A 72,089-nucleotide genomic window follows, 5' to 3' on the forward strand; every position below is an offset into this window, starting at 1 on the left:
ATTGTGGAGGCGTTCTTGTATCAGACAATTGCATTGTCACTGCTGCTCATTGCCTTTATCAGGGAGGTGCGTTTACTAAAAACGTCAGCGTATGTGTTGGCCGTCACTGTGGAAACTGCTCTAAAGGCGATGTTGAAGGAAATCCACAATGTTTTAGCCCAAGTCGACCGTTATTCATCCCAATTATAACAAGAGTACGCTAGACAATGATATTGCCATTATCAGACTACCAAACGCGGTTTCGTGTCACTGCAACAGTGTCTTTCCTGTTTGTTTGCCTAATAGGAAGAGAGACGGACCCTACCTTCGAGCTGGAATGGAAGGCATTGTCACTGGGTGGGGAAGAGTAAATTCTTCCCTTAGTAGACCAACACGCTTACGTAAAGGCGACGTGCGTTTTCCTTCTCGTAGTACTTGTTCCAAACGACATCCAAATTATCCAATAACGAACAGTATGATGTGTGGAACTGATTACAACGGCACATGCAAAAGAGACAGTGGTGGTCCGCTGATTATTAAGAACAAAGACTACGGACGTCGTTTTGTGTTGGCAGGAATAGTGAGCTGGGGAGACGGATGTGGCCAGGTAACAGGTATGGGAGTTTACACCACAGTCTTGACTCACGTTAATTGGATAAAGAAGATGTGTGGCATGAACGTTTAGCGCTGTGTTGCAGTAACAGTGACAGCCTGCACTAGACTACACGCAGGAAAAGGCATTTTGGCATAATTGTTTGTTTACTGCTCTGATTTCATTTGTTTGCAAAGTCAAAATTTGTGTTTAGTGTTGTCAATTAAAACATATGTTGCAAATTGTTTTGTTCCATTTTTCTATGATGAGGGTGATAGTTGACTCTCAATACTAGTATGATGCTGAGGTGTACCAAGATAAAGTCCATTCCCGAATAGGAGAATACGTGAGAAATGCGGTTAATAGATAAGGAATTAAACAGCAGAGATAGACGTAGTCAATTAATGCGAATGGTGTAAACAGTTACAGTACAGAAACGTTTTACTGTTAACCTACTGAGTAGGTTCAAAGTTTCACCCAGTGGCTCAAGTACATAAGCTTGCAAGCTACAACTGTTTTACTCAGTTCAAAGTGTTACACGTCAATGTCAGGTTTTCTGAACTTATCTTCAGAAGCAATATGTCAGATTTCTGTCAGTGACTGCAGAAACTGCAGATATACAAGATGAGCGATTAGAAGACTTTCCAGTGGATAGGTCAAAGAGAAGACACTAAGCTCTCAGGATATCTGAAAAATCCATGATTCTTAATGTCTACTCCCTCTTTGAAAAAGAGAAGACTGCTGGAGGACCTCTCATGTCAGAAAATATTACAAAGAGAACAGCAGCAGCAATGCAAATACACGTACAAGCCGTCTATCGAGTTGAAAAGGAGTTCATACATTGTATGCAGTAAAAGTGGTTTGTAACTTAAAAGGAATTATGAAACAGTCCAGAATAAAAATAAACGTTAGTCAATTCGACAGAATATGTCAAGTTATACATAAACACATCAAGCTTGGAGACGACGTGATTGTCTTTATGAATCAAACCAATCGAGTTGGAGGAATTTGGAATCTAAACAGTCCCGGAATGTTCAGTCTAGAGGTAACGTATAACTATAGCTAGTGTATATCAGTGTCAGCTGAGATATTCTTTTGTATTCCTTATCTAGGAGTGGAAAAGAGACTATCTTAGCCATCTTCCTAACAATCCTTGCTTTAAAAAAGTAAACAAACTGACTCTCAGCCCTTTTACAACAAATGCCATAACTAACAAAGCAACATCCAAGTCAATTTCCTGTAGACCTGTTGCTTCTGCTCAAAGCAAGACACATGATTCTGTCAACTGCACAGAGATACCATGGTATGCCTTCACCTGAGATCGTCAAGTTTGCCAGACTATGTGCGATGCTGTTGTAATTGATGACTCCTGGCTTCTGACGTCGGCTCGCTGTGTTAGTCAGTACACACGCACACCAAGACGTCTGGTAATCAGCTTGGGAGTCAGCAATGCTCGACACATGAAGAAGTTCTCTAGAGCAAAATCCGTTGTTTTACATCCACAGTGGCAGGCTATGTCTAACCGGCAAGGTGTGGCATACGACATGGCACTAGTGAAGATGAAGAAATCTAATCACAATAATGAAAACTGTTCTACTGAACCAATACCATGGCGTCTTCTAGTGACACCGTTACAGACCATCAGTGCTTGGGATTCAAAACTGATGTTCATACCTGATATGTAAAGAAACTAATGTTCAATGCGCCAAATGCAAAAGTAGTAGATAAAGATCATACAGAGGCCAATTGGGCAGCAACTGCATGTAGAGTCCAAAATGGTCGATGGCGATTGTTCCAAGTCCTTAGTGGTGGATTCACGGACCCTACAAACCTCTACAACAACAAGAACGTCACCGACTGGATGACTAACCATATCAATGAGACTCATAGCATTGCCTGAACGTAAACAAGTTTACAACGAGTAAATTTTATCTGCATGCGAAAAACAGAAATGTAAAAAATGTAATAATTTTAAACAAACTGTAATTTAATTATAGTTTAACGCAATAGCTGTCAAGTAGTATTTTCGAGATATCTTTGTAGTAATAATGTATGCGGTTGAAATCGATAACGAAAAAGACTACAATTCTCACACTGTTGTGCCAGCCAATACCTTAGTGGATAACGCAATAATATTTGTAAAACTCACACGCGTCCTGCACTACTTATAAGAAGTGTTGCTTGCGTCAAATGTGGTATGTCACGGTATATAGTAAAATTTAATGAAGCTGTAATATTTAGGAAAAAAATATCTCAAATATAAATATGATATATCAGAATCCCAACTGTATTTTGACATCTCAGACCATACATACAGTACGCTTTTGTCTCATCTTAGCTTCTCCTCTTAAATGCTTACTCGAAATCGTAATTGAAGCAAAGGTAAGGTCGTGTGTTCAAGACTGCAGAATGCCTCTATAGCTCTATAGACATGTGGTCCGTATGTATCCTCTTACGTAGGTAGTATATATTAGCTCGCAGTCACTGGAGCTGTAACATATTAGCTAAAGGAACGCGTTCTCCAAACGGGCACATTAGATTGTTTCCGTTCAAAAATTTGATTATGGGCAGCAGACACTTGAAAGAAACGCAAAGTTTCTTGTCAAGAATGGGCAGTTTTATAGGTGGAGATCCTATGCACAGTTCCAGAGAAATCGAAATTAGCGTGTGAGTGGAGGTTGGTCATCCTAGGATATTCTAAAATATAATCAGCAAATTTCCAACGTACGCACTGAACAATCGGAACTCTATCCCTTTGCTCTGGACGTAGTTAGATGTTCAAGTTAAGTAAAACCATCTACAGCTAACCCGGTGGGATGGGACTGATAGATAGCAATGTGACGTAACAATGGCATGTGAACCAACAATAAATTTATTGAAATTTTAGAGTGAGCATTTTATTCTTAGTTATGAGAAAACAAAGCTACGCCATGAGATTGAGTTTATGTAATTCATTCTGTCAAGGGCAGTCAGTATCCTTCTTGAAAGGCGAACAGCATAGTGTCGTCCTACGTTGCACCTCCGAAAGGAGACCCACCTAAAGGTGGAAGTCGATGCAACCCTGCCTATAATCTTACCTATGTCGAGTTACGCCTGTACACTAAATTTTAGCCTTGTGGGCGATCCGATTTAGCCGTCTATCAAACTTATACATTAACACTACCAATTTTAGTAGTAGTAGTAGTAGTAGTTTACTGCACTGGAGGATGCAGTAAACTGACGTCTATTTTCTTGAAAAGACTAGCCTCACTTTTATCGGAAAAGCACCACACCGAGTACAGCACAACTATCAACTGGCTGAGATGTCGACTGTCATTTGCACTCCTTCGGGCCTGCGTGATGTGTTTGCGAGGATGCAGGTCCAAGCTTCACAGAACCTCAAGGGACTTCAACATTCTGCTGGAAGCAGCAGAAAGTAGATTATAGAAGACTGTTTATCTCAAAGTTGTTACAACCTAGAAACTTGTTGCTATAGAGGAAGCTTTTACATACAGTAGTAGTATTTTGAAAAAAGTAGTAGAGATTTTATTATTATTAGTAGTAGTAGTAGTAGTAGTTTATTCAAGTAGTAGTAGTAGTAGTGTGTTAGCAGATGCCGTTTGATTGTTCAAATACACCAGTTCTCTCAGTAGTAGTAGTAGTAGTAGTAGTAGTAGTAGTAGTATACAACACTATAAGTGACAGATATACGCACGCAGCAAAACAAACAATTAAAAGTCAGTTACTACTTTACGTCATTACACTGTATGCTTAACTATTATCACAAGCTATAGTCACCACCTACTCATAAGTAGTAGTAGTAGTAGTTAATTAATTAATAACGTGGAGCTTTCATCGTTCACGCCAATCATTTTAGCATGCACTGGAGGATGCAGTAAACTGACGTCTATTTTTTTGAAAAGACTAGCCTCACTTTTATCGGAAAAGCACCACACCGAGTACAGCACAACTATCAACTGGCTGAGATGTCGACTGTCATTTGCACTCCTTCGGGCCTGCGTGATGTGTTTGCGAGGATGCAGGTCCAAGCTTCACAGAACCTCAAGGGACTTCAACATTCTGCTGGAAGCAGCAGAAAGTAGATTATAGAAGACTGTTTATCTCAAAGTTGTTACAACCTAGAAACTTGTTGCTATAGAGGAAGCTTTTACATACAGTAGTAGTATTTTGAAAAAAGTAGTAGAGATTTTATTATTATTAGTAGTAGTAGTAGTAGTAGTTTATTCAAGTAGTAGTAGTAGTAGTGTGTTAGCAGATGCCGTTTGATTGTTCAAATACACCAGTTCTCTCAGTAGTAGTAGTTGTTTGCGAGGATGCAGGTCCAAGCTTCACAGAACCTCAAGGGACTTCAACATTCTGCTGGAAGCAGCAGAAAGTAGATTATAGAAGACTGTTTATCTCAAAGTTGTTACAACCTAGAAACTTGTTGCTATAGAGGAAGCTTTTACATACAGTAGTAGTATGTAGTAGTGTGTTAGCAGATGCCGTTTGATTGTTCAAATACACCAGTTCTCTCAGTAGTAGTAGTAGTAGTAGTAGTAGTAGTAGTAGTAGTAGTATATTTCAAAAAGCCAAAACACCAAATATTAGCAGCTGACAGATAACACCCACGCAGCAAAACAAACAACTAAAGATGGTTACCACTAAGAGACAGTTACTACTTTACGTTATTATGCCTAAACTATCAAGCTCTCAGTAGTAGTAGTAGTAGTAGTAGTAGTAGTAATAGTAATAGTAGTAGTAGTATATATATATATATATATATATATATATATATATATATTTGAATCACACCCATATATTTGTATATAATACAGATAACACAAATAACACATATCTGCCATATATATATGTGTGTGTGTGTGTGTGTGTGTGTGTGTGTGTGTGTGTGTGTGTGTGTGTGTGTGTGTGTGTGTGTGTGTGTGTATGGACAACGGTCTCTAAAGCTATCCAGCATTTATTGCAACAACGTCCTTTTAGTCTTTGGCGATATCTAAACTGATCTTGGACATACTAGCCATTTGTAATGTTGAAATGTTATGTGGGAGTATGTGTGATTTGTTTGCCCACTGTTAGTGGGAACAATATATATATATATATATATATATATATATATATATATATATATATATATATATATATATATACATATATATATATATACATATATATATATATATATATATATATATATATATATATATATATATATATATGTATATATGTATATATATATATATATATATATATATATATATATATATATATATATATATATATATATATATATATATACGTCGATATTGTACGTACGACGTCGTTACCTAGAGTGCACCTAACGAGAATCCTTTCCGCTTCACTGTCCGTCTATTCTGTTCTCACAATATTGTGTGGAAGCAAATGCAATCTCATGCAACCACAGTCATTGCGCAATACACGTCTAAACAGTAATGACATTGTTTCATCCAGCTTCCGCTAGTCTACCGTGTCTCTGGTTGCTTCACCTCTCCTTTGATCTCCATAGTCCGGAACTAACGGTCTGTAGGTGTCTAGCAACCACCTACGGTTTACTATCACCAGACACTCAGGTCGATCAGTCTTCCAACTGTATAATATAGCGTCGTACCAACTAAAGTAAAGGAACTTTCTACTTCAGAAACACCAGAAACAAGTGGCCGCATGTTGCGTACAGCAACGATCGACCAGTTACGTGATGTTAACTTGTTGGGAGTGTAAATTTGTAGGCGTGGTTTTCTTCACTACGGCGGATTCGTACAGCAGATAAACATCGCCGCTCCACTTTCAGCTTTGGCATTGACTAAGCGCCACAGCTAGGAAGCACACTGGACGATCAAAAGGTACGTATGTATGAACAGAAGTGAAGGTGTTCTAAGTTCTTTCGAAATCCGTACTCATGCAGTTTACATGGTTATTTATATTCATATCTAGACACAAGAGTTTACAGAACTTTGCGACCTGCCTTTGTAGCTGAGAATTCATACATTCCAACTTTTACGCATTTCACCATTTAGGCCATACTACGATATATTAGTAATGATAAATGACTTGATTGATATCACAAAATGAACCGGCTTACAGAAGATAGCTTGGAGAACTGAAGTTACCAACTATATGAACCCAGGAAACTCCAGTGACTGCTTGGAACAACTAGATTAATTGCGTGTTTGGAGCTGGAGGAAGATAGACTATACATGTATACGATGTGAGGTGTTGTGTTTCTTTGTGCGTGCACTTGTCAATGAGTGTGTGCGTGCGCGTAGGTTTTTTGGGCGAATGTGTTTTTGTGTTTGCTTTTTCTGTGTGTGTGTGTGTGTGTGTGTGTGTGTGTGCGTGGGTGTGTGTTTTGTGTACGTTTCACCCGGTACATGTTTCATAACAAGATCTAAACTTAAAATTTTTTGTTTAGATTAACTTTTAAGTTGTTTTGTTTAAATAGAAGGAATACGAAAGGATCATGGTTTTCTTCACAAGATTGATTACGGTGTTAGTTCTTTTTCAACGCTGCTCAGGTAATTTCTGACAAGACAATTTGTATAATACATTGAAAAGCTTTGTTGAGTTCAAATAAAAAAATTAATTTTTATGTTTATTTTTAGGAAATGAAATATTTCTAAAAACGGCAACTGCCACACTCTTTCCAGATACTCTCACTGATGTTAATGTCGTAGAACAAGCCCGTGCGTCTAACGCTATTGATGGAGACAACAGGAAGGGAATGAGCTTTCGAGCTAAAGAAGAATTATTCAAGTGTGCTATGACATCTCGTAGCACAAAGACACAACCAATGAAGTATTTGAAAATAGAAATGAGACGTGATGAGTACATTGCATGTGTAAGGGTACATTTGAGGGACGGTTTGAAAAGACAAATTTATCAGAATGGATTAACAGTCAAGGTCAGTAACACGTCAGACGTCCATTCTGCTACACCATGTAGCAATAAGGTGTACAATGCTCGTTCTGACGGACAGTCTCCAGTCTTTGTTTGTTTGAAACAAGCACGTTTCATTTGGGTTGTCATGGAAAACAGTTTGCAACCTCTTCAAGTATGCGAAGTTCAGGCATACGGTGGTATGTGAACTACGCTAACCAATTTAACTATTTATGTCAGAAAAGAAACAGGCAGTTTGTTTGTATCTATTAGGTCCGATGAATTTGAATGTTACAGGCATTACGTCATTGTCAGACGGACCGTATGCCACAGGCGCTTTAACTGGAAATTCCAGCAACGCTGTAAATGGCGATTCTGCTATCGGTAAATCATATTATATGTGGTGGAGATTCTGTGCCGTCAACAATTACAACAAAAACGACAAACTTCAATTTCTTCGCATTTCTCTTCATCACAAACAACTAGTTCTCTTCATTCGTTTACACTTGAGAGATTCGATAACATCATTTTTGGAATGGTTTCCTAAAAATAAATTATACAGAAAACTCAACGGCTTACGTGTTGAAGTTGGCAGCTTTAGCAATGTGAATGAATATCGAGCGAACTGCGGGTCACCATACAACAGTAATCAAGGACAGTCACCAACTTTTGTATGTAACAAACTTGGAAGCTACGTCTGGTTAACGTTAACAGCCAACTCCCGCCTTGAAGTCTGCGAAGTGGAAGTGTATGCAGGTTAGAATACATTTTCAACAGGAAAAAGTGTCAATTCATGCAATACAGCAATTGATTAGTATAGATATCTAGTCATCTTCCGGGTGTATCAACATAAAGTTAAATTTGTTTGACAGATGTTCACTGCGGTGCTCCTGGTGTTCTCGCCAACGGCAAATACAGCATTACAAATGACTCTGTGGGTGGATCTCTGACAGTCGAATGTGATCAAGGGTTAAAGGCGACATCGTCTCAACCGATTACATGTGAAAGTAGCGGAAATTGGAGCAGATTATTGCCAACGTGCGAAAGAGATAACGGTACAGCATTGCATTTAGGACCATTTTGTGAATAGGCAAAATTTTGTATTTAGTGTTGCCTAGGAGATAGGGCGAGTTCAGACCGACATCTTGCCCGACTATGATAAGACTAACTATGACTAGGCTAACATTAGGGCAAGGGCGTTCACACTGCTAAGTCACATGAGCACGGGAGGGTAATTAGCCTTAACTGTTTTCATCCGCCATATTCGGCAAGAATTCGCGTGAGTTGCCTTGACCAATCCGTTGCTTTACGTTTTGAAGAGAGAAACATTCACTTTTCTTTCTCTGGCAGCTTCTTTAGGGACGGCAGACAATTGCCACATGTACAGGCACGTCTGTAGTATACATCAGATCTACATTCCCTTTCATACGTCGCCATGTTTTGCGGCGTTTATACGTTTAAAACATACAACATCAAATCAGAAACATCAGCGGCATGCTCTTCTTGTCTAGTACCTCACGAGCCAAAGTCACGTGCAACCACTAATGCCACTAATGTGGTTGTGATACTACTCTTTACAGCGTTAGAACGGCGTTAGAATGACGTTACACTAATCATGATTATTCCCGGTGCGAACATGCTCTTACTTACAGAAAGCCTCTACTACAGGCTTGGACTGAAGACTGCACGTGAATGAACGTTTCTACGTTTATCTAACATTGTTTGCATTTGCTTGTTGATACACTCAAATGTTACAATTTTTCTCAATAATTTGCAAAAGGATGTTTTATTAAGACTGTGCTCCTTTCTAGTGGGAACAAAATAGAGCAATTTTGTAATCAGGATCGAGTCCAGAGGGAGGTTCAGGGGGTTGGAACGCCTCTTTTCCAATAGGCGTGGTTCAATAATTTATATAATTATATTAGAAAAAAGAAAATTAGTAATGCTATAAATAACTGCTAAAGGGTCAACCCTCTCTTTCAAAAATTCCTGGATCCAGCCCTGATAACTGACATCTTTTACTTAGCCAACGCTTTTAAATGCAATAACATAGTCTTTTCTTTGGTGATGCAACAAATGAAAGATCTCCCAATACTAAAAGTTTAGAGAGACGTTGCAAAAAAATTTAATCTAAACTTGTAAGTTACGTTTCGTTGCGCATGCCTAGCAACGGCATAGATACTCTGTATGTTTGCCTCTCTGTAAATCTGTTTATCTGTCTGTCTGTCTGTCTGTCTGTCTGTCTCTCTGTCTGTCTGTCTGTCTCTCGGTCTGTTTGTCTGTCTCTCGGTCTGTTTGTCTGTCTTTCTGTTTTTCTATCTGTCTGTCTGTCTGTCTGTCTGTCAGTCTGTCTGTCTGTATATCTGTCTGTCTGTTTGTTTGCCTGTATGCAGGAATATATAGATTTATGTATGTATATACTTATGTATGTATGTATGTATGTATGTATGCATGTAGATTGCAGAATAGTGATTGCAGTATCTAACCTTGGCCCTAAGAGTCCTTGTAAACAAAAAAATGTATGTATGTATGAATGTATGTATATATGCATAATCCGTCTGTCTGGAATTGAACACTTATGGAGCCTACCATTTTAGAACATACAACAATTAAGCAGTCAATAACGAAGCTAACATCTCAGGATCTTTGTCCTCTTGACGATTCTGATTGTTTTGAAAATAGCGGAGATGACGGAAGTGCCAACTATAACGTTATGACAACTAACTATATAGCAACTTTCGTAAAGGGTAGCCTAATCAGGTATACTCCTGCAATAACGTTTGAGTTTTCTCAACCGCTCAAACTGAGTTTTATCATGGATACATTGCAGTCAGAGGCAGTTATTGTATACCTGTCAGGAAGTGCACACAGAGGGCTGTTGGTGCATCTCACTAGTGGTCGCGTTGCTCTATCGTCGGTTGAGTACAACGTTCATCGCCTTTTAGAAAACACAACGTTTCTGTCCGGAAAGGTAAATGATGGATCGCCACATTCTGTCTATTTGGAGATTGGACTTTCCACAGTGACAACAACTGTTGATGTTTCGGAGCCTAAAGAAGTTAAATTACGAGTCGAACTTCCTTTACGCATATTTTCGGTGCACGTAGGAAAATCCGAGATAACGGGAGTGCCAGGCTTTGAAGGAGTGATGAGGGCTGTACAGTTCCACAACACTAACATTTTGGAAGAAGCGTCAAAGGAACACAAGCTGAACATCATAGTTGATGTTGAACTCATGGTTATTGATCCTCCTAGTACAATACCACCAAAAGGTATTTATTTAATCGAATAGACTGAATCGCTATTGTAGGAAGTGAAAGAAATACTTTGTCTTTTATGCATTCTTTATATTCTAGATATACTATTACAAATGAGATGTTAGGTTTTAGTAAGAATAGTTTTGAATACGAGTGATTACTAAACATCTAATATTCTGTTGGATTTGTATTATTGTTTCAGTTTGCTTTATTGATTTGTAGCTTGATTATCTATTACGTTATCAAACAATGTTTATGTTATGACACTACTTTTGCTTTACAGTATTGTACTAACTTAGTAATGACTTTTGTTCTGTGTAACTTACTACTTGACCTTAACAATTTTACTTAGACCTTAACAACTGATCTTAACTTGATACGTGACCTTAACAATTTAAATGTATCATCTCAAAATATGCTATCCTAATTAGCAAAACACACTTAAACTTTTATTGTCACAAAATTAATACCAAGTCTACTTATATAAAGTACTTTGATCTAAAATATTTCATATGACGCAATTCGTATGTTGCAAGCAATTGGCTTTAATTAATTAAGAAATAGCATGCAGTAGACCAATGAGAAGTTAAGCTTGACAATCTGATAGAGTAGCTGTCTTAATAAATTAGTTAATAACTGTAATAAAAATGTTTGCAAAAGCGTACTAACGCTTTCTTTGCAGAATTGCAATGCCCAGATACATCTGATATCACTTTTAGAAATGGTCTCATCACTATCGGCAACAGACGTGTCGGATCTTTAGCTGTCTACGAATGTAATGATGGATACCGCATTATTGGAAACCAAACAAGAATATGTCAGCAAAGTGGGACATGGTCCGGAAATCCTCCAATATGTCAAGGTATACGAAAGACAATCCTTGAATTGTGCAGCATACTAAAAATATCGGTAAAAGCGTATTAACGCTTTTTTTGCAGAATTGCAATGCCCAGATACATCCAATACTACTTTTAAAAATGGTCGCATCACTATGGACAACCGATGTGTCGGATGTCCAGCTGTCTACGAATGTAATGACGGATACCGCATTATTGGAAACCGAACAAGAATATGTCAGCAAAATGGGACATGGTCGGGAAATCCTCCAATATGTCAAGGTATACGAAAGGCAATCCTTGAATTGTGCAGTATACTAAAATCAAATTGTGTAGACAAAAAATGCGATATACTCGTAGCTCCAGGAAACGGCAGTGTTACAACTCACATCGCCAACTTGTCTGCTATCTCGATATATTCATGCAGAAGTGGATACGATTTAATAGGCGGTGATCGTACTAGACTTTGCTTGCCAAGCGGTCTCTGGAGCGGAACTCAACCGTCCTGCAAACGTAATTATGAAAATTATATAGCAAATCGATTTAAAGAGAATTTACCTTTAAAAATATTAAGCGAAACACTGATTTTATAAAAACATAAAATTTATAATATATTTTAAATAAGGTAAATATTTATAATAATTACCGAAGTGCACAGTCATTTTCAAATTATTACAACTACTGTTAGCAAAACGTCTTCCCATACAATCAAGTGACAAGAGGAGAAGTACAGAATGTTTTCGACCAAAGAAACTGGAAACCCTTCGAACGATTATCTGCATGTTATAAGGTTTACAACTAATTTGTGTAACATAATTAAAGTGCATTAATTTTTAAATAATATTGCAAATATTGCAATTATGTACCGTTTTACTAATAACTGGACCGAAGACATGCGCGCGCGCACACACACACACACACACACACACACACACACACACACAAACACACACACACACACACACACACATACACACACACACACACACACACACACACACACACACACACACACACACACAAGCACACACACACATGCATAGCTATACACAATAATTTTTTATGCCATTTTGCTTTATCTAATTTCTCACTGTTTAGCTGTTCAATGTCAACTTCCAATAACACAACCTGGTGTTACATTTACTGTTGTCAATGGAAACGTTACGGATCGTCCTCGAATAAGGTTCAGTTGCAACAAAGGATTTCATCTGAACGGTACTAAGTATGCAAATTGTCAAGCAAATGGCACTTGGACAACATCTTCATCTTCATGCATACGTAAGTATTCTATTTTGAGGTTTGCTAGTTATGACATAAAAGGCTGTAATTTCGTGTACCGGCGGTATTTGGAATGTTAGATGTGATTGTTTATATTTGATGAAGTATTGGTCCACAGGAATTAAAAAAATTCCACGACATGGTTTGGATATGCCACCAGAAACGCATCCTCATGGTACCCAAACAAAATAGCACTACCACATGTATATATCTGCACTAGACTGGTTTGAAGCTACCTGCACCTGCTATTTACCTACATACCATGTACAGACGTAATACTTACATGCATAAATTTATGCATATACATAATTGCATAAACACTCATGAAAGTATGTATCATGATGATACATACGTAGATGCATGCATGCAGACAGGCAGGCACTCAGAACTATGATTGACTTTAGCAATTTCGTGATATCATGTGATCACGGAATCACTGCTATTGAGTCACGGACACAAGGTCATCATTTGCCTGAGTGGGTTCCAGCCTTGTGCCAAATCTTTGCTTGCTTGGTGCACAAGACCAGTCTCAGGAGCTATCTGTGACACGATAGAGACATTTTGCCTCCGTAACAGTAACAAAAGTCGTTATTAGAAGTCGTTTATTATTAGTTCAATATTCAAACCCTTTTTCTTTATTCATGATTAGAACCTGCTCTGCAGGCAGAGTAACAACTTGAATAACCGACATAAAAATTAACTATTTTTACATCAGGGTTAAAATTTAAGACTTAGTAATAAGATAAGTTACATGATACTCGTATAGTTTGAGAGCAAAATTAATATTCATTTTGTTTTATATCTAATAGCTTGCATCTGCAATTCTACTCAAACCCGCCGAGAGGCAAACAGAAAACGTCACGCAGGTAAACATCTCGCTTACAATTGACTTTTATATAAATAATTAGTGTTACTCCTAATGTAGTAATTTTGGTGCAAATATCTACTTCCTCTCAAGAAAGGGAAGAACAAGTATTATACAAAGCTAAAGTTAAGAAGGTATGCCGCGCCAACAGTGCCGTAGCACGCAAGATAAAGCCTGGAAGTATTGCTTCTCTTTCTGTCACACAAAGATCTCAGCAAGAAGCTTGCAGCTGCCCAGATCTTCTCAAAAAAGGCTGGTACACAATCGCGATCAAAGTGATTGAAAAATCAGGAAAGACTTGGAAACTTCACATTCCCCGAATTTCTTATGTTGCAAAATCAAAAAAATGCTAACAAGAATGGCTAAGGTTGCAGAAAGACCGAATCTGATCGTATTGAACAGTGCAATATTTTAGAACACTACGTTTGAAAAGTTAAGATCTTGGCAAATTCACTCTCAACAAGCAAACAATTAAGCGTTAAAGTGTGTAGAAGTTTTTTGGTTATTATACACGTCCGACCAGCTTTTACATTGTCACGCAAACCGAAGTTACGGTCAAATTGAAATATAGTGGTCCTTACTATATTTGTACGGTACTATAGACCTTAGACCAGTTGTGGCGGTAAATAGAGGATAATACAGTGCAGCGATTTAAAAGCGGTATGTCATATAGCGACGATGATGACAACGTGTTTTTTACAAGTATGTGTACTTGACGATAAAGCAGAATACTGCCCAGGTTATGTGGAAAGACTACAATTTACTGCACAGCCAACGAGATAAACGACGTCAACCAATATTTTAGTGTCATAACCAGTCGATTGCTCTATAAATCTTTGAAATAAGACATGTAGCAAAAGAAATGCACAGTAGAAACGCGTTTATACCAGTAAGTAAGGCCACAAAACTTAACATTGTCTATTATATCGACTGAGAGCGGATCCTCAGCTGCAATTGCAAGCGGTTTTGTGTGATCTCTGATATTATCAGAGTGAGGGAGTTGTTTAATTTAGATTGAGTAATACACAAGAGGTAAGGAAGTAATAATGCCGCACACGTCACACATTGGTCGACTTACACTACAAGAAACAGACATCCAGATAGACAGACAGACACACGTAGGCAGACAAACAAACCGAGACAATTGTGCTTGGCAGTAGAGATGTTTCTGCAATGCTGTGACTTGGTAGTCAAAATTGTGTACTTGCTATTAGATCAGATATGTCGAGTGTGTCTGCTTTACAAAGGTTCTTTCATTTAGACTATTAGTTCTTGCTTTTGGCAATCACTGAAGAGAAGACTCGAAGTGAAAGACAATAAACTTATCACCACTCATCAGTCTGTCTAACCAATGCAGATATCTAGAGATTAGACATCTAGGTAGACAAGAAAACAGAGAGAGATTGACATAAACGAATTGATAGACAGACAGAAAGAGAGGCAGAGAGACTGACACACAGAGAAACAGACAGACTAGGCAAACAGATAGACAGACAGACAGACATAGGGTCAGACAGACTCACACATAGTCTCACAAACATACCGAAATAATTAGCAATTATAGCTATTGTGTAATAGTTCACGATTGAAAATATCATATACGTATGAGATAAACATACATAGGACAAAAAACAAGAGCTTTACAGGCGCGTATCCAGTCTGATATCAGCCTCAATCACAAACCTAGAGTCTGACATGTGTGAGGCCATCTCAAAAATTTTCACAAATGTGATTAAACATTATGTAAACAACATTAAATTTCAAAATACAAAACAACAGCAATGAGAGAACTATTCCAACTACTTCATCCTTTCAAAGTCATTAAAAAGAAACATTTTTACTCCCTTAAATGTTGATAACAAATGCATGCTATTATGTTACTATTGTAGAAGGTGCCTACCACACTCAGCACCTCATTAGCCCTACCTACATGTATAATCAGTCGACAGGAATCTACAAGTTAGCAGTTCAATTAAGTGAGTGACATTGCAGGGAGTGCTGCAGCCATTGAAATAGTCTTCCCTGACGTTGGTCTAATGGGGTCAGCTCTAGCCTCGCCCAAGACGCAGTGTGGATTGCAACCCTGATGCGCTGCCGTCACCACTACGTCTGTTTCGGTACCGCCCCTTGAAGTCAGAGTTAGTTAATCATGTCCCTACGTCAAGGTACTTCCGGACCTAGTAGCAGTCGAATGGATTGAAGTAGAGGCTTAAGACACATTGGAGCTTCTACTGAGAATCTGTGTACGCTGTCAAAGGAGTATGAAGGACCTAGAATGCCATTTCTGATCTGCCACTTCATTGCTAGGCGCTACCTAGCGTAGATGCAATCTCTTATCAATGCTTGACAGCGGCATACTATCGCAATTTCGACAAGTACAGAAGCAAGAACAACGTCATATTTCAATTGAAAGATCAGTTTTTAGCTAATATCATTAGTAGGATGCGCGTTAAAAAATTTGATTACTTAGGTACTCCCATGCACACAGAAAGGCAGTAGCCATCAAGACGTAGTAGTGATGGCAGTGCTCCCCGAGCTGCCATCTACACTGCATCTGGGGCGAGACTAGGTCAGCTCGGGTTGCTTGGGATCAAATGACACGGAAGTGATAAGAAAGAGAATGAATGACCTAACACCCACACCATGCAAACACATAAAATACCTTCCAACATGATACACCAAGTTACACTACAAATAGGGTATTTGGTGTGACCCCAAACATGCTGTTTTCTGTCTAAAGAAACAGCTGCCAGATGAGGTAATTTAATTAGCAAAAATATTGCCTATTTGTCACATACATGTGAGTTAATTCTGTCATGTCATGGCAACTCACACGTCAAAGGATGGAGTTTCAAGGTTTTAATTGCTCTAAAAATTACACAGGTTTATTATGGAATTACCAAAGAGAATGACAAAATTTATAAAGTCTAGTTATCTTACACAAAGATAAGTTTTAAATAATCATCTCCTGTTGGCAAATCTCTTCTTCAAAGCCATCTGTGATGGAATACAGAAGATGTTATGTGGCACGATATGACAGACAAACCTTAGGAGGTTGAAGACGGTTGAACACCTTCCAAGCATGACACTATTAAGCGCAATATATAACTACATCAGTCACAGCTATCCACCTGTTTTGAAGTACCATTGCCATACAATATAACATTGAAATGGCCAGCGCTGCACAAGAGAAAGGCGTTTGTCTTTTCTTTCCCCAGCTCAATTGCTTCCAAAAATACGGTAGTACTTTGTTGTTGGTCTGTGTAAATGCACTTGACTCATTCAACCAAATAGCAAAATTTTCAACAGAGTTAATTCGGCCAAAATGATTGTCAGCAAAAATTCATCAAGGTATCTTTATCGAATTTCTAAGTCACCGCCATCTTACTCTCTTTATTTTTACGACAACTGATTTCTGGGTCATGTGCATTGCAGCGTCTACACTGTCACCATATGAAAGCAATGTCTTGACAATGGGGGAATGAGTGCTCCCTAACTCACAGATTGAAAGTCTGAAAGTACTCGGATTCCTGAATCAGTAAGCCTTTGGCTCCGACCTGTAAGACACCACAAACCACAAACATTTCACTGGCGTTTTCAATGTTCGTATGCCAAAAACTATTAGAGTAAGACGCATGCAAACACACTAAACAGACCTGCCAACCTAGCCAAATGATAATGCGTGCGTTTGCAGAAAAATGAGGAGGATAACTTTTTCCACCCCACAATAGCATTAATATTAATAAAAGTCATCGTAATATGCGTTAGATAATATGTCTAATCATCAAAATTTAAATATTAGCATGACCCGCTGGAGTACAAACCTTAATTAATTAAAAATACACTTACTTAATTAAGTGCAACAAATTCATGTCAAATGTACAACCATTTACTGCACAAACAAAGTGAGTTAGGAATACTAAAGCCAATTAATTAATTAACTATATTTAATACAAAACTTGTACCACTGTCTAATATTACAAGAGAGCTTAGATAAACTAAACAAGTATGGACATTCTCGCAACTAGTTGCGATGTTGTAGATTGTACTGTTTTGTGGCCTTATTCGATTTTTCCAGCAACTCCTTGGGTGGGTCAAATTTAGTAGACGAGTCGGAAGGATGATTTTTCACTGTCACAATGCTTGATAGAGTACCATCCAAAGACACAGCGGATTTGTAGCTAGTCTTATTCAAACGAACGAGACTAAATAGCCTTTCTTCCCCAGCATTAGAATGGGGAAGAACAAGAGCAAGTTTTGCCATCTTTGCCAGGTTAGAAAACCTTGGTCGACAGCCATCTGCAGACTTTATGCTGGCCAATAAATTCCATATAGCATCAGACGTACAGCTTTCATCTGTTATCTTTCGACTTCGATATTGGCGATATTTCATGTGTCGTCTAAAATATCTATTGATTCTAAGAGTTGGTAATCTACAATCTCATCAAACATTACATTGCACTGTTCGGAAGTAAGCTGCAGAACTGTGCTGTAACGATGGGCAAAGTATTCTACGTCGGTAAAATGAGCATTCATCCTGTTGTGAAACTCTACAAATTGAGCATTTTTAAGGGTGTCATCGCTCAATGGAAATTTGTCAAAAATATACATGTGGCCGCTTCGTAGTACTGACGTACACCATCAAAAACTTCTTTTCGACTGAAGATGGCATTTCTCCTTCTCTTTTTAAATTTTCTAATTTCTTTTTGGTGGTAAAGCCAATAAAGAGTATGTCATCAGTCAATTGATTTTTTCGTTTGATAGTCAATTTCTGCTAAATGGGTAGCCTCCTTGATTACTGCGACCTTCACAAATTTGCGAAAGAAGCTTGCGAAGTAACTCAACGCACTGGCTGTGCAGGATATGAATACACCGGTATTCCTGTTGCAGCAACAAGTTGAAGCGCTTAAACATTGGAAGTACTTTATGTTAGAATAGGAGGTACACCTCCGTAACTGGTCGACTAAAGAGCATCGAAAGTCGTTTGAAGCGTGCTTGGGATTCATCTTCTGAAAGAAAATATGAGCGAAGACCCTCATACAGTTTTAGGGTACGTTCTACCGCCGTTGCAAGACTGAGCCACCTTGTAGAAACATGTTTAACTACGGCAGCGTAGGTGACATCGCAGAATGCACAGTATTCTTGAAGTGTGATCTTGCGTTTAGTGCTCTTGTCAAACCAATAGAACAAATCTACGGACAAATCTTGTATATCAAACCCAGTAGTAACACTACTTAGCTAAAGCGGTGAGATGCAGCAGATGCTGTGTTGTGAGCAAGATGACAAGGGCAGCCTACGAAGTATATGTTCGGATTAGCACGCAAGGCTCTTGATTTGATAGAGTTGTTTTTGCCAATGTTCACACTACCACTATCTACGCCAAAACCAACACATTTTATCTAAGAGACGTCGCAAGCAGACAGTACTTGATTCATCTTAGCAAGTATGGCTTCTGCGGTTGTTGTGCACATGTCAAGGAATTTGCTTTGAACTGTTCCTCGACGTATATCAAATATTCTTACCGTAATTGCATTCACCTTTTTCAATCCGGTGTCATTGGAACCATCAATCAAAATAGAGAATGGGCTATTCTTCATTGCTGATACAAGGTCTTCTTTTAATTCAGGGGCAACAGCATAGTTTAAGATTGCCGTTGATTTCGTTCTAGCACAAGAATAACCCTTTGCAACTTGCCCATCAAACACTTTACGAGTCATTGGACTAAGATAATTTGCAAACGCAAGTGGAATGTTCCTTTGTGCTAGCATCGTGCCAATTTTTGCTTCTGCTCTTATCGTCTGTATACGGAACACTTTAATTAGATAACAACTTTATGCCTTGTAGAATTATAACATTAATTGCTAACTTTAGTTGCTACAGCTTCATGGCAAAAATTTCAGTTGTGTTTGTATCTCCAATTGTTTTGCAAATTTTTTTGAGAAGTGCTGGCCACATGTCGTTTCACATCTAGCTCTCCTTGTTATTTGCAAGATATCCTTTTCTTGCACACAGTGCAAAAGAAGAAAAACCGATTGCTATTGATAGCTTCAATGCATTCATACATCCGAATACAACTTCGGCTAAACTTTGATAAATATCGAGCCGATCCTGTGTACGCTGAGGTCTTCCTTTTCTGTTTCGGTGTTGTGTCACAATCCCCGGCTTGTTCAGTATTCTCACTGACTTACGTTTCCTTTTAAAGTGTGTCTTCAACTGGCTCTACTACCTGGTGTTCTCTTGACGTTCCCTCAAGAGCAGTGGAATCGAGTGTACTGCTAGAGTGAAATATTCTTACGTCTGTATCTTATGCATTCTACTGTTGTGTGATTACGCTTAAAAAATTAAGGTGATATTGTATCTAAATAGTGTAGGTTTTTAGTTGATAGGCTTTATTTAGTTATACTTTCTGGTAGTACGTACAAGCTACTCTAGAATTGGAATTCATCAAACAACTAGAATACTGCATGCACGAATCAATATCTACAGTATATGTAGAACTAAGTTAATAATTATAATTAAAAGTGATAATTCTGATTTATAATAACAACTGTATCAAGGCACGGTTTTTTAGCAATCGACACATTTTCAGACTGTTACTTGCCTTGCATGGGAGCACTAACTAGCTGATACCATCGATCTAAAGAGTTATTATTTGTCTTTTCGCAATCCAATTACCTCATAGCGTAAGACCCAATATGTCAGAGTCATCTGCTTTACGGTTCAACCGTTTCCTGATCGATTCATCTTTCAGGAATGATAAGCACGTTTCAGAAAGTCTCAGAGAACTGCCTGACTATACAGATTGCAAAAGTGTACGGCTCTATTGCATTCTTACACCTAAGATTTTTGTAGAATGCATAGACTTAATTAATTAATTAAATTAAATGCGCAATAAAGAACTACATCTAGATGACAACGGTTAGAACTTCACAGATACTTACGTTTCTGAGGACGCAGATAGAGGGACCGGTGTGCGATTGGCGTATTCCTCTGCCCTGCTTTGCTTCGCTTTAAAGAAGTACGCTTCTACGATAGTCAATGTTTAAAGTACCACGTGCAAACGTTGCAGTGACAGTAGCATGTCCTTGGCATGCTAGTTATTAGAGTTTGCTTGACAGACTTCGCCTACATCCGGATAAATAATATTTTGACCAACCATAGAAGAGTCGCATGAAAAGAAGAGTTGACACATTTAAACATATACAATATGCATTGATATGATAACAGCACACCCATCAGCCACACTCATTAGTCACAATAGCCAATTATCAGTATGCGGGAGATTTGACGCCAAATGCGGACAGGCGGGAGAAGGGTCCCAAATGCGGGAGTCTCCCGCTCAATGCGGGAGAGTTGGCAGCTCTGCACTAACACACACACACACACACACACACACACACACACACACACACACACACACACACACACACACACACACACACACACACACACACACACACACACATATGGGCAAAATGGACAAATGTTAAGCCCTCCACGTCTTTCGACGTCGATCTTGAGGTCAGCTGCGGAGATATTTCTCCTTGTCTCTAGAGACAGGGCCTCCATGCGCCATGTGGAGTCTTGGGGACAGCGCTAAAATTCACCTGAAGTTTGGCCAGAGTCATCAAGGTTCATCGACAATGGCGCAGCCCTGGGACTGGACACCAAGGCCCACTCGTACTCGTCCGTCTGCTGCGAACTCATTTATACTCTTGAGTCAAGAGAAGCAAGTGTGGGTAACTTCCTTGCTCAACGAAACTGCGACAGTGTCGCCTTTACCAGGATCGAGCCTTCAACATTCACCACGGAATACAAGATCCCGGATGTTATCACCAACCCTCTACCATCTGCTCCACCGCCTCGCTCCCCCCCCACACACACACACACACACATAAACAAATGGACAAATGTCAAGTCTCCCACGTCATTCGTGAATGGCGTCAACCTTAAGATCAGGTGCGAAGAAAGCTCCTCTTCTTCTAGGCAGGGCCTCCATGCGCTACTTTGAGGCTTAGGGCCAGAGCTACAATCCACCTGAAGCTTAGCTGGAGGCATCCAAGGGCACCAACAATGCTGCAGCTCTGGTTTTGGATACCAAGGCCCACAGGTATCTGTCTGCTGCATGATGTCAAGCCAGCGGTCATGTCCACTTCAGTCAATGACCAGGTTCTCATTTATGCTCCTGATACGAGAGAAGCAGTTGTGTGCAAGTTTCTTGCTTAAGCTGCTTCAGGATTTACATAAAAAAAAATTTATACAAGTTATTCAAAAACGAAATTGTTGTTCAACTGATCCTGAGGCTGTCAGCAATTCTTGCAACCCACCCGTTATCAGATGCGTTGCTGAAGTCAGCTAATTTTTATATGCTTTTTTCTTATATGATAATATGTTTCATGTATTTGAAGTTTTTAATTGATTTTGGTCTAATTTTGGCTGAAGCTGATGTGAAGGAGACAATATTTGTTGATTAGAAGACTAGATAATAGCCAAACTCTAAAAAATGTTCTTTTGAGGTCTAAAAGGATGTTCGCTTAAGCACATTGCAACTTTTGCGGATAACACTGCTCTGAAATTTGCCTAAGATGTTGTAGTATAGCTGACAGGATAATGCAAAAGGAAGTCTAATACACCGTGCCTATACCAGTTGGCAGACATGTTTTGTAGATAGTTTCGACTTCAGTAATGTTAGTATAGGATTATTTTGTAGTTGTATTTATTACTTCTGATAGTAATTTAAGGTAAATTATTACACTTGTGCAGTCCGTGTGCTGGTTTGGCGAGGCAGGAGAAGCAACTATCATGACCGTAATAGGACGCTACATGACACCCATTTAGGTTTTCTTTGAGCACCGTCACCAATAACCCTAGGAGGTTATGCAGGAGCACCAGAATAGGACTGCTGCTAGATTACCTTACAGGGTGTGTGTTCGTGGGTGGCAAGGACTGAGTACCAGGTTTTTGCTCTGACAGCACGTTCTTAGCAGTTTTGGTAAACACGTGAGCGTAGAACCATTGCCACAAACTCCCCAAGTTTACTTTCGAGAAAGTAATTGCCTGTTTCACACATATATCTGGTGATTGTCACGAAACTCGCTGGAAGAGAGTCATGTACTAGAAACACGTGCACCCGAGTGTGACTGTGAGCTGACTTCCTCCAGAGCGACGTGTGAGTTTGATTGCTCTTGCAAGACAGGTAAATGTTTATCTCCTCCTTTTTTCTTTTCGAAGAAAACTTCTAAAGAAACAGTTTCTTCTTTCGAGCGGTCAATCAAAATTACGAGTTCACGGGAAAAGCCATTGCAAATTACCAGTCCGTATGCCACCTCGAAAACCATACAAAGCTGTGCGCGGCTACATGTATACCCTATCGAATTTAGAATGACAACAGTTTCATTAGGGGGGGATGAATTAAACCCATTAAACTCCCTTGGATCCGCCTGTGAAACGTTTTTATCAATGCCCAAGAACACAACATTGTATTGAACGTGTTTGTTGCCAACACTACATTAGTAGATAAGATAATATTTGTCCAATTATTGGCCATGGATCGGACAGATATTAGCCATTTTTCAGTTACTAAAATCAACAATTTCATAGCTCAGACACCAGGAAAATAGCAAATAATTAATGAATAATTGCGACGTACGTCAATGTTTCTTAGTAAATAGATGACGTCATCCCAACACGATCAGAAGGCACGGTGCCGTCTTGCATCGTCGTCGTTGATTGGTCGATTTGCGAAGACTCTCTATATATAACAAGCTGTGACGCCCATTTATCTTGATAATCGTTTACAGTTCATTGCGGACAAGAACTCGAAAGTGAAGAGAAGTACACGACGCGATGCGGGCGCAAATTTTCTTATTGTTGCTCTCTATTTTCATTCTTCTGGTAGACAGAGGACATGCACGTCTATATGTAATGATCACTACTTTTGATCGATTGTTAATTTTGTAGACATCAGCGAAGGTGAAAAGCTCTGCTTTACTCCAGTCGATCGGGCCGAGAGTAGCGTTTTGGTGCGGCAAAGTCAACCAACATGTCGACATGGTGTCTGGAGAGTGGGTGACCGACAAAGATGGCGTGTCAGGATGCAAAGACTCGTCAGACAAAATTGGCATCTTGAGCTACTGTCAAAAGATATATCGTCATATCACTGTGGTCAGTGTCTTTTCCGACGGAGAAATGACGATTTCTGGGTGGTGCAATAGAGGAAACTATAACTGCATCTATACTTCGACGAAACCGACATATGTCTGTGTTGGTAGGTTCATGCGGTTATAAGTTGGATTTTTCTAGTTACAGACGTTGATTAATTTGCGAATCTAGACTAGACAGAAATGCGAGACTAGTGGTTGATGTGGCTGTGGATGTGGGTGTGCAGAGTTGTGGACGGGACGTTGACGTGGTTGTGGTCGCGGATGTAGAATTTGGTTAGAAATAACTTGTAGTACAGTAAAAAAGGATTGCATGCGATGGAGTAGACAGGCAGTGCGTATAAAAAACTATATATTTGGAATAACAAGCGTGACGGTATTACAGGCGATGTCAGCGACCGTTTCGAAGTGCCGATCGTCCCAAGAGTGGCGTTTTGGTGCGGCAAGGTCAATCAGCATGTCGACATGGTGTCTGGAGAGTGGGTGACCGACACAGATGGCGTGTCAGGATGTATTGCCCCGTCATACACGATTGGCATCTTGCGCTACTGTCAAAAGACATATCCACAAATCACTGTGGTCCGTGTTTTTAACGACGGAGAGAAGACGATTTCTAGGTGGTGCAATAGAGGAAATGATAACTGCATCTACAATTCGACGAAACCGACATTTGTTTGCGTTGGTACGTAAAAATTCATGCGGTTGCGAGTTGGATTTATTTGTGGACGTTGATTTGCATGATTGTGAATGTGGACGTGGTTGTGGAAGTTGACCTTGATTTTCATGGACGCTTATGTTGTGATTTGGTTCCAATTTACTCGTAGTAGAGAAGAAAATAGACTTCATGTGATGCTGTAAACAGGCAGAGTGTGCGATAAACTACATGATTGGAATAATATGCGTGACGGTATTTTAGGCGACGTCAGCAAAAGGTTCAAAGTGCCGATCGTCCCAAGAGTAGCGTTTTGGTGCGGCAAGGTCAATCAGCATGCCGACATGATGTCTGGAGAGTGGGTGACCGACAAAGATGGCGTGTCAGGATGTATTGCCGCGTCAGACAAGATTGGCATCTTGCGCTACTGTCAAAAGATATATCCACAAATCACTGTGGTCCGTGTTTTTTATGACGGAGAGAGGACGATTTCCAGCTGGTGCAATAGAGGAAACCGTAATTGCATCTACAATTCGAAAAAAACAACATTTGCTTGTGTTGGTACGTTCATGCCGTTGTGAGTTAAATTTGTGGATGTTGACGTTGTTTAGCATGGACGCGCATGTAGTCATTTGGTTATAATTTACTTGTGGTAGAGTAAAACTAAGATTTCATGCGATGCTGTAGACAGGCAGAGTGTGCAAAAAACTAAATATTTGGAATAACATGCGTGACGGTATTACAGGCGACGTCAGCGACCGGTTCAAAGAGCAGATCGTCCCGAGAGTAGCGTTTTGGTGCGGCAAGGTCAATCAGCATGTCGACATGGTGTCTGGAGAGTGGGTGACCGACAAAGATGGCGTGTCAGGATGTATTGCCACGTCAGACAAGATTGGCATCTTGCGCTATTGTCGAAAGACATACCCACATATCACTGTGGTCCGTGTTTTTTACAACGGAGAGAGGACGATTTCTAGATGGTGCAATAGAGGAAACCATAACTGCATCTACAATTCTACAAAAACAACATTTGCTTGTGTTGGTACGTTCATGCGGTTTGCGAGTTATATTTTTTGTGTGGACATTGATGTGCATGGTTGTGGATGTAGATCAGTTTGTGGATGTTGCATGGACACAGACGTAGTCATTTGATTAGAATTTAGTTGTGGTAGAATAGAAAATTGATTTCATGCGATTTTTAAGCGGGCACAGTGTGCGAAAAATTGCTTATTTGGAATAACCTGCTTGACGGTATTACAGGCGACGTCAGCGACCGGTGCGAAGTGCCGATCGTCCCGAGAGTAGCGTTTTGGTGCGGCAAGGTCAACCAGCATGTCGACATGGTGTCTGGAGATTGGGTGACCGACAAAGATGGCGTGTCAGGATGTATTGCCACGTCAAACAAGATTGCCATCTTGCGCTACTGTCAAAAGACATATCCACATATCACTGTGGTCCGTGCTTTTTATGACGGAGAGAAGACGATTTCTAGGTGGTGCACTAGAGGAAACCTTAACTGTATCTACAATTCGACAAAAACAACATTTGTTTGCGTTGGTACGTTCATGCCGTTGTGAGTTATATTTGTTTGTGGACGTAGATGTGCATGGTTGTGGATGTGGATGTGTTTGTGGATGTAGACGTTGTTTTGCATGGACGTGGATGTGGTCATTTGATTAGAATTTGCTTGTGGTAGAGTAGAAAAGGGATTTTATGCGATGTTGTAGGCAGGCAGAGTGTGCGAAAAGCTACATATTTGGAATAACCTGCTTGACGGTATTACAGGCGACGTCAGCGACCGGTTCGAAGTGCCGATCGTCCTGAGAGTAGCGTTTTGGTGCGGCAAGGTCAATCAGCATGTTGACATGGTGTCTGGAGAATGGGTGACCGACAAAGATGGCGTGTCAGGATGTATTGCCACGTCAGACAAGATGGGCATCTTGCGATACTGTCAAAAGACATATCCACAAATCACTGTGGTCCGTGTTTTTTATGACGGAGAGAGGACGATTTCCAGGTGGTGCAATAGAGGAAACCGTAAATGCATCTACAATTCGAGAAAAACAACATTTGCTTGTGTTGGTACGTTCATGCCGTTGTGAGTTATATTTGTGGATGTTGACGTTGTTTTGCATGGACGCTCATGTCGTCATTTGGTTAGAATTTACTTGTGGTAGAGTAGAAAAGAGATTTCATGCGATGCTGTAGACAGGCAGAGTGTGCGAAAAGCTACATATCTGGATTAACACGCGTGACGGTATTACAGGCGACGTCAGCGACCGGTTCAAAGTCGCGATCGTACCAAGAGTAGCGTTTTGGTGCGGCAAGGTCAATCAGCATGTCGACATGGTGTCTGGAGAGTGGGTGACCGACAAAGATGGCGTGTCAGGATGTATTGCCACGTCAAACAAGATTGGCATCTTGCGCTACTGTCAAAAGACATATCCACATGTCACTGTGGTACGTGTTCTTTACGACGGAGAGAAGACGATTTCTAGGTGGTGCGATAGAGGAAACTATAACTGCATCTATCATTCAAAGAAACCGACATTTGTTTGCGTTGAACGTTGATGTTCCTGTACGATGTGCACGTGCATGTACTTGGTTGACATATTAAGACGTTGTATTGCTGTTGTGGTTGATGTGGTTGTCTACATTAATGTTGTTTCTGTCTCGGATATGGTCAGTTGATTACAATTTACTTGTAGTAGAGTACAAAAGAGATTGGTATCAGTGGCGCATGTTATAGATGGAGGCATTGTGACGCGTGCCCCTTCAAGAGAGCCAATTTCTGTAAGCGCGTTCTTGCAATCTCTACCGACGTCGTACGTCTTCAGACAATGATTACACTCACGTTGTCTTCTAGGAGTTATTGTAGACTTTTCAAAATTACTTTGTATTGCAATGAAATACAGCTCGACACCGCGAATATTGTCATAGCGTGTGGTTATTGAACCTGATCCTGCAGCTGTGCGCTAGATATTGTTTGTTTTGACGGTGTCACATGTCACACAAATCAGTGACGGCATAGCTGGGAAAGGGGGGCAATTCCTCCCCAATAAATATAAATGGTATAAAGTCAAAGAAGACCGCATCAAAAAAGCAGAAGCGTAAATATATCTATCAAATTTTATGTATTCTAAGTGTAATGTTGACAAACGATCGACCTGAGTATGGAATCTCCACTACCTATCAATTTGCATGCACTCGATCCGTAATTTCTCTGCATGTACTCAAGATATTATAGAGCTAACTAGATCTATTGGTGAGTTGGTCTGTTTATGCTCCTTTTTAAACCTTTTTCTTACATCAAGCAACCAACAATGCAGGTCAAAGTCAGACCAGCCCCAGCTCTGCCTGCACCCAAACCTGACAAACCTTTTATCAATCCCGAAAATCACCCTCTTTAGGCATCGTTGATGCATTTACAGATATGTATCTGGATTTCTCAGCTCCACATACAAGACATACAACTTACAAGGCTATATCCTGATGTTCTTTGTCCTCTCCTTTGGGTTATTCACCTCTGGAGTTTCCTTTTACTCCTTACTCAGTAGGACGACATGGTATTATATATACTTAGATTGTTTCTTTTGTCCGTTTCACAAAAATATATAATATGCATACTAATATCTGTACTTTAAAGGTACACTCCGTCATTTAGAGCTACGCCTCCACAAACTCGATAGCATACTATACGCAATCATGTTGGAAGATTGCGCTGAACTACAGGTAAAGATGGATATCAGAAGGTAGTGACTGGTACAAAACGTACGGGAGCAATTTTTCTATATTGTTGTTGAAGCAGAGTTCGGGTAGGGCCCAAACCAACTCGTCATCTTTCATCAGGTCGAAGGCACAAAATAGGATATATTTTACACAAAACTAGGTTTGAAAATGCGATCAGTACATTTCAGTATGAAAACAAAGCACATACCGTGATCACGTGGTAAGGTCACGTGATAAGTGCAACGGCAGAAATCCGCGCTTGTTTTATAGCCCACGAGCACATTTTCTCAACGACTCCTGAGTGTCTTTTGCAGTTTTATGGCAACGAGGTTCTTATGGATAGCGTGTGTTGACGGAACGTTTGTCACGTAATTATAGCACGCGCTCTGTTTTCACGCTGTTTGCTGCTAATATCTAGCGCTGTCATATCAAACTTAGCCTGTAGTTCAGACCAACCTTTTATCTTGCTATACAATCAAGTTTGCGTTAGCGAAGCGCTAAGCGACAGAATATACCTTTAAGGCTTTACAATTCGCTTGATAATGTGTAAAAAATTTTGCTGAAGTCAATTAAGAAAAATTTAACCTGAACATAGTAGTCTTAATTTAATTAACTTAATATTATCTTACTGTATGCAGTTTTAAAGTAAGACTTGATTATTGGCTAATGTCATAATATTATATATTTAGCGTTTTGTGAACCTTCTCAAGTCACGAATAGACATCTTGAATTTAGCGACAATAACGGGAAGCATGATGCTGACAGCACAGTGACGTATAACTATGATCGAGGTTATCGATTATCTGATGACAAATTGAGAACAAGAAGATGACACTCGTCACTGTGGAAACTGCTCTGAAGTCGATGTTGAAGGAAATCCACAATGTTTTAAGCCCAAGTCGACAGTTATTCATCCCAATTATAACAAGAGTACGCTACACAATGACATTAAAATTATCAGGCTACCAAACCCGGTTTCGTGTCACTGCAAAAGTGTCTTTCCTGTTTTTTCGCCTAATAAGAGGAGAGATGGATCCTACCTTCGAGCTGGAATGGAAGGCATCGTCACTGGGTGAGGAAGAGTAAATTCTTCACTTAGTAGATCAACATGCTTGCGTAAAGGCGACGTGCGTCTTGCGTCTCATAATATTTGTTTCAAAAGACATCTAAATTATCCAATAACGAACAGTTTGATGTGCGGAACTGATTACAAGGAGACAGTGGTGGTCCGCTAGGTATTAAAATAGAGATTACGGACGACGTTGTGTGTTGGCAGGAATGGTGAGCTGGGGAGAAGGATGTGGCAAGGCAAAAAGTATGGGAGTTTACACTAGAGTCCTGACTCACGCTAATTGGATAAAGAAGATTTGTGGCCTGAACCTTTAGCGCTGTGTTGCAGTAACAGTTTGTAGTAATAATGTCAGCCTGTAGTAGACTACCCGCAGGAAATGGCATTCGACGTAACTATTTGTTTAGTGCTCTGACTTTATTTGTTTGCGACGTTAAAATTTGTGTTTAGTGTTGCCAGTTAAAACAATTGTTGAGAATTTTTTGTTCCCTTTTTCTATGACGTGGATAATAGTTGACTCCCAACATCCGTATCATGCCGAGGTGCATTAAACTAAAGTCCATTCCCAAAATAGTAGAATACGTGAGAACTGCGGTTAAGAGATAAATAATTAAAGAGACATAATTAATTACTGCGAATCGTGGAAACAGTTTCAGTACAGAAACGTTCCGCTATAAACCGCTATAAACTCACTGAGTAGGTTCAAGGTTTAATCAGTTGCTCAAGTACATAACCTTGCAAGAAACAACTGTTTACTCAATTCAAAGTGTAACACGCCCGCGTCAGCTTTCCAGAATGCAGTTTTAGAAACCATATGTACAATTTTTGTCAGTGATTGCAGAGACGGCAAATATCCAAGATGAGCGAGATGAATTCTTTGCAGTGGATAGGACAAAGAGAAAACACCAAGCTTTCGGAAGTTCTGAAAAATCCATTATTCGCAATGTCTACTCCATCTTTGAAAGAGAGAAGACTGCTTGCTGGAGAACCTCTTATGTTAGAAATATCACAACGAGAACAACAGCCTCAATGCAGAGACATGTATCAACCAGTTGAAAGGAGGTCAGACACAAAAGAGTTGTAGACAGTCTAGCTAACAAAGATAGAAAACCTTGTACATGCTCGGTTCAGCAATATATGGATACTTTCTTGTATTAAAGGAGTCATCCGTCCTCGCATCCATCGCTTCTACATCAGCAGAGAACTTCCAACAATCGATAAAATGCTTCTAGCTTTGAGAGAAGAAGCCGAGTATCTGTTTGGGAAACACGCCCTCTACACCACCGTAATAGAACATCGGTTTTAGCTATGAAATATGAACCAAAATAGCAGGTTTGTATGAACAGCACAGGATTACTGCAGCTTGCCATAAATATCTGAGAAACACCAAATCGTTTTCGTAGGCAAGGACGTCCTATCGTCAACCTAGATGAAACTTGCCTAAATGCCTACCATACAATAGAAAGAGTATAGACTGCTGATGATAGAGGTGGAGGTGAATTCCGTCTAGACTGGGACGCAGACTAATTATTCTTCACGCTGGCTGGAAAGACGGGTGGATCAACAATGCTGAACTGGTATTCAGAGGCAAAAAGGACACAGGAGACTACCACAGCTAGACGACTACTAAGCATTTCATGGAGTCGTTCAAAGAGAGGTTAATTCCCAATCTGTCATCCAACTCAGTTGCGGTATTGGACATTACCAAGTACCACAACAGTGTTGTTGAGAAAATCTTCGCCAAAAGCAGCACGAAGATGGCTATGCTAGAGGATGGACGCCCACGGCATCCTTCACGACAACAAAATGCTGAAGGCAAACCTCTTCATGACGATGAAAGTCAGAAATCCCACACTACGTTACACATATTATTGCAGATAACCATGGCCATGTTGTCCTCAGGCTGCCTGTTGGACACTGCAAAATCTGTCCAATTATGTTGGTGTAAGCACAGCTGAAAGCTATGCAGACTCACACAACAAAGAATTTGCGATGGCTACAATTGAAAATTAAGGATTGCAGCGGAAGGAATAGCCAGTGTGACAGCTGCGGAATGGAAGAGCTGCATCGAGCACTTAGTTAAGACAATCGAAGAACATTGCTGGGCAGCTGATGGTAACACTGAAGAGGCATTGGAACTGGTAGTGATCCAATTCAGAGGTGACGACGATTCTTCGGACAGTGAAGAGGCGTTTCTCTCAGGTACATGTAGTAGTGACAGTAATTGGAATGATTAGTAATGGGCATTATGGCGGTGTCATTGGAGTCTTCTGAGACCTGGTGTTAATAGCAGAGTAAGGCAGGGCCAAGCGCGTGTCTTACAGGAAGTTACTAATTATGTTGTAATAAAGCACCATTCACCGTATTCATTAACTGATCTGGAATATCCTCCTTGTGAGCTTTCCAATTATGTTGTAATCAACTTTCAGTGATGTCTGCTTTAGGAGATACGGGTTATTCCACGTATTCTCCTATTTGGGAATGGACATTAGATACACGTTAGTTTGCCGTTCGAAGATCATACCCATGCAAAGAGAACACGACTATAATCTGTAAGTATCATTCTCATTAATTGAAGTTTGTTGCGCTAAGCTTGTTTGTTACTCGTACTGGTGTAGGAAATTTTCACGACAGGTAACGCTGTACCGTGGATGTCAACATTAGTAAGCAAAATCTGTCTCGCTTGCCAGCTAGAAAGTAAAAAGATTTGTAAAAGTCTGTAGGACCAAAAATTTCTATAACTACAGTGAGCGAGAAGACTGTTCCTACAACAGCCCGGCCGGTTCCTACGTCTGCGTAAAACATAGTCTATAACATAGGAGGGTAAACCAGGTCCAAAGCAAAGGTAGCTTGGGCCTGAGATACCCGTGTACCGCCGATACAAAATCATTTAGGACAAATTCGTCCTTCAAGGCGATTTTGAATTTATATCTCCGTCAGTTTTCTAGTGACGATGTTCATTTGCCGACTTTACGCGACCACTTATTCGACCCAAACAGCATAATAAGGGCGTGGCGGTAAAGATTAAGCCGAAAAGGGCCCATTCAGTCATTTTTCAAGAAAACAACGTTCGGCGCCGATCCAGTACTTTAACTCGGACCTGAGCTAACAATAAAAGCGACCACGCCCATCGGGGAGGTCTCCCAGCACCCAAGCCGGATTCACTTCTCCAGGATCTACTCTGCATGACCCAATATGCTACCTACGGTAGTACCGCCGCTTAGCTATCAATGACAAGTGTCTTGACATTGTCTAGTGGACATGCGTCTAGTGCACGCAAGTTAGAAAGCAACCATGCACGTAAGTACATAATACAGCCGTGCGTTTGGCTAGCATTGTCTTCGGTACGTCAATGGCGGGAATCTACTAACATCCGAGAGTACTCTCACAGTCTGAAAGAGTCTTGGTGTTAAGTTTACGTTTTGCAAACCTTGCTCATCCACGTCTCCCCCAGTGTCTGGATCGTGGAGTCGTCCACCCCGCTTTGCAGCTGTGTTTGTGGCTACGATCCTAAAGCTGTGCCCGACTAACCGGACACAAACCCCCGGCTAGAGTCGCCCACACTTTCTTGACAATTTCTTGCTTATAAAAAGGCATTCCTTTAGAGCACAAAAACCATCGTCCTGCCTACCGACCTCGCTAGGTGAGGTAAAGTAGCACTGCTGTAATAGTAGCCTCGTACCAGACCCTCTCGCGCGTCGTGCCCGGTTCCCGTATAACACGAAACGCTGGAGAGAGTCTGGGATCATACCGCCTACTGTTTATGCTGTTAGATGATCATCTTAGCTCGTATGTCACAAAGCCTCGGGCTACTAACACGATTAGTGTAAGTGCTATTCTCATGTGTTACACAGAAAGTCTCTTTGACGTGGACTCGTTCCTCCTGCGATCGCCAATATATCTCTTACCAGGGGCGGCGGAGCCGGGGGGGCTGGGGGGGCTAGAGCCCCCCCAACTTTATCAACTTTATGCTGTAGAATTTCTGCTTTCTGTAATGTTTACCCTTTCGTTAAAATTCAGCCCCCTCAACTTTCAACTCGCTCCGCCGCCCCTGCTTACGTTGAACAACCTGCAGGATGTTTTCAGAAGGCGTACAAGACACGGTAACCTGGAATGTGGGAACCCTTTGGGTAGGCCGTTACGGAATGGTAGAAGCTTTTTATTAGTACCAGAGTGGTAGGTCTCAGACATAGCATAGGGTACTTGATCCGCACAACTGTGCGCAGACTCTTCACAAAGCGCGGAATGGCTTCTGAAAGCGCGAATTTTGAACTCGGTCTGAAATCTGTTCTTTCCGACGTATTTGGACACCATAGTTTTCGTGAAGGTCAGCTGGAGGCCTCCGAGGCTATTCTTTTGAACAAGGATGTGTTTGTTCGACTGAAGATTTCGGGCGGCAAATCTTTGTGCTACCTACTGCCTGCCCTTCTCTTGAACGGAGTGTGTGTGATCATTAGCCCGCTGATATCATTGATGCATGATCAGGTAGGTGTAGTTGCTTGAAGCAGCCAGTTTGCTTTAGTTATTAGCCTCCTGATGATTCAAAGTTGCCAAACTGGTAAAAAAGGGAGTGTTTGTCACACGAATTGAGTCCTTGTCAGACGAGAAACTGTTGAAAGACATTTCTTCCAGCAAGTACAAACTAAGTGAGTAGTATTGGACAATCTTTTGGTCAGGCAATGCTGGGTAACAGTGGTTTGTCTAGTTTATACGTCTCCAGAAGCGATCACATCAAGTTTTTGGCGAAACGCATTGTCTAGGCAATTGAAGACAGCAATCTCCTTCATTGCTATTGATGAAGTACGTTTAGACCTTCTTACAAGGAACTAAGTTTTATTCGTTCTTGCCTGCCTACTGTCCCAATTATGGCTCTCTCAGCAACAGCTCCACTTTTCCTTATTACTTCTGTAACCCAACATCTGAATATGCCTGACTATGTTCTAGTATCTGGATCTCTAAATCGTCCAAACTTACATTTTTCTTTGGATTCATCCACCTCTATTTCGTCAGTCTTCCACTTGTTAGCTTCTATGTTGTCCTCTGTAAAGCATTCTAAAGATATTCCAAAAACTCTTATATTTTGCAGATCAAAGGATGTTTTGTATAAAGTGTATATTCATCTTGTGTACAGCTGCAGTAGTATAACTAGGGGTACAGTAGGACAATACCATGCCACAATGACACTTGAGGGGCGATCTCAACACTATGGAGAATTCAAGTGTGGCAAGCAGCGAGTCATGGTAGCTCCTAGTGCGTTTGGCCTTGGTGTAGACATTGATGACATCAGTGAAGTTATTCTATTCGGTTTGCCAGACAGTGGATCTGAGCTTGTGCAACTTGCTGGACGTGGAGGGAGAGATCCACTAAGGTTGTGCCTTGTTCGGTTTGTGGCACACTCTCAGGACCCTAGGCTGTCAGTGTGCAACAACGAAATTGTGACTCTTGCCTCAAATAAGGTCTGTTTGAGAAGAGTTCTTGTTTACAAGATTTTGCAGTCAGATGAGCCATTACCTGATAGTGATTTGTGCTGTTCGTTTTGCAATGCATCTGATGAGCGACCTCATATTTTTCAGCAAGAGGTGGATTGCACTTTACCACTTCCTCTTATTCCATGCAGATCTGCACCGTTGAGATCACGTCGTGTTGTTGCTGGTTAGAGAGCTGCTTTGAGGAAAGCACTACTTGAACTTAGAAGGACGGCAGGTGGCACAGAATACAGAATGAGAGAACTAGATGGGGTCTTATCCATGTTAGTGATTGATAAAGTAGTAAAAAAATTTAAAAAGATTCGATCAGAAAATGATTTTAGGTCACTAGGAGTTGTAAGAGACTTCAGTTTAGCAGTTTTAAGTTAATTGAGTCTCACATTTCTTGCACTATAGCCAATATTAGTAGTGATGGTACAAGGAGCCCTTCAGCTTGTAGACATGTTTTAGGAGAGATTACAAATCACTAGTAACTCACTTTAGGCTATGTTTCTCAATACAAGTAGTTTCGATATTATGTACATGTGTCTATTTCTGTAATAGCTGTATGTCATCAAGAGGATCAATTTCTTGATTGTCTTCAGTGGACTGATTGTCCTCAATTCTTTGGTCTGTCTTACTTAGGAACTTTGCACTCCATTGCTTGGATAAGGCAACTTCATATCCTTTCTTCTCTGGTGTTGCGAAATGTCTGTTAGATGGCAACTTTCTTTTGGGAATCCGACATGTGACTTGACTGGCCAATAGATTGGATGTCATCATTTGGATGTCTTTTTCAGCACTTGTACTTGTATGTCTTGTACCTACATGAGGAGCATAAACTTTCTGATAGCATAACAGTGCAGCATCATGTAATAGCTGAGATGCTAAGCTTATTACTCTCAAATAATGGAGGGTGATACTGCCACCAGAAGATCGTAAAGCTGTTTTGATAACAAGATTGTGGTGTTCTACTGCCATGTCTATTGCTTTCCCATGACCAGGTATGCCCAGAGAATTAACAGCTCTGTTGTAAGTTACTATGTAAGCAAGCCTCTTGGAAAAGTCAGCCTTCAGATTGGCTAAGAGATTTGCTGCTTCATTGCTGTAGTTGCTTCTCTTTGTTGCGAGGAAGTACAGTAACCACATTCGCCAATGTTGGATAACTCTTGCGCCATCTTCGTACTTGATGGCTTCCATCAAATCTTCATAAAGGAGGGCCATGCGCAGAAAAGAACGATGGAAATTATACAGGTTGTTCGCATTATGGTCATCTTCATCTGTTCCTATAACTAGCACGTCATTGGCGAATCTCTCTGCTGTTTCGTTTAGCCATGAGTTCGTTATAATGTTTGCATCTTGTACAATTAAATCTGAGGTAGCAGATATATTGAGAAAGGTGATGAGGGATGCAGTCAGATGTGCTTCTAATGCATGTTTTTGAGGAACTCATCGGATTGTTGAAATTTTTTTGCAGCAGCGGTGACTCCACTTCGGTTGATCAGTTTGCTGAGATGAGCCAATGAACCAGGAAAATCATGTGACTCCCAAACTATGAGGAAGATGACTTTTAGGCACTCCCATGCAAAGTGGAAATCACCAGGATTCTCTTTCGCCCATAGGAGGCGTGCTGAAGGAATATCTGCTACCCTTCTACGCCGAGCTGCACGAATTGCCCTGCAAGTCGTTTGGTCACCGACAACACATTGTTGAACAGTGTCATCTATCGCCAGCATTTCTTGAAATTCTTCAAGAATAGTAACATTATTGTCAGTGTAACTTTCATCTATGTCTATCACTGCAATAGGGTGGATAATAGATTTTGTTGTTGGGTGGTCATGGTTGTCATATTGATGTCTTGCTTTAAGGTGATTGCAGCATTTGAACCTGTGTATGAGTACCTTTTGAAGTCTTGTCTGAGCAGATTCGTGAAATGTTTTGTCGTCATCATCATTCGGTAGAATGTTATCCACAGCTAAATCTCCTCGAGTGCATTGTGGTAATTCTGTTGTGTTGTAATCAAGTGGGGGAAGTCTGGCTAATTTGACAGCCAAACGGCTCGTGAAGTTCCATGCCTCTGTATGCCTGGCATGTCTCTCATGGGTAACACGTTTCTCAATATTTATGTTGTCATAGGCAACGATACAGTCTTCATGTTGAAGCTCTCTGTTCTGCTCTATTGTCTTTGCAGCTTTTTCCACATACCTAAAAGTTTGACTATATGACAAGCAGACACCCATACGGTTAAGAGTAGTAATGACTTATTTAATAGTTGCCCTGGCAACCAACATCAAACTAACTAGAAGCTGAAAACCCTTGACCTTGTCACTTGCCTTCTTCGCTCGTAAGCAGACTGCTGCCAAGCTGTAGATATCTTTTGGTCCTGTAGTGGTGTCAGTTTGGCCTATCGAGGAAAGCAGAGATGTAATTTTGGGAGCGTGTAAGTAATTGGCTGTGTAGATTATGTAAACTGAAGTCTGCAGTCAGTGAAGATGCATCTGCTGCATCAACAAGACCTGTTGACATGATTCCTCCAGCTCTCTGTAGCGCATTCAGCTCTGTGTTAATTTCTGTACCTACTTGATGCCACTGGATAGATTGACTCTCAATAGTTGATTGTTGCTGTTCAGCCTCCAAGTCTTGTCCGCGCTTCTTTTCACGTTTGAGCTCAGCTTCTAATTGTGTATTTCGTAGTAGATGGTCAGAGGTCGGTGATGTAATATCCTTTGATGACTCTTGTATGCAAGAACCTTTGGCTGGACTTTCGTCATGATCACTCTTTCTCCGGATACCGCGGTAAACGTATGAGCGGCAGCCGTGAACTCTGGCGCTTTTCCTCTCTACAGTTGATCCAAAGGCAAGGCGTACTAGCTTGCCAACATCCACAGAAGACAGCGTTGCCTTTCCGGCGGCCAACAAGCTACAGTTGACGCTGTTCATCACCACTTTCGTTGGAACTCTATCTGATGAGCTTCCCGACTCATATTGTTCTTGTAGCCTAGCACAGTCATAGAGCAGCGCTTAGTGCATGCATAGACTCCAGGCTACTGGTCATCAAATCACATTGGACCTTACAGCTTTAGGTAACGTGAATCGAACTCAGGAGATCGCTCTGTGAATGAATCGGTTTCCATGTCGCATAGACGAACGAAAAACAAACAATGAATGTATGCAATTCTGGGATATCACAGATAGCGTAATGCCTAATTTGCTTTAATAGAAAGGTGTATTGTTACAGCATAATGAACTAATAGCATGAAAGTATTGACGTTGGTGACGTTGGGTGACACTTAGATGACGTGGGGTGAAACTAGGTGAAGAAAGTAGGCGGTATGATCCCAGACCCTCTCCAGCGTTTTCGTGTTATACGGGAACTGGGCACGACGCGCTAGAGGGTCTGGTACGAGGCTACGTAATAAGACCTAAAGCGGTACCCGTCCTCTTGAGATGAATTACCACACACTGCCGTAACAGGCCTATTTTTCATTGCATGAGCCTAACTGTCATAAGGAACGGGTTCAGGATGGAGTCCACTGCAACTTTGCTTACTGTCAGATGAATCGACCATTCAACGGGCTGAACGAAGTCCAACTCTCCCGCGCGCATTCGGTGATAAGTTGAAGAGGTAGTCCCCGTGTATCTACACAACGACTTCCGGGATAAATTTCGAATTACTCGGTCGGTATTTGACGTACTTTTGGCAAAATTGTGCACGTGAGGAGACGTCTGCTTAAATGTAATGAGAGGAGGCGGACGCTCAATCTCTTGTGACAAGCGTTTGCTGATTACCCTATGGTACCTTGGAAGCGAAGAGAGCTTCAGGAAAGTTGCTGACAGGTTTTGGTGTATATGAATCGTCTGCGCATTCCACTGTTAGGAGAATCTAGACAGAATTGCTGTTGCATCTCTAAAAATTTGTAATAAAGTGGCCATGCGGAATGAGACTTAATGAGGTAAAGACAGGCTTTAAAGCGGTTGAAGAGATTTTCAAACGTTGTAGAAGCAATTGATGGTTGCCACATCCCTACCACACCTTCAAGCTACAATCACGATAGCTATATCAAAAGAAAAATCCCCATCTTTACTTCTACAGGCTGTGTGCGATCACCAGATGTGTTTCTGTAGACTGTTAATGTGGATGACCAGGAAGTGTACATGATGCACGAGTATTAAGAAATTCTGATTTGTTTAATCGATTTCTAAATTACCCAGCTGAAGTCTTTCCTGAGGAACCCCACATATTAGGGCATTCTGCTTAGCCACTAAAATTATGTCTTCTCACCCCACCGAGATACAGGACATCCTAGACCAGAAGAAAGGAAATGTAACTATTTGCATTCCGCAACTCGAATGGTTGGTTATTGAGCGAGCATTGGCCACTTTGAAGGGAGACGGATGCGATTGAAGTATTTAGATTTAAACCGGATAAAGGATATGTCTGTAATTATTATGGCAGCTTGCATTCTTCATAATATTTGTCTTTGTCACGAGGATGATGTAGCTGACTTCCTCAATCATAAAAATAGCTTGGAAGTCAACAATTTTAGAGGCAGTTAATGGGGAAGATGCTTACGCTACTGGACAACGTGATGGAATCAAACGCTAAATAAACATGCACTGTTTCATTATAATGACTGCTGTTGATTTGATTGTATTACAGTTACCAACATGCACATAACCATAATGACTTACTCATCATGGCTGTCTTTTTAATCAGACAACGCAAATGACTATAATCTAAGACCGCTTGCTTAATCCTTTAATAACTTCAAGAAGAACTTCCAAACATTTTCATTTTCTCTTGATTAAGACGAGCCAACAAATCTAGCTTTTGCTCATGTTGTCTTGCTCGTGTCCTCTGACACCTGTCCGTCATCTTCATGAAACTTTTCTTTGTTGTGGCATACTTGTGTGGTTGTGCTAATCGTCTGCTTTTGTTGGATAGTGGAACAATATCACTGTCAGCATCATGCTCATGAGCAGTGGCAAATGTTCCAGGACTGGAACTGGGACTGCAGAGTTAAGTCTCTTTTTTTCTATCTTATCACCATTGCTGATATCACCCGATGAAGAATATATTGTACCTCCTTCTCCAGTACTTCTAATAGTATCATCAGGTCTCACACTTTGTTTGTACCAACAGTATCCATGGCTTTCTCAAACTTCTAGTCTTTTCTGTCTCGACCTACAGTACGTTTAGTTCGTACATGTAGAGTGATAAACATCAGTGCTATGTTATGACAGTGTTTCTACCTGTCTGGTTATTGTGATCTGCAATGGCGCGATACGTCTTAGTGAGATACTTCCATCGACCATCACATTGAGCATCATTTACCTGAACTTCCATCTCTTGCATTGTCAAAGCAATCCTTTCCCAAATCTGTTTCTTCTTGTACGAAGGGCTTAGGAATTTCTAAAAAAACTCGCCTTAGATTTGTATAAGCAAAAGATTCGCTGAATCACTCAAAGAATAGCATTCTTTTCTCACCTGGGATGGTTCCATACCAAAAAACACATCTTAACCACCTGTAAGAATCTCTACGAGCTCCGTAGGACTTGAATTCTCAGACAGAGTAGTCATTTCACTGGCAATTGCTCGGTACGCTTCCGGTACTTTAGATCACATAAATAATTTTTCTGATTTTCTATCCGTTGTTTCCAGGATAGAGGGTGGAAAGGTTGGAAAGGCTTTCCAGGTTTTTGAGAAAAGAAAATAACCATATCGAACACCTTATCCGTCATTTTCGACACTTTCTTTATCCGGAAAGGTGGAATCAAATACGCCCTAGTACCAGTCGTGCCAGATAGACTGCAAGAGTGGTTTCATAAACCACGTCCGATGTGAACATGGCGCACCGCTGGCAGACAGCATTTGTTGCTGTACAGTGCGCGATAATCTCGTCCGCTAGAAACGCCACGAAAGCACAGAGTCGGTTTCGATGTCGTGTCGGAATTCAGATTTGTGCGATACTAGCTCGCTCATAGGACTGTTGATACCGTGATTACACTTTTCTTGTATGCACCCAATGTGTACGAGAGGTAGCACAGCGCCAAACCAGCGATAAACCGATCGTTCCAGCAGTCAGAAGTCCAGGCGACTTCTGTGTCGCATAGAAACGCCGCCAAAGATTGTTGTCACTGTAAGCAGAGCCGGGTCAAGATATGAAGCAAACAACCAATACCCGGTCGGTCTACAAGGATTCGCGATAATACGTCCGCGACTGCTTTTCGCGCCCCTAGAACGTGTGCCGACGTGAACGCGAAGCTTTATGTTCACCGTCACAAAACGAATAATGCGCAATAGTTGCATGCATCACGCACGGTAATTGCTGTAATTACGTTATCATTTCTGAATTGATGACACGACTGTGGTGCTGTATCAGAACGCAAGTGGTTACGTAGCCTGCTACCAAACACAATCACGGTCAATCTCCTTCGGCGTAATGGAGACGCTAATCCAGAATGTGGGCCATGACAGCTGAACCCATGACTTAGTCTGCACTGCCCAGAAGCCTTACGAGCCGGAGGCATCTGACTGCGTTGCAACCAAGGGAAGAAAGGGGCCGATCGTTGCCAGTCTGAAGCCACGAGTGGGCGTCTGCACAAAAAACATCGCAACTACTCGCCGCCAATGTAGCCTCTAGCGTTACCAGCCGCTATAATGGATGACCCGCTAATGTCTAACCTTCCGTCTTTTTCTTTGAATCGCATTTTATTGTGAAGAAGTCGTGCTTTTATTCGTACTATTCCTGATCTTGTGGCCGCACACTCCGCATGTGTCACACGCGTGTTTTACCTGCTCAATGATGCCCCTTTTAAACGATCACAGAATCGATTTGCGAAATATCGGCCTTGTGTTGTCATAGATAACCTTACTGGAGATCCGCAGGATACAGCGAGAAACGCGTCGTATTGGAAGCTGTTATGGAAGGAGATTTCGTGCAGGAGGCTGGGGTTGCAATGACTTAGTGCACTCTGCGGTCGCATTGTCTGCTACGACGCATAGACCGCAGGACGGAGCCCCAGCCTGCGACAACGGTCATGTAAAGGACGATGAATAAATGTAAGGAGAAGGATTCTCCATCACGTGTGTGCTGCGGCGTAATTTCAAAACCTGGGTTTGTTCAGGATGCTGCCATTCTTACAATCAGCCACAGGTACGCCAACAAGTATTGTCACCTTGTTGGGATGCTTCACAGCGATTATGGTAGTCTATTTATCAAAGCACTAAATATATCCCGGATGTATGTGACTACGCGGTATGCATAAGCGGAGAACCCCGTGACGGACGAAACAGCGCGCGGAATAGAGATCCCTGACAAACGCGGAAGAAGCCCAGTCATCTACATGCTGTCTATTGAGGAGGCGAGTCGGTCTGCCAGTCTACTGAATTTAGACTCTTCAGTTCTACCGCGGCCTTGGCTGTTTCTTAGTGAGGGTGCGGATTTGCTCTGATGATATTTTTGACAGCTCAACATATACCATAAACGAAAAGAAACGCATGCACTCAGCGACGGTGGCTGCGCTGTGGCGGCCGGCATAAGTCAATAAGATGCTCTTGATTCGTTCTTCGCTAGACCCTCGTCAGTCCGCTGTGTACGCGTGCGCTCGGCAGCCCGTCTCTGGACGAATTCCACTACGTTTAGCTAGTTTGTTAATAAACTCTGTTGAGATCCTGGTATCCGTATGTATTGGAAGACCCTTCAAGTTGTGGATCCAGAGTCTGAAGATATTGGTGCACGATTAATATTAAATTTAGAAATATCGATATTAACCCATAATTTATCCTACATAGCATCGGTAGCTATAGAACGGGCCTACGCACTGAGCTGCCACTATTCATTTGAGTCTAATCTCTGTTTGCGTTTACCGTGTATTTACAAATTTCACAACAACTCCTGTGTCCTTCGTCTATAGGCAACGATCTTTGCATCATTTGAAAGCGCAAGAGCCGAATTTCTTGCAGACGCTAGAAATAGCATGTAAATAGAACACAACCAGGAGGATAATGTTTTTGCATATCAAAGACTATTAGTCTATTAGAACGTTATAGTTAGGATGTGATTACAGGTAATTAAGTAGTTGGAAGAGCAGATGCGATGTTAATTACTTCATTACGAGTAATTACTCTAATGCTAAGCTTCGTCTGCGCTCAGCAACGCTTGTTCGTGTTTGTCTTGATCAATATAACATCATTATCACCTTTCATCACTTCATAGTCGTCTATCTCACTTGTGATGCCAGAGCTCTCCACAAAGCCTTTCCTACATTCCACCTTTTTCCAGAATATTTCTTCAGCGAATTTCCACATCTCCCGAGTCACATGTAGGTATTCTAAGTCACAGTAAAACAAGTGCATATCAGTAAACCGTAAAAATCCGGAATTACAGTAGTAAACCGGGCTATTAATGCCATAATTACTTAGTATACATTTAAAAGGTCAGAGCCAATTAGTTGAGTGTTTCTAAACAAACACATGTGCTTCATTGCATAGTACCAGATTCACTGTGAACGCGACCAGAGAGTAGTATGCGGATTAAATTCCATCGTTCACGGATGTGTTTTCTAGCAGAATCAAAGATGAAGTAATGATAGTGTATTTTTGTCGCAGTGGAAGCGTAGCCAAGCGAGACCTTTACCTCTTTTCCGTCCCAAAGTGAAATGCAGATACGTTTTAAGCCGTAGTAGTCCACCCATGCTCCGCTCACAAAAAGTGGTTTCGGTTTGCGTGTGTGCATGCAAGTAATTCTTAGACGTGCTTTTTTTAAAATTGGAAACCCCTGTTTATCAGTGCCGATTGCTAGAGCTTGCTGCAAAGTTGTCGGTAAGTTTTCTGTTCTTAAAGCCTGTCATGGAACGTACCAACATACCAGCTCCTTATCTAAAGTCGCCGGACTATGAGAAGATCTAGGCAAAACTCTCCAAACCTGTTTAGCTTGTCGTTTTCAAATGGTGTTTGTACACGTAGTTAGAGAGACACGTCTTTGTCCAAGTATTCAATTTTTTGCGTTACACTAATTAGTTACAGTAACTAGGTCTTTTCCTGCGCAACTGCACAAACTAAAGCAATCATAACTTCTCAACAACATCTAAGTCTAAAAACTTACTTTATTTGACCAAGGAAGTGACCTAGAAACAAAACGACAATACTTCTTTTATATAGAGTGCCTGTGTACGTACCAGCGGATTTGTTCCGATCGCGTTCGGTTGATCAAATGCCCAAGCGCAGTAACTAATGACGACACAAATACGCTTGTGCACATGTCGTCTCTCGGATTTCCAGACGCTGTTATTTTGTGCCTTCTTTCTCGGATTTGTTCCGGGCCAGGGTAGAATTGCGGACATCTAGAAATTGTTTAGCGCATGTGTATAACATGTCAAACATTATTTCTGTTATTTTGACCATGTCATAGCTTGTACAGGCTTCGGAGGCTTCTTTGTAGTATACTTAACCTGCAGCTGTGAACTGTCGTGATCTAGCAATGGCTTTAGCTTTCGATCACTAGGTAAATTGATTAATGCACTAAATAATTATCTAGTGTGAATATACGTACGTCAGGCTATGACAGTGAAAGGTATGGAATGTGTAACTAGACGTGGTTTTTACGCTTTCGAAGAATCAAATGTGTAGACATCTAGTAATAGTTCACTATTTGTGGTTTAACGCATGCTGTGATTTCGAATAGAAATTCGTTTGTAGTCTTCTGCTTGTGTTGTAGGCTATAATATACTGTTGTGGCAGTTAGTTTAGATCTGTATGTGCATAAAATTTCTTGTATGAATCTTCATGCTTTAATTGATTGACAATTTAAGGCAGTTGAGTAAATGATTATATATACAATTGTTTAATTAGTTGATTATTTGAAATTTTATGTGTTATTATTACTCTACATACTAAACCAATTTAATGAGACACATTACTGAACTGAGTGATTATGTTGGGCATATGCGAGCTGCTGGCCTTGGCATGAGCTGTTTGATGCCATAATGCAGTGGAGTTGATAGATTCTCTGCTCTAGTCAGTTGAGATAAATCTTTTGATGTTATAATGCTGATATAATAATAGTTTCTTTTTAAATTAGTTATATAAGGGTTGGCTTATGCATAGTATGATATCAATAAAGTTGTTGTGTTCTTTTCGTTTGTCATGTCTAATAATAATAATAGCCCATCATGTAAGGGCATAGTGACACATAGGCCACTATACCATGGTTTGGAAAGGAATGACTGGTGTAACAAAAGGAAACGTGTAAGGATGGTTTGAGTTGAGTTAACCAGCTAGTGTATGTGTGTGTGTGTGTGTGTGTGTGTGTGTGTGTGTGTGTGTGTGTGTGTGTGTGTGTGTGTGTGTGTGTGTGTGTGTGTGTGTGTGTGTGTGTGTGTGTGTGTGTGTGTGTGTGTGTGTGTGTGTGTGTGTGTGTGTGTGTGTGTGTGTGTGTGTGTGTGTGTGTGTGTGTGTGTGTGTGTGTGTGTGTGTGTGTGTGTGTGTGTGTGTACTACAACTACAGTAAAGTAGAATAACTTTATAAGATAGTTAGGACAATTCAACACCGAATTGAAACCAGTGGATTCAATGTGATGTACCACATTCTTTAAATGTTTATATTTGGCTTATTTATAATTTTAATACATTTGATCTTTGAATTCTTGATTGCTACCTAAAACTGTTTTCTACTTCTATGAAGTCAAATTTCTACTAATAAACTTTTGTGCTTGCATTACAAAAATCACCAACTGAATGAAGAAGTCTGTGCTCATTCTTGGCATATGCACTAAATTTACGACACGCTGTAGTTGCCCGTGGCATGCTACAATATTCATTATGGTTTGCTACAAGTACTTTAGATGTAATTAAACTGTTCAGCTGTCTGCTCAATCTATAATTTCTGGTGGTATCGTTAATGTACGTATTATGTACGTGAATTAAATAGTTCTTATTAAATTATTCAATAACTGTTTTCTATGTTTTCACTCCATTATTATGTATGATGTAGATGCTGAGCACTTTCTGTGTCCAAAGGGAGAAGAAATAGCGACTGCTGTTACACGTACAAGATGCAGATCATCTGTTACAAGTCAGAAATTCGACTTGATTCACTGTGTTTGAAGTTTTAGTTCAAACATGACAGCGAAAAATTGTATTAAACTATTGCTTGCACTTCAGGTAGATTGTTCATGATTATAGATATGGATATCAACTTATATGCAATATTAATAGTAGCGACAAATATTTGCAACTAAAAAGCAATGTCAATCCTTTTCAACGTACCACTTCAGTACAAGAACAACTAGTAGCTATCAATACTTTCATTACTTCCGTTTTCTCTAATACTGACACAATCTTCACTACTCGTGACTCATTCTTCTCGTTAAATGCATGGCTTCACAAGGACTTGGCTTAGCTTAGAATCAGCAAGTTTACATTCACAGTCTAACCAGTAGCAGACTCCGCAACTCACTTTGTCAACCAGACCTTTCACTGAAAAAAGATAGTGGAAAAATGTCTAAAAACAGATCATTTGAAATTATTCAGAAAAACAACTCTATTTACCAAAGTTTTTCTAACGCATTGTTTTCCTTCCCCACAATCAGTGCATATGCTAATACAATTAATAGTCAATGCTAAAGTTAAAATGACAACCAAATAATAAATAACAGTCCTGTCTTCGAGTTGACTCAAGGTAATGTACTTCCTGAAACTGAAAGACATGGTTCTAATGTTGCAATACAGTAGTGCCCTAAAGTAGCATTGCATTAGAGCATGTTAGCATTTGATTATGTCATTGGAATTCGAAGAATTACAGTGTGCTGGGTCAATTTGGAAACTTGAAAAACAATAATTATTGATTTAGTAAGTTCCAAATACAGAGAAGTCAACTGAGTAATGGAGACTGCATATAAACCTTTCAATAGGTGACAGAGTTGGCAAACACCATTTCCTCTCTTTGTTACACACACACACACACACACACACACACACACACACACACACACACACACACACACACACACACACACACACACACACACACACACACACACACACACACACACACACACACACACACTCACACACGCACACACACACACACACACACACACACACACACACACACACACACACGCGCACACACACGCACACACACACACACACACACACACACACACACACACACACACACACACACACACACACACACACGTAGAGTATTAGCTTGCCTATGGAAAGGGCATGTTGGGCGGTCTGCATCCGGGACACGTTCGTCATCTGAACGAAAGCCGGTAGCCGTAGAATACGTTATTAGTACTATCAGTTGTGTTGTGTTGTGTTAGACTGCATAGCCAAATAAAGTATCTAAACGATACAACTTGGCGGATGACTATAGTCAGAGCTGCAAACTCTCCCACATTGAGCGGGAGACTCCCGCATTTGGTACTCTTCCCCGCCTACCTGCATTTAGTATCTAATCTCCCACATTCTTACCATAGGTGGGTGTGACCAAAATGATGGCCGTGCCTGTTCAGTGTAACTGTACAGTACCCTACAGTTTTAGTACATGCATGTGTACGCAGATATACTTGATATCCCAATATCATATCTATGTGCCAGCCTCTCTCTTTATCCTGCTCTTTCATAACATACTTGGTCAAAATACCGACATAGAAGGAGGAGTCGGTCAGAAGTTGTAAAGGGGGAGGGGCTGGCTACCTCATTACCATATGTATTGCTCGAAAAGCGATCGAAGAAGGCCACAAGAAAATAAAATCCAGAACATCCCAACTAGCCACGACAATGTGCATGTAGTTTGTTCTTAGATTTTTATAACAGGCAGTAGTACGTTCAGTACAAGTTCTGTTTAATTAATTATCAATTATGTTTAGTAATTTGTGTTGATACTGTGTGTCGCTAATTAGGCACATTAATGAATTGGTTACATTTTTGTTGCACTATAATTTAATTAATTAATGGCTTTTACTCTGACTGGGCATGCAAATACTGAAATTTTGACAATTAGATATTATTTATATATATTATTTAACACTTATACAGGTCTTATACTTAGGCAGGTCTGGTATAGCAGAATGTCTGCGAAGACGTTGCACGGCACCTATTGTACTCTTGCGTTACACTAGTGACAAGGAAATGGCGGCCAGAACGTGGAAACAGCATTCCCTAACTAGCAGAGTAAACAGGCCATTAGCGTGTCGCTAATTAACTAAATCGAATTATGTCTATCGACGGTGGGTGCGTGGGCGAGGCGTGGCACAATTCGTTGTTCAGTTACTGCCCAGACCGTTTCTCTTCTATCGGTAGTATTTGGAAACGGTCTGGCTACGCGAGAGTAGTGTGGATCCTTATGTAGGCACTCGCTGCTCTCGCGTGGCCAGACCTCCCTAGTACGCGAGGCACTGATTTTAGGCATTGCTGCAATCGCTGCAACTGTACGGTTTCTCTACCGTGTGGGTCTTCATGTGAAAAGCCAGCTAATGAGAGACCAGAACTCTTACTTGAGCATTAGCTAACGGTCCGTCACGCTACACATACGGGTTGTGAAATGGTTTTGGGCCCGTATATTTGTCTTTAGGTGACGCTGTAGAGGGACGTCTGCGATCGACAGCAAAGCAAACTATACTATGGAAGGGTTTGACACGATGCCATCTACACGTACGATCCTTAATGAATGAACTTAAGCGTTACATGGATTGTTTTAGGTTTATTGAACTTACTTTCTAGTTGAAACAAAGATATATCGGTATTGTTTCACGCAGGGGTGGCCAACTGGTGCTATGGTGCCACAAGTGGCACCAGAAGCTGGTCTTGGGCACCAAGATTTGGCACCGAGGCTTCAAACCACTCAGGCAGACTGCCATGTGTCTGTCCTTGCCTACCTGTCTGTCTGCAAGCATGCATGTTGATCATGATGATACATAAAACATGAGTATGTATGTTTGTTTCTATATGTATGAATGTATGTATGTACGCACTGCATGTAGATGTACTATGTAGGTAAATAGCTACCCAGCACCCAAACAATGCACGTGTAGGTGTCATTTCCGTTGAGCACCAGGATGCATTGGTGGTACTACACCAAGACAGAGGCCTTATAGGAACTTGGCCACCCCTGTTTATATATGAAAGCATTAAACGGAATTTCTACAGTCATCCTTATGTTCTGTAGTATCCGCTTACATTGGTGGAGGTGCAACCCTAGCTGTAGCATATATTTTACACAACAATATTATAATATTCTGTCTTTTGTTTGATTTCTGTTTTGAGAAAGGGATTCTGACATAACATTTGAATAAACTTTGTAACCTTGTTAACCTCATTCTGATTGGTCTGATTGTATTTGTCGCGTCCTCCAGTGGAAGAAACGATGTTAAAATTATTGAGGAGAAACAACGCAGCTGAGCTACAACAGTATTTGTTTTTGCATAACCCAACAGCTGTACTCTCTTCACCAATTCCAGATTGGGAGCCCAATCCAGGACTAAGATGGATTAAGAATAGGGTGAGAATTCTGTGATCCTGGAAATTTCTAACGTTTGTTCTGTTATAAATATGTTACAATATACCCTGGACTTTACTTAATTACCATTAATTAACCAGACGTTTTGTTGTTTCTTGCTTACCATATATTGCCACGCCCAACTAAATGATATTGTATCTGACTGTATAACCCACAGTGCATGCTGTCGGCTCTAGTATGTGAATATGATGTCTTTGTGATGTTGTTGTCCACTTAATTCGTGCGTATGTGATGGTCGTGCCCCACAGTCTCAACTGATCAACGAATTAGATTTCGTTTTGCTAGACTGTATCTGTTAACCTATTGCATGGTGATCGCAATCATTGATTCAATACATGTTTTTAATATAGTTTTCTCTCTTTTTTTGTTTGTGTATTGCTTGATCTATTTATTTTCACTTTGTCTGTTTAACTTAATATACAGAGCAATGAGTATTTTCCCATTCATATTTCATGTTGGGAGAATCAGTTAGAGCTAATCAAGATCATGACTGAGGCAGATCCTAATGTTCTCAAGCAACGTACTAGTAAAGTAAGTGAATCAAAGTGACTGTATATAAACTTGTTAGTTGGTAATGCATATACAATTTGCTTTCTGTAATAGTGTGTGATTGTCATATTTATCTGGTTTCAACGACATGTTCTATGTTTAGAATCATTGCAAACTATGTTGCTTTAACGCAGAAAGCTTAGAATTCTTATTGAACGTATGGACACCATAGCACTTTTATACAATCTGTGTCATAGCTTGTGTGTGTGTGTGTGTGTGTGTATGTGTGTGTGTGTGTGTGTGTGTGTGTGTGTGTGTGTGTGTGTGTGTGTGTGTGTGTGTGTGTGTGTGTGCCAAATCTACTTGCATAGTAGATGTTATAGTGACAAGACACTGGGCTTCTATGTGTAAGAAGTGATTATCTTGGATTTTGATTTGTGGATGTGCAACTTTGTTCTTTAGTTGTGGGTCTTTTATCAGTGGGCATACATTACCTCTGTATGTACTTGTTTTGGTGTATATACATTAATTGCAAAATTGGCGTTATTCAGGTAGGAAGAGACTTTTTCTCAGTGAACCTACCATGTTCATTTCCAGTAGAAGTATAGTATTTTAGTTTCTCCATCTATGTTTATTCTCCTGAACTTTGAATGCCCAGTTGATTGCACACTGAGGCATTGGCACCAGTAGTGGTTTCATTTCCCTGTAGTACGTCTCATTTATTTTAGGTTACAAGCACGTTGATTGACAATCAGGATACAAGAGACTGACACATGGAGAAAATATCAGATGCATGTGACGAGCAACAAAGTCATATACAAATTTTCAGAAAAATGAATTAGTAAAAGTAAATGAATGGAGAGACATAAAGATTGAGGGACAGGAAAGTTGGTAGCTTCATGTGGTTTTTGAATGTATGACATGGAGCTAGAGATAGAACTGGTTGGACATGCATACACAAATAAATTAATTGTGAACATTTGACATACAGGTAAATGAACAAACGTGCAAAACAGAAGTCTATCTTTATAACTGCTAAGCTCACAGCCTGATAGCAGAAAGTTTGTTCTCATACAAAATGGTGAATAGGTGACTGAATATTTGAACAAATGACTGTTTTCTTGATTAATGAATTATTATGAACACATAATGCTTGCAGGAAGTTGTAGTCAGAAAAGTCAAGAATTGTGAGTTTGCTATTGTAAGATAAGTTTTGACAAAGGTGGTTATTTTAAGTGACTGTCATAATGTTGTCTAGCTATTTGTGTACTGCAGGATCATGTGTCACCATTTCTATTGGCAAGTGCTGCCGGGAACGTAAGTGTTTTGGAATTTCTATATGAAATGGATGCACAATCGTTGCACATGAAAGATTTGGTATGAATAGCAACAAAAACTGTTGATTTAGTCACCTTATCTGCATGTACTTGATGTTCAGGCAAACCAAACAGCGCTACATTATGCTTGCGATGCAAATGAAAATTCAACTATTGAATGGCTGATACAAAAAGGAATCAATCTTGATGATCAGAATGAGGTTATCCTTTTTTACATGTGTTGTGTTTTGTATGCTTGTTTTGCATTCATTGCCATCCTTACAAAATGTAAACTGGAATCATAGTTAAGTGATTACGAGGTTGTTAAAGTAGAACTCTGTCTTCCTCGTGTGTATATAATGCTGCAAATACATTCATTTCATATCACTGAGGATCAAATAAGTTATTTTCTCAGAATTTGGACATCAATGATTTGAATTCAAGTACTCATTAAAATTTGCAGGAAATAGCTCAATTGCATGTACTATTTGATTGTCTCTTCTTCTCTTGATTGAGAGTTCTTCTAAAATCTAAAGATTGTACAGGAAATATTCACCTTATGCATTAAGCGTTTGAATGTAACTGTAATTTGTTGGTGCTTTACTTATTTTGAAGGTACTCAGCACAACACCGCTACATTTGCAAAGTTGTATGTAGGGAAGGAAATGTGGCCTTTGTACAATTTTCATTAGAAATCATTCCAAAGTGCTAAAATATTTAAGAACAGATGTTTCCTCCTTACTATATACATTTTTCTGATATCATTCTTTATATATTTAGAATGGCTGGACAGCAGTACATTTTGCCTGTGCGAGAGGTCATGATTCTACAATCAAATTACTGAAAGAGAAAGGATGTGACATAAATGTAAAAGACAAGGTAAAGCTTGATGCTCTTTTCAGTTTTATTATTTTTATTTATTTGCAGGGTACTTGTTGCCAGTGTTGACCTTTGTATTTTAAAACTATTTTTGCTTTCTTCATTTTTATCTTTTTTATCCCGTAACACCCTGCATTTAAGTTAGCAGCAACGCTCTTATTAGAACATTTTGGTACTATGCAAATTGGTACAGTGTGGTTAGGAAATAGTGCAGAAGCCATGGAATTCCCCCTTTTGCGGACAAAGCAAAACACCACTGTTAGTTACAGTTTGTAGCATTTGTAACTGATGCATGATAACAGTTGCCACTGAAAATTTATTTGTGAAGGAAACAGCCAAACAGATTGAGAAATACGGCTATCAGCAAATCAGATTGTTTCGTCTACAATCCTTCAGGGAATTCCACGGCGTCTACTCTGTTACTTAATCACACCATACAAAGGCACATGGTACCGAAAAGTTTTAATAAGAGCTCCCTGCCGTTAAATGTTGAATACCACGTATTGTTTTTAGGTTTATTCAATTGTCCGTTACTTTTTGGAGTGTTTTTGGGTTTTTTGGTGTTTTGGCAATGCAGTTTAACTGTTATCTTTTTTTATATATTGCTGACACGCCTGAATGACCTGAGGCTGAATTAGTGCATAATGATTGAATAGACTACACTGCCATGGTTTAGACTCTTGCCAAATCAAAAAAAAATTTTTGTTTGATTTCTTCTTAATCATAAACTAGACTTCAGTAAGACAACACAAGACTGAACCTGTATTTCGGAAATCAACTTATATACAGCCTACGTGCATGCACAACTCTACTCATGACACCCCTGCCTCTACAAAATTGGGTACACCGTGTAATTGAAAGTATTAATCATCATCCGTGTACTGATATTCGACCTTTCTATATCAGTTAGCATATGATTCCGGTGTGATATGTCTTACATGACGCCTGTGTCTCATTGCAAAGATCCATCTTGTATGTTCTACAGGCTGCTCTCACTGTTGTGAAACTGTTCCATAATAGTCTCCTTACCAATTGACCGTTCGTCCTTCTCTGATCCACTACATTCTTCTCTCATGATAATGTTGCTTCCTGAGCTAATTCTAGGTCGCTAGACTGCCTTTGAATGGTTTTGGCTTTGTGCGTGCTCCATTTCACGACACTCCTTGTGTGTCAATTTTATCACATATCTAGTGCTAAAGTAGGGTGAAAGTTTTAGTCTCCTTTCAGCTGACGATAATTTCTTTTGTGCCACTTGGCCATCTTCATATGGAACCTCGTTCTATATTTCGTACCTTCCGTTTTTGTTGACAATGTGCCATACGCCTTTTCTTTCACTTCTAAATCTGCCTTCTCTTTCACTTCTAAATATTTTTTGTTCATTTTTGGAATCGTATTTACCACATCTGGTGTGTCTCGTTAATTTTCTAATTGTTGTCTGACAAGCTTCCTGATGGTAATAGCTGTCTTGCTAACACTGTAGACGTCATAATGCCTGACTGAACAATATTTCATGAGGAGTCTATCCAGTGGTAGCATTGACTGCGGTATTATCTGCAAGCTGCACTCCATTTACTGCTCTAGGCCACGAAAACAGCTCCTCATGTATCACACAACGAATATTTTCCACCAGCTGATTCTGTCGCTCAACCTGGCCTTGAGATTGTGGGTGATTTGCTGAACTTAATTTGCTTTTATTCCCCAAACTCGTACGAGACTCTTTGAAAACCAATGCTGTGAAATAAGTACATCTATCTGACTGTACCATGAGAGGAATTCCAAACTGGCACACCCACCTCTCTTGAAATACTTGTGCAGCAGTCTCTGCTTTACCATCTCTTGTTGGTATCAAAATACAATGGCTGCCGAATACGTCTTGGATAGCCAGTGTGTACTCCATTCAATCTGGAATGGACTTGGGAAAAGGGCCTCGGAACTCTATTTGAACCTTGTCCAAAGGATGTCTTGGAATATCTGCATTGCGTAATGAAGGTGTACCAGAAAATTTTGTTTGCTTGTGAAACTGACACTTATCACATCTTTGTACATATGTCTTCACATCCTTTTTCATACCAGGCCACCAAGCTACTCTAGAAGCTCTCTCTCATGTTTTCTCGTGTCCCGTATCACCTGTCAAGAGTGAATTTTTTACTAAGAAGAGAAAAAAGCATCTTCTCAAAGATTTTGGTAGTGCTGGGAAAGCTGTTTAACACCCAATTTCTGATTTCTTGTTGGTCTACCACCGTAATTCACAAATCTCAATATCCCATCGGCACTCAACTGTAATCATTCCCTAGTTAGAATAAGCTCTCCTCAGGTCACTAATGTGTCATTCCTTATCAATTTTGCTATTCTTGTGGATTGCTTTGTTAACTTGATCTATTTCAAACTTCTTAAACGGCTGTTGTCAGATAGTGTCCAACTCCTGCAACTCTCTCGTCTCCTCTTTCATACTGGCATCAGACCTTTGTTGTACAGCTGCAATTAAACGACCATTGACTGCCACTCAAGATAAGTTGTCTGCCATAGTCATTCCTCTTTGGCTTCGACTTGCCTTGTGTGACATTGAGATCATATTGTTGTAATAATTCTAACTATCGTTCATGTCGTCCTCGTTTGTGTGTCATGTCCAGTTTTGTAACCATGATAATGCATTATGATCTGTAATCAAATCAAATAGCTTGGCCAGATACACTGTAATTTTCCTAATTGCCAAGACTAACAAAGAGTTTTCTATCTGTTTTGCAATACCGTTTCTCTGCAGAAGTAAGTTTATGGTGAAAGAAAGCTATTGGGTTTCAGTTGACGGGTCAGTTGATTGTCTTCTCTGTTTGCCAACATCGCTTTAGTTGCTACATTACTAGCATATGTGACCATATCAAAGTTTTTCTAAAAGTCTGCAATATTCAAAGCTATCGAGTTTGTTGCTCTATTGTTCAATATTGTGAATACTTTATTCATTTCTTCTGTCCGTATCAGCTTCTGTCTTCCATTCTTTTCAAAAGCTCCATACAAGGGTTTCGCTATTTTGCCATCCTCGGAATCCATTTCTGCTCATAAGCAAATGCTCCAAAAGCTTTTCTCAACTCCATTACGGTTGTTGGTCGTTTCAGCTTCTGAATTTGTTTTACCCGTTTATTAAATTTTACCTCTCCTGCTTCTATTTCATAACCCAAGTATTCAATTTGTCTAGCATCCAAAATACTATTGCTTGGAGACAGTACCACTGCTGCTGTCTTAATCTTGTATAATAGAGACAGTACCACTGCTACTGTCTTAATCTTGTATAAAACAACTGGCAAATACTTCATGTGCTCCTCGCAGTCTCGACCCCATGTCAAGGTATCATCTAGATAACATATATATATATATATATATTTTTTTTTTTTTTTTTTTTTTTTTTTTTTTATATATATATATATATATATATATATATATATATATATATATGTATATATATAAAGCTTTCCTGTATTGACTATCAGTCAAAATATTCTCACCATTTGTTCGAATCTTGATGGGGCTTCTGACAGGCCAGACGAGCAGCTCCTTTCCATTTGTACTGGCCCACGGAACCACAAATGCTGTCATTTCTTTTTGTTCTTTGTCTGTAATAGGCATTTGATGATATCCCAATTTCAAATTATAGGGTAGTCTATAGAAGAAACATTCATTGCCCAATCTGTTTAACAAATCTTCTATCAATGATATTGGATGAGCTGAATTTGAAATATCTGCTCAGCTAGACCTCTATTATCTATCGTTAGTCACAACTCACCATTCCTTCTCCTAGCACACACAGTTGGGGCTGCAGCGGCTACTAGAGGTCTCTATTAAGAACTTGCTGAAGTATATCTTCTTTCTCCTTCCAAACCTCCACCATTTCTGCCTTGATAAGGGACGTGGCTTACTCGTCGTAAGGCTTTGTTCCCTGTTTTATCCAACTTGTGTTCAGTGCCGCAGGCAATGGCTGTCCTGGTCTCCACATGACAGTTTCATATTTTCGTATCACTACTAATTCCTAGCACTCTTCTTCTTTTAAGTCTTCTATGACCTTATAACCCATTACTTTCTGCCTTGCCCCATCCTTCTTCCCACATACGCAACACACACATCAGGATCTAAAGTAGCAACAAGTTCTCCCTTTCAAAGGACTTCTGATTAGCTATTACTATTTACCACTCGAATCCTCAGCATTTTGTCAGACTGAGGAATTAATATTGAAATCATTGAGGTGACCATTGCCTCATAGTTTATCAATAGCTCTACTAAATATATCTCTTGTCCTTGTCTCATGCCTCGTGCAGTACATGAGATAAACATCTCACTTCCAGCCAGAACTGACACGAATTCCTCTACTTGTGCATGTACAGTTTCCAACTTCTGTCACACATCATTGTAGTCCTCTAACAACTTCGCTGTTTCTCCACTTTCAAAAACCATCAACTTGATACCAATAACCCTTCAGAAAACTTCCAAATGCGTTCCATTCAACTGCATCTCTGCTTAGTTGTCCTTTTGCCAGAACCGACTAACATCCAACACTCTTGCACGTCATAACTGGTGACTCTTTCAGGCAGTTCAAACTTTCTTGTGACAACCGATACTAGGCTGAATTCTGGTCACGTTTCTAGCGTTGCAGCTATGTCCTCTTACACCAGTGACAGAAGCGAATTGGCTCTTAGGTGGTGGTCTCTGTATTGCCACAGGAAACGGTCTGTCTAACTGAAGTATCGCTGGAGGCTTGTAGTACCGCTGTTGTCACTGTTGTTTAAGCACCTTACTTATGCATTGTTTGGCGTTGCTGGGGTTCCTATATATTGAGGAATTTCTCTAGCTCTGTGCCAACATTTTCTATAACTTCTGCAGTGTATTTTGTGGCAAACCCAACATTTCATTCCTCGTTTTCTTGTCATAGTTCTCTTTTGTGTTAGCTTCCCCCTAGAGACCACTTTCTGGTTGTTAGTCTTTTGGCATGAGCAAGGTTGATCCATCCTTGAGAGGCAAGAGCCTATAATCATCTCCCCTGTTATTCTGTTATTGGAAGGGTTGCTCTCACTCCCATTTGAATTGATCTGGCTTCTTCTGCCGCATTGGGGATTTCATCATATATCAACCATTTATGACATAAAATTTCCTGTCTTTAAAAATTCATTAGTCATTCCTGCAATGAAATGCCGCAACACTTGAAACCGCTTTGTTTTTGTCACTTCTTTTGAAAAAGTCTGCCGTCTGTCACAGCAGAAACAAATAATTGGAGGGAGCTTCATCTGGTTGTTCCCGGCTTCTTCAACACCCGGATAGCCTATTCTTTTCCATCTACGATTTCAAATTTCCTCTCCAATTGTACAACTATTTCTTTAATATCACTTACCCAAGTTTCTAAACCACATTTCAATCTCTTAATCTTCAACTGGTATCAAAACATCATGGCACGGAACTCTGGATCTTTTTATTTTTGGATATTATTAGCACGATTGATTCATTGTACCATTAAGTAGTGACTCTTGAATGCCAAACAACGTGATGGAGAGAGGCTTTCATCATATATAAGTTTGAGCTCTTCCCAACTTTTTAGCAAGTCAGTCCTTTCAGCCGTATCCAGACAACAGCAAAAAGAAATTAACTCCTTGCACCTCTCTGATGACTTTCTAAGTGTAGGCTGGGCTTCGGTGGCACAACACAAGACTGAAGCTATACTTGGAAAACCCAAATTATATGCAACCTACGCCCATGCGCAACACTACTCATGTGTGGCTAGATTATACCAAACACCCGGAAGCTTCATTATCAGGAAGTCTTTTCTTTTCAAGTCCATTCAGTAATTTTTAGGGCTACATTGACACATGCACACACTCTTTCTTTTCTTTCTTTTGTTTTCTTAAGTTAATTCCAATGAGAAGCGATGGAGGTCAAGGTAACCATAGGATATAAGCTATGTTGGGGTGATGGAGTTTTGAACCAGGTATAAAAAATGGGTTTGTATTCGGTCGCCAGTTTGGCCAACTAGAGGATTGGTTGGTCGCCAAAGTTTCACAATTTTCTAGGTCCGAGATTCCAGTAGTAAACAAGTCATTAATACCACTGTTGAGACCCTTTCCCAGATTGTCATATTTGACATTATATTAAACCTAACTAGGAATTTGCAGTAGCGTTGATGATCATTGTAGATTGTATATAGCAAGTAAACATATCAATGTACAGTATTGTGCTTGGAATTCGTTCTATATAATAGTATTTTATCCTAAATTTTAACTAATTGTATAACTACAACCAGACAAAATGTGGTTGTGTGGTTTTTAATTTTATTTATAGTGATTATGACAATCTGGTTTGTCATCACATTGACATCCTGGCAATCCATCCAAGAGAACATGGGCATCCTTTGGTTGAGTACAGGTGTAGAGCGTTTCTTATCTAGATGACTCAGTACCACTATTGATTTGTTGGGAACAGTACATCTGACTACTGCAATGCGGTTTGCTTTAACTCTCAAGGGAAAACCCCACACACAGCTGGCATCATTCAACATCAGATTTTAGAACTGGACATGCAGAAATATTTGTATTTGAAAGGTTTTTATGTATGCTTTGGAACCATCTATTACAATTATTACACTTCAAAGTTCCTCTATTTCATACATGCGCTAACAGTGTTTATTGACACTTGTGTCTCTTTTGTCGCTCACAATTCTCAAATTCTCAAGTTATTAGTGCTGGCTCTGTTACTTCTGTTTAGGTAATCTCAACACAGTGCTCTCTCTAACTCTTCCTTGATGTTACTGCTTCATTATACCTTATACTCAATACACTTCAGTGCGTATTACATCTTTACGTACATCTCTCAACCTCATTTAGGGTCACATCTTATTTTTGGAACTTAGGGTAATGATTGTTGCCGGCAATCTTTTTTAAACGATGATCTGTAATTTGAGCTGAATGTTGAAACCACTGAAATCTCCTTTTAGCTACTTTGATTTCATCTATATCGTTATCTCCACATTTCTTTCTAATCTCATGCATGGTTATAGGTTTGTTCTATTGTTTCTGATTAAAGATGCCTAGAAATATTTTAGAACTTTTATGATGGAACGAGTTTAGTTTTCTAGTGTGTCGTCTAAGAAGTGCTCAGTACTCAGTGTCATGTATATAGATGTGACTGAAAGCACACATGGTTAATAGATGTTTATCATTGTTGTTAGTGTTACAGTTTCGTAGGAACACAACTTGATTATACTGATACTCAATTAATGACTGAACTATCTCTGTCATACCAGTATTTATATACTCGTAGCCTTAGACGTGCACACAGCATGCTTGTGTACATCACATGCATAAGTATACGCATGTATGCACACTACGCCTGCCTTATACACCATACAGTCAAACACAATATAATATACTACATCTCTTTTCTCTAAAATTTTAGTTTATCTTGTCAAAACTCCAGTCTATCTGGCTTACACCTCTCTTGAACTGGATAACGCTGCACGGGAACCTCAGTCATTTCCAAAGGTGTAAGCTGTACGTCTGTTGAGGTTCGAGTCATTACAGGCTGGTTGGCTGATGATGCTTTTTGAGGCCTGTTCTCCAGGAGAGGAATATCAGTGGTTAGATCTTGGGTGTCAGGGACCAACTCCGTCAACTCATAGAGACACTTGGCTGCCATGCTGCTGCTGCTGCTGATTATGATGGGCTCGGTGTAGGAATCTCTGTCTTTATATCTGTGTCTTCATCCACTAACTCTCCAGCGCTAGCTTGATTCATGTCCCCAGCCTTTAGCTTCATCATAATGTCTTCTCCACGAAACTTGATTACCATTCCACAACACCTCCACCAAATATGACAATGGTCCTGATCTTTATACCACTACTCCTTTTACCCAACTCGGCTTTCCCCTCACATTTTTTGCCCAAACGTGTTCTCCAACAAAGTATTCACGCAAACGTGATTTATCATGTCAATATTCTGTGACGCGTGTCTTGCTAGAACTCTAGCTAAAAATCTGTTTTCAGTAACGTCAAGCGAGTCTTTAATGTTCGATTTAGAAATAACACTGAAGGTACCGCATTTGTGGTAGCATGAGCGGTTGTTCTGTATGCTAACAAAAAACTTGCTAGCCTATAGGTTAGAGTGCAATCAGTGTTACTCTTCATAGCATGTTTGAAGGTATATATGAATCACTTCACCTCTCCTTTCGTGTATGGATGGTACGGTGCCGATTTAATATGCCGAATGTCGTATTACCGAACAAAATCACAGCATTCTTTACTAATAAACTGTGGCCATTGTCTGTTAGAATTGTTCTGGCAACCCGTAAGCAGCAAACGACTTCCTCAATACTTGTATAGTTTTACCTGTTCCTGTGCTTCCCATTTTAAAAACTTCTGGCCATTTAGAGTAAGCATTTGTCATTACAAGAAAATTTTCTTTCAATAAAGGACCCCCAAAGTCTATATGAACTCTAGCCTAGGATCTCGACGTCCAAATGCACGGCTATAATGGTGCTACTGGGGGTGAATGTTTGACAGATTGACACGAATGATTGACAGATTGACACGAATGGTATCCACGACTTCTCAATATCTCTATCACAATTGGGTCACTGTACATTCATTCTAGCCAATGACTTCATTCGAGATGTTTCAGGGTGTGACTTGTGAAGTTCTTGCAGGACCCTTGACTGCAATGGTAGAGGAATTGCTGCACGCAAACTCCACATGAGGCAACTCCCTTCAATGGACAGTTCTTTATATCTCTGTTTGAATGGCTTCAACGATTCATCTAATATAATAGCTGGCCAACCAGAACGGAGAAATGTTATTACTTGACTAAGGACCATATCGACATTTGTAGCTCTTCTCACATCATCCAGCAATACCGACAATGTTTCTAACCTTTTCATACTGGTAATTTGAGCCATTTCTGCTTCTAGTTTTGATCCACTCTCGGGCAGCGGTAATTGAGATAGACGATTAGCTTTGTAGTGCTTTGTTGTAGGTCAGAACTCAATATCATAACTATAAGCGGATAGTATCCATTCCCACCTTTGCATTCCTGCCGCTGCCAGGTCTGGGATTCCTTGTTTTGGCCCAAAAACTGACTTCAACGGTTTGTGGTCAGTTATCATCCTGAATTTTCTGGTTTAAAGGTAAGTACTTTTTCATAACGTACACAAGCGCAAGGGCTTCTGTTTCAATCTGTTAGTAGTTTCTCTCCCTACTACTTAAAGTTCTAGACGCAAACGAAATCAGCCTTTCACTCCCATCCGGAAAGACATGAGATATCACTGCGCCTATACTTTATGGTGAGGCGTCATAAGCGAGACGAATAGGTAGAGACGCATCATAATGAGCTAGAACTTCTGACAACATAAGACACTCTTTTGCCAATTGAAAGGCCTCATCACATTCATTTTACCACTCCCTCTTGACTTTCACTTTAGCAAGACATTTAGAGGTTGTAACATGTTTGATAAATTAGGAATAAAATGTCCATAATATTTCAGCAGCCCTAAAAAGGAACATAGCTGTTGTGGTTATTCGGACTCGGGGCTTCTGCTATGGCTTTCGTCTTGACTTTAGTTGGCGACAATCCTTTAGCTGAAACACAAAATCCCAAATAGGTCACTGACTCTTGCATGAAAGAACATTTTTCTTTCATAATACGAATGCCATAATTTTGTAATTTTTGAAGCACTGCTCTAACATTTTGCCAATATTGTTCATCAGTCTCACCCACTATCAAGCTGTTGTCAATATAACAAATAATCCGAGCCAATCCATGCACAGCTGGTCCATTGTTTTCTGAAAAATCGTCGAAGGGGGTGCTACTTGAAATGGGAGACGTGTAAAACGAAATAAACCGTTATGCGTGTTGATAGTAACAAAGTTTCATGAATTGTTATCCAACATTAGTTGGTTATACGCATGAGACATATCCAACTTAGTTAACTTCTTACCTCCGGCCAAACAACCAAATAACTCATTTTGTTTAGGTAATGGATATTTATCAACATCTAATACCTGATTGACAGTTAACTTGTTTGTAGTCCCGCAAATGCGGATGGAGCCATCTTGTTTGGGAACAGGAACAATAGGTGCAGCCCATTCAGAGTGATCGACAGCTTCCAAGTCTCCCAGTGTCTGCATCCTTACTAAGTCTTCGTCAATTGCACCCTTCAAAGCAAATGGCACGGAGCGAGCCCTGTAGAATTGAGGAAGTGATCCCGTCTTAACTTCCAAGGAAGCCTTTGAGGTTTTGATCATTCCTAAACCTTCTCTGAGTACATTAGGAAATTTGTCAACCAAAATTTCAATACTCTGTTCCCTGGATGAAACTCTCAACAGGCTAATCGACTTTCATATATTCAGTTTAGGCAACCAATTTCTGCCCAATAGACTAGGACTAAAACCTTCAATTAGCAGCATATTCAATACCATTTGTCTACCTTCATGGACGACTGACACTTCAACTTGACCAAGAACAGATAATTTTTCACTCAAATATGTAGGAACTGTTACCCTTATCTCTTTCAACTTGAGCCAAGGAAATTTGGACTTGCAAGTGTTTTGAGACATGACTGACACCGACGCACCCGTATCTATCTCCATCTTATAAGATTTCTTTCAACTTGTACGGTGACTGTTAGCGGTTTCTCTGTGGTTTCACCAAGTACCAGCACCTGATGACTCACCACTTCCATCCTTTCACATGATAATTCCTGTTCTTTGTGGCCACACCAACTAGCACGCTCATCTGCTTTATAATATGCCCCTTTATTCCACACCGGGAACAATTGGCTTCCTTTATCCAACAGTCAGAACTTCTATGATTTTGCCATCCACAGTGTTGACAATTTGACTTAGGCGGTATGACAGATTGAGTCATTTGACAAACAGTCTCGGGACGCAAACGCTGGTACCCTTCTGGAAATCTTTTACACTTTGCCGAGCTGCTTCTATCCTTGTGCTATTTGCACGGCTTGAACAAATGTCAAGTTAGCTTCTGTAAGCAATCGTCGCTGGATAGATTCCTCCTCTAGCCCACACACCAATCTGTCACGTAGAGCATCAGTAAGAAACTCGCCGAAAGAACAATGATTTGCAAAACGTTTCAATTTAGCCACATAAACACAAATCACTTCCTCATTTCTATGATTCCGATGATAGAAGTGAAAACGATGAGCAATGACAGAGGTTGTAGTCTCATAATGTGTTTTAAGCACCCTTCCATGCTCCTCCAAAGACTTGTTTTGCAGTAAGGTTGGCAAGACTAGATCTCTAACCAACGAATATATCTTTGCTCCCAGCTAGCTCAGGAACATAGGCACATGTTTTTCGGCGTCTATCCCAGATGCTTCACAAAGAAAAGAAGAACCCTTTCATAGTATGCACAAAAACGTTCATTCTCCTGGTCAAACTCTCCAACAACCCCGGGTAATACCTGAAACCCCATCCTCGTCTAACCCGCGATCACAAACAACCGAACACCCACAATTTGCCAATATTATCGATGGAAAGTGAAATATTTGGTAAAACATAGGCAGCGGCAGCGTCTAACTCTTGCAGAATCGATTTTATCTTTTCTGTTTTCACACATATGTACACACGAACGTATATTTTCATCATGTTCAGAGGAATAGAACACCAATTACTGATTTAGTTTGCACTGATGTAAGGCCATTTTATTTATTGTCTTATATCTGATGACCTAGGCCACATATGATGACTAAATTGAATTCATCATTTACAGCACTAATTTTTGTAACATATCTGTGGTAGCGAGTGCATCGTTATGAGAAATATACTTACTTCAATCATTGCAGGCAGAAATCGTGCATCCTCTCTTAATTAAATGGATGTGTTTATAGATCTCTTCTTCAACTTTGATGTTATCTCTAAGTTTACCCACATACTGATTCGCAAGATGTTATCTATATTATTGGCTGCCAGCGAAGCGATTCTGTTATGTTTTGATAATAGCTATATCTGCAGATGTCTGATACCCAAATTGATTGCATCCTTACTGCTTTATGCCAATTCCCATTTCTGCAACTGTCAGCAACTGGAATTTTGTACGAGTTTGTTATGTTGGTTCACATTTCTTGGCATCTTCAACTTTGCTTAACACTGAAGTTAGCTTGTACTCATTCTCTAGTCCCAGGAATGCATGTTCTTGTGCGGACCATTAGGGAAAGTTTATTAAAAGGTTTTCAATTCCTTAGCACATACACCCTACAAGTCCAAAAACATTTTGAGGAAATGATGGCTATGTAGGGATGGGTATGTACTTATGTCATTTATGCCCATCTCGTACATCACATTTACAACTGCTGCAAGCGATATAGGTAAAAAGAGTGTGATGTAGGAGATGGGCATAAATGACATAAGTACATACCCATCCCTACATACCCATCATTTTGTCAAAATGTTTTTGGACTTGTTTCAAATATTTTTGGACTTGTTTCATACATTTTTAGATGGAAATGACAGTTTTAGTAAATGGAGTGCTTAGCATTTTGAACATGTGAGAATACTTTCATGTTCAAACTCTCCAGGACAGACCACATGGAGGTTGCACTCTCTGTCCCGCCCTCCCCCCTCCCACCCTAGGCCACGAATTTCAGGCTGTAATTAGACGCTGCACATCCCAGTTTAGCTATGGTATTTCTTTTCAAGTGACCTCTAGCCTGGCTGACAAAAGTGAAATGTGAAATGTGAAATGTGAAAGAATAGATCGGCTTTTTTACTTGCGGATAGCTGGCTTCTGAGGCGCTTAGTGTCAGCGGTGATAGTCTGTGTAGACTTGGGTAGTTTGAAATGGAAATGACAGTTCTAATATACGTGTGCAGCTCGGCCGTAATTTCAATCTTTGATTGCATCTCTAGACAAGTCCCACGTTACGCTCAGCATACACAGAAGTACGTAGCAGCTGACGGATGTACGTAAGAACACTGATTGCACCTATAAACAACTCCCATTACCTAGGGTTCCACAAAAGAGATACACGCTTACATGCACAGAGAGTCAGACAGGACGCCGCGCTGTTGAACATAGTCCTACATGTTCAACTATACGCAACTGTAAGCAGCATGTAGCAGCAGGTGGAAGTGGCAGCTAGGCTTCCAAACGGTAGTCACATGTACACACGTGACCGGAACAACATGGCGTTGTGGGAAGCAGTACGTGGAATTGCATGGCAGCAGTTGACTGATACAAGGTGACTTTGCACATTTCTAGCTGGTGGGTCAGTGCAATTCTTGGGACTAGAGCAAATCGTTTGGTGTGACTCTCGTCGTTGTATCTGCTTCGAGTGAGGCACTAGCCTGCCTGACAAAAGTGAAATGTGAAATGTGAAAGAATGAATCGGGTTTTTTTACTTGCCGATAGCTGGCTTCTGAGGCGCTTAGTGTCAGCGGTGATAGTCTGGCTACCATTAGGAATGTTTGAAGTTGAGCGCTACGTGGGTCCGAGATCTCTGTAATGAGTTCTGAGAGATCCGGTTCATATGCGTTTGGATACTTTTGTATGGGGCGACATTTTAGATTCTTCGCATCTCTACATAGGGAGTGCGGTAGCACTCCCTGATATTTTGGTCTTGGGCTTTAGATATTGGAATACCGTCATTGAATAATGATGCTCTTGGCTCAGTTATGTTGACACATGGTGAGAGGAATTGACCTAGGTGTCTTACGTTTCTCTTACCATAATGCAATACATTTTGTGTCTCCAAAGCTCCGTTGGTGTCACATTTAAGATAATTTTGAAGAGTTTGATAGTTGCAATGGTAATTGGTGGGAAGCAATCCATGCTACAACAGGCAGAGCATCCAGGAGTAATAGAAATTTTTTAGATCTTAGTGAGGATTTCTTTCCAAGCACTCTGCGAGCTTCTGAGTCAAAACCACTGGTAGCTAAAACTCTTAAACTATAGTTACATAGGGCTGCTGACATCTTTCCATTTATGCTTTACGTAGCAGAATCTATACAACCAAGAAGTTCCATGATGTTTTTATTATCGATTTTGCTAACATTATTTCAGCATATCTTTATGATGGTGGTAAAATAAGTGCTCTATGTATAGGCTCTATTTTCAATTTTATGTGTCTTTGTCTTTATGCATTGAACGTTGAAATTATATTTTCTTCTAGGTATCTCTTACAGTGCGAAACCAAATGTTTTCTGTTTGTAGATTGGTAATACCCCATTATTGACAGCATGTCGCGTGAAGTCTCTTGTAGCTCTGGATTGTCTTATCAGTCTTGACTGCTTACGTGATGTCACCGACAACGTGAGTCAATCATTAATGATTTTGGAGTTAGATGTGATCAAATAGTGGGTGTTTAGGGTGGAAACACCGCCTTTCATTGCTTATTACATGAACGTTGGGGTAATCAGGAACGCAAAGAAAAAATTGTCACTACTTTGATGAAGCATAAATTTCAAGCAAACAAAAGAAACCACGTAAGTCATTTGAAATGTAAAGTTTTGTTAATTATGGCCAGTGCTTTGATTAGACATTTCTATATTATCCATGTCTGTATCTTTGTAATCCTCTATAAAGAACATTTGTCCACTAGCTATGCAATTGGACGCAAACATACAAGTAATAATTGTTTGGTGCTATGGTGCTAGCTAACCACCATTGACAGTGGTACATACTCAAATTTGTCTAATAGGTGCACGTTCGCTCGTCTGGGGCTCAGAGTGGGTTGGGCACAGAGTGGGGGTGAGAGCCCTTGACTAAATCATTGCTTCTTCACAACAATGAGATAAACGACATGTATTTCATGCCTTATGCTCACCAACATGCGAGATTTGGTTGACTCCTGCAATAATAGAGGATGTGTTATAGATTAAAACTCATTCAACCTCTACTAACCTTATACAGATGATGTCACATGGACATTATTAACCTAGCACAACCTCTCTAGAGGTTGAGACATATCCAGTAGCCTATATACTAAAGTCTGGTTCAGAATATGCGACAGAGAGCAATCTGTTCCGTTACGTCAAAGCACATTAAAGCGCCGCTCAAGACCATTAGGTACTGTTACCCAATCAAGGAGCGCAAATAGGAGGATCAGGACTGAACGTATACGTATTGTGAACACTGCCTGACGTGACAGACAGTTGATGTCACCGTCCATCATGTCTCCGTCACATATTGTGAACCAGCCCGTAAAAATGACACCTTCACTGTGTATCTCTGTGGAAACAAATTTGGGGGAGCAGCGACTCGCCTGTTCTGAGATCTGTTTTACACACAGAGAACTGACATATATACGTATACATAGATTGGTATGGGATTGATTTGGGAGATGCAAGTCTCGTTGAATGCAGCAGAGAAGTATATTCTGCTACTGTCAGTACCTAGGTGATAAATTTTTAGTCTTTATGACAAGAAAATGATGCTCTGAATTCTCGATCAAACATTCCATTGTATAGCAGCAGAACGTCGTTTTAGGAATATTGCTCTACAGACTCTTGAAAAAAGTATTTTGTCATGTTACCAAGGACATTCTGGTTGCTCAATTTTCTAGTGTAAGCTGTTGCATTTCATAGACTTGTTTAATTAGCGTAATGAGTGGCGTAACTGTAGCATTAATTTCCTGTTGTATGGAAACCATCCCAACGTAGGTGTATGGTTTGAGTAGTTGGGGCGTTCTTTTAGTCAATCTTCAGAAGTTGTACATGCCATGAACAACTTCCAATGTGCTGGCAACTCAAGCAGATGCATGAAATTGTGCATGGAGGAGAAGCATGAAGGGTGGTGAAACCAAATTTAATGTTTAGGTTATGCTCTTTTCTACAAGAATGGTAATTCAGTGGTTGGCAAACTATGCAAGCGTAACAATACTTCTGCATGCGCGAAGAAACGCCAGTAGTCTAGTTTCGTCGGTCCATCGCATTACCACTGCTAGAAAAGGTATCACTGCCTAGCTTTACACGAAATGTTTACTTTTGCAAAGAGTGCGGACAGGGATCTCTACCTAGTACCTCATGTGCTGCATTGTGACAAAGCTTAAGAGTCCATACTACAGTTATTTGCCAGAGAAAATAATGGTTTGACCATCAGGATCGATCTAGTGATGACATGCACGATCAAAGCTGAGCCATGTCGCTGGATTATGGCTGCTCTAAAGCTGACTGAATCATCTATGTCCCACTATTTTGAGGTATATATATACTGATTGTTTGCACATGGCCAGTAACTAAATTTTTGTTGGTGCTATGTGCCAGATAAAGACAGTATTCCAGTCCTCGCTGGGTCAGGAGAGATTGGCTGACGTAGCGCTTCTTCACGTTCATTATTTAAGTCTTGCATGTGCAGCACCGTAAAGGCACCCAGAGATTTAAGCCTACCGGAGTTAGCCATAAGATGTTGCTAGTTTAATTGGTGTTTGTATTATTACTTTGTAAATTTCCTGACATTTGTTTATAAATAAAATATTTATTTGAATAATAACTAAAAATGTGTCACTTAATTTTATACATACAACGGACATTTTGGCAGTAGACCTATTGTCAGCTATGCTTTAATTATCATTATGTTTATAGTCATGCTTAGCTAAATAGACAAGCTGGAATTACATATGTAGCTTTTTTCTTAGCTAGCTGATGTCCATAGTATTAGTTTTTACGTAAATGACGCCTTCCAATTTTGCTGGAAACCACATTTTGTACCCCACTAGTCACACCACTGTGAAATTAGTTTAAAGTGGAGCTAGTTGAAAAACGGCCCAATACATTTACATAAACTAGTATTAAAAATAGATTCTAAGCAATAGACGATATTTGGGGGCAGCTCCTACAGCATATGTAATTTTCAGGGTAACACGCACCTTTCCCTGATCTCAATGTACACAATGTCCACGTTTCTGGGTCTGCTTATGAACGGTAGACCATCTTGCCGTTGACTAAGCTTTGTAAGTAAGTTCACTATTTACCATTTCGTGCATCTTGTGAGAGACTTTGCCTGCATATAGAGACACGTAGGAAGCCGATTCTTGAGTACGACTTCCCGAGGGTAAGAGAGTGCTGTTAAGCTGAAGTCGTCTGATTCATACTCTGAGCAGATATACGTAGAGTGGAAAGACAGACTACTCATTGCCTAGCGATGGAAGTTTTGTCAGGTGAAGATTTGGCAATAGGGTAACCTATTCGGAGTAACCGAACGTGCCCCACTGCGTGGCAAAATAGGACTTCTTTTTTCCTCCATTTAACGTTCACCAACTGTAGAACTGTGAAACTCTATCTTAGAGTCAACAAAAATTCGTCTAATTTATCCAACTCTTAATGGAAAGCGGTGCATGAGCTCATGAGCTTAATTACTCGATTTACGTACATTTGCCTGTTTCTTAGTTTCTATACAGAGTAGCAGTCTTGGCTACTAGTTCAATCCAACTCCCCACTGTATCAAGCACATTTCTCGACACAAGAACTGTGTAAAACACGATTTTATCATTTGGCAGTGTGTTCAGCGAGAATGCCTTTTCTTGCAACTCAGTCTTTGCAGATGCAAAGTCTTGCTCGCGAACTCTAATCTAGTTTTGAAGGGCCACTATTTTATTTTCTTGCTGTATAATTATCCGACGTAAACTATCAACTTCAGCCTCAGTGACATTTTCGACAATCGACATCTTCACTTTTCAGATCACTACTATACACGTGTCTTGATCAACTGTGGATGAGGTAGAACAGCCGCTGCTTTCTGATTTAGACATCACCAGCTATGGAATATTGCATATGTGTTGTGTTACTTTAGACGTAACTGTTACTGGGACTCGTAGACTGTAGAGTACGTTTACTGTACTCTGAACCGCGTCAGTACCTAGCCAGTGCAAGTTACCAAAGTAACAACTTCGACTTGGCGAATCAAATTTGTAGCACCCTAGCTGCGTCTGCGCCAATCAGTGTCCAGTATTCCCTTACAATAAGTGACATATATTACTTCCGCTACATATTGACCGGTCAATAAATCGGGCCGTATAACTGCCTGGGGCTACTTGTTTATCAAGATGTAAATTGTTTGTGCAAGGATGTCAACGCCTCAGCTGGGTGCTACAAGCCGGTTATAGACCTTCTGTCAAGTGTCTAAACGAATACACCCCGCTGCTCCCAGCTCGTTAGCACTCGGGCTTCGCCCTCGTGCCAACTCGTGGGCGGAGCAGGTTGTGTTTGGTTTAGACACTTGCCAGCAGTCTATAACCTATACATATACAGAAGCAAGCTAGACCGCCCAGAAACAACGCGGAACGTCCTACATGTCTGGCTACGTATCCCAGATGTGTTCCCAGTTGGCATGATTTGACTCACCAAAACTAGGCCGTCGCTAGGCAATGAGTAGTCTGTCTTTCCTCTCCAAGTATATCTGTTCAGTGTGTGAATCAGGCGACTTCAGCTTGAACAGCAGTTTTTGACCCTCCAGAAATCGTACTCAAGAAATGGTTTTCGTACACATCTCTACGCAGGCAGAGTCTTTCACAAGATACACGAAATAGTAAGTAGTGAACTTACTTACAAACCTAGTCAATGGCTGGGTGATCTACGGTTCAGAAGCAGACCCGGAAACGTAGACTTGTACACAGCGAGATCAGCGAAGGGTGTGTGTTGTCCTCGAGATTGAGGATGCTCTAGAAGCTCCTCCCTCCATATATTGTCTATCTAAGAAAAAGGTAGGCATTGCAAAAACATCGGAAACAAGATTTGAATATTAAGAATAACGTAATGAAGTCTTTCAAATCACCTTTCTTCCAGTGTTCGAGAGATTTAATTATATATATTCTGCTATTAGACTTGTTAGTATGGTACGTTTCATGCAATCTCTAAATCTTTTACCTGTTTTATAAAACATAGAACTGTTATATTTGTAGTTCATAGTATATAATAGGAACTGTACTTGGTAATTAAGTGTTTAGTGCAAACATTATCTTACGTAGTCTGTAATAAACCTGTTTTTATAGAAAGGGAAACTTCCGCATGAGTACATTGATGGAGACTTGAGGCAAGTGTTGAGAACATATCAGGTAATATTTATCTACTTTAAAGGGTAAATGCAACGCAAAAATCAAAAATCCTATTATGTTGGAAATTGATAGTTCTAGTTGCATACATGGTAGAAAAATAGTTTTAGATTTTAAGTTAAGTCTTCGCTGAGATATAGTAGGTCAAAGTTGCTTCTGGTTCTTCAACTTCCAGTAACGCGTTATAACGGGCTGTGCAGTGTACACGTTTCAGAGGAGAGACGCGTATGCATATGTATAGTCAGCGACCTGTAAAAATTACTTCATATCCAAGGCAACGCTGCTAGGGTAGCGGCGGCGGCAGCAACAGTTATTTTCTGAAGAGCCCTCTGAAGGTTTTTGCGCGATGATAACGTTCCGCCATCGCATGAATTGCAGGATGAAGAAGATCTGCTGGGGGCCATTAGTGTTATTAGACCACACAGGTTCGAGTTCAGTGACAGTGTCTCTGAATCTTTGAGATCGCCTGCTGCCGTGGAAGCGAGCGAGGAAGAGGACAGGCTACCCGATAGCTTGTCATCATCGCAAGTAGAAATAGGAGTAGCAAACGTAATCAATGTACATCCGGGTATGTAAACAACTATCACAGGCAGATCTGCGGTCGTTGTGAGATGATAGATGCGTACTCGTGTGGAGTGCGTCTGCTGTCAAAACGTATTTCAGTTTGTCTCAAATAATGGCTCTATAATAATGTCGAATACTGCGACAATAGTGGCACAATGGTGAGTCCATGCAAAACTTAGCTACTTGCTGTGAGAAAGAGAGCAATATGAGTTGAAGGTCGTACGTTGAATTCACGTTGACAAAAGGCTTCACTTTACTTTACAGTATATTGTATGCATACGACTGCATTCACTACACATTGTAATATAATGTACTATAATATAGACTCTCTATACTAGTCACGTAACACTAGGTGTACCAGTACTGTGTAGTCTGCTTATATACTAGTGCTACAACGCATGCGCATATAGTCTACTCCTCTTACATCCATCCCCTTTCCAAAAAATGCTCTTGCTAAGCTAGCAATAAAGTCTAGACAACGCAATCCTTCAGGTAAGCATTTTTCTTACAACTCG

At 40.3% G+C, this 72,089-nt stretch overlaps 3 protein-coding genes across 4 annotated transcripts; all 3 read left to right on the forward strand.

Moving 5' to 3' along the window:
* The first annotated feature begins 23,501 nt into the window (after positions 1–23,501).
* LOC134198284 (uncharacterized) lies at positions 23,502–27,291 on the forward strand. 2 transcript variants are annotated; one of them, XM_062667647.1, is made up of 8 exons: positions 23,502–23,592; positions 23,659–23,965; positions 24,244–24,540; positions 24,775–25,071; positions 25,256–25,552; positions 25,771–26,067; positions 26,296–26,592; positions 26,777–27,291. In XM_062667647.1, exons 1-8 carry the CDS (start codon positions 23,545–23,547, stop codon positions 27,079–27,081), a joined length of 2,145 nt encoding a protein of 714 aa, XP_062523631.1. In that variant the 5' UTR covers positions 23,502–23,544; the 3' UTR covers positions 27,082–27,291. The 2 variants fall into 2 exon arrangements, with proteins under 2 accessions (XP_062523631.1, XP_062523632.1); XM_062667648.1 differs by having other exon boundaries at positions 23,506–23,532.
* A 6,882-nt stretch (positions 27,292–34,173) lies between these two features.
* LOC134176363 (uncharacterized) lies at positions 34,174–34,965 on the forward strand. The gene has a single exon (XM_062643034.1). It carries the CDS (start codon positions 34,174–34,176, stop codon positions 34,963–34,965), a length of 792 nt encoding a protein of 263 aa, XP_062499018.1.
* Positions 34,966–49,151: 14,186 nt separating this feature from the next.
* On the forward strand, positions 49,152–52,057 carry LOC134176364 (uncharacterized). The gene is made up of 7 exons (XM_062643035.1): positions 49,152–49,286; positions 49,728–49,835; positions 50,953–50,994; positions 51,069–51,170; positions 51,232–51,330; positions 51,890–51,988; positions 52,037–52,057. Exons 1-7 carry the CDS (start codon positions 49,152–49,154, stop codon positions 52,055–52,057), a joined length of 606 nt encoding a protein of 201 aa, XP_062499019.1.
* Positions 52,058–72,089: the final 20,032 nt, after the last annotated feature.

The sequence above is a fragment of the Corticium candelabrum genome, chromosome 2 (assembly GCF_963422355.1).
Source record: "Corticium candelabrum chromosome 2, ooCorCand1.1, whole genome shotgun sequence".
NCBI lineage: Eukaryota > Metazoa > Porifera > Homoscleromorpha > Homosclerophorida > Plakinidae > Corticium > Corticium candelabrum.

Bases quoted from the DNA above. Each gene is read 5' to 3' on its own strand.
- LOC134198284 (XM_062667647.1), top strand. From the start codon at position 23,545: ATGCGGGCGCAAATTTTCTTATTGTTGCTCTCTATTTTCATTCTTCTG. The intron at 25,553-25,770 runs GTACGTTCATGC...ACGGTATTACAG, and splicing joins AACAACATTTGCTTGTGTTG to GCGACGTCAGCGACCGGTGC. The intron at 26,593-26,776 runs GTACGTTCATGC...ACGGTATTACAG, and splicing joins AACAACATTTGCTTGTGTTG to GCGACGTCAGCGACCGGTTC.
- LOC134176363 (XM_062643034.1), top strand. From the start codon at position 34,174: ATGGCTCTCTCAGCAACAGCTCCACTTTTCCTTATTACTTCTGTAACC.
- LOC134176364 (XM_062643035.1), top strand. From the start codon at position 49,152: ATGTTAAAATTATTGAGGAGAAACAACGCAGCTGAGCTACAACAGTAT. The intron at 49,836-50,952 runs GTAAGTGAATCA...TAATGCTTGCAG, and splicing joins TCAAGCAACGTACTAGTAAA to GAAGTTGTAGTCAGAAAAGT. The intron at 51,989-52,036 runs GTAAAGCTTGAT...ATTTATTTGCAG, and splicing joins ACATAAATGTAAAAGACAAG to GGTACTTGTTGCCAGTGTTG.